Source organism: Sus scrofa, chromosome 17 (genome assembly GCF_000003025.6).
Source record: "Sus scrofa isolate TJ Tabasco breed Duroc chromosome 17, Sscrofa11.1, whole genome shotgun sequence".
In the NCBI taxonomy this organism is placed as follows: Eukaryota; Metazoa; Chordata; class Mammalia; order Artiodactyla; family Suidae; genus Sus; species Sus scrofa.
In genome coordinates this window covers 35,184,972-35,245,140 of record NC_010459.5, presented here as the reverse complement: position 1 = coordinate 35,245,140, position 60,169 = coordinate 35,184,972, and the positions used below count along the sequence as shown (strand labels likewise).

At 47.6% G+C, this 60,169-nt stretch overlaps 3 protein-coding genes and 1 non-coding gene across 6 annotated transcripts; 2 read left to right on the top strand and 2 right to left on the bottom strand.

Moving 5' to 3' along the window:
• REM1 (RRAD and GEM like GTPase 1) lies at positions 26,370-36,797 on the bottom strand. 3 transcript variants are annotated; one of them, XM_013983226.2, is made up of 5 exons: positions 36,669-36,797; positions 35,264-35,804; positions 34,113-34,195; positions 28,757-28,958; positions 26,370-26,982 (listed from the first exon to the last, which is right to left on the bottom strand). In XM_013983226.2, the coding sequence occupies exons 2-5, from the start codon at positions 35,601-35,603 to the stop codon at positions 26,711-26,713; spliced, it is 897 nt and encodes a 298-aa protein (XP_013838680.2). In that variant the 5' UTR covers positions 35,604-35,804; positions 36,669-36,797; the 3' UTR covers positions 26,370-26,710. The 3 variants fall into 3 exon arrangements, with proteins under 3 accessions (XP_013838680.2, XP_013838686.2, XP_005654299.3); XM_013983232.2 differs by having other exon boundaries at positions 35,264-35,630; XM_005654242.3 differs by having other exon boundaries at positions 35,264-35,634; positions 36,669-36,793.
• On the top strand, positions 35,095-35,155 carry MIR7140 (microRNA 7140). Its single transcript, NR_128456.1, has one exon. It is a non-coding gene; the product is annotated as a microRNA 7140 (primary transcript).
• Positions 39,634-44,581, top strand: DEFB124 (defensin beta 124). The gene is made up of 2 exons (XM_013983105.2): positions 39,634-41,106; positions 44,385-44,581. The coding sequence occupies exons 1-2, from the start codon at positions 40,833-40,835 to the stop codon at positions 44,531-44,533; spliced, it is 423 nt and encodes a 140-aa protein (XP_013838559.1). The 5' UTR covers positions 39,634-40,832; the 3' UTR covers positions 44,534-44,581.
• DEFB123 (defensin beta 123) lies at positions 54,455-59,884 on the bottom strand. The gene is made up of 2 exons (XM_003134373.4): positions 59,612-59,884; positions 54,455-54,738 (listed from the first exon to the last, which is right to left on the bottom strand). Exons 1-2 carry the CDS (start codon positions 59,667-59,669, stop codon positions 54,593-54,595), a joined length of 204 nt encoding a protein of 67 aa, XP_003134421.1. The 5' UTR covers positions 59,670-59,884; the 3' UTR covers positions 54,455-54,592.

The following is a 60,169-nucleotide window of genomic DNA, read 5'->3' as shown; positions in this document are numbered from 1 at the left end:
TAGTTTGCATCTATTAATTCCAAACTCCCAGTTCATCTCCCTCCCTTCCCCCTGGTAACCACAAGTCTGTTCTCTGTATCTGTCAGTCTCTTTCTGTTTCATAGGTAGGGTTCCTTGGTGCCATATTTTAGATTCCACATATGTGATATTATATGATATTTTTCTTTCTCTTTCTGACTTGCTGCAAATGACATTATTTCATTGTTTATGGCTGAGTGGTATTCCATCACATATATGTAGCGCATCTTAATCCATTCATCTGTTAATGGACATTTAGGTTGTTTCTGTGTCTTAGCTATTGTGAATAGTGCTGCTAGGAACATATCAGTTTGTATCTCTTTTTGAGTTATAGTTTTATCTGGATATATGCCCAGGAGTGGGATTGCTGGATCATGTAGTAGTTCCACATTTAGTTTTCTGAGGAATCGCCATACTGTTTTCCATAGTGGTTGCACCAATTTACATTCTCACCAATGGTCGGGGGGTGGGGGTTCCCTTTTCTCTACAGCCTCTCCAGCATTTGTTTTTTGTAGACTTAGTAATGGTGGCCATTCTGACCAGCATGATGTGGCACTTCATTTTAGTTTCAATTTGCATATCTCTAATAATTAGTGATGTTGAGCATCTTTTCATGTGCCTACTGGATATCTGTATGTCTTCATTATAGAAACGTCTATTTAGGTCTTCTGCCCTTTTCTTGATTGGTTGCTTGCTTTTTTTTTGCTGTTGAGTTGTATGAGTTGTGTGTATATTTTGGAGATTAAGCCTTTGCTGGTTTCGTTGTTTGCAACTATTTTCTCCCATTCCATAAGTTGTCTTTTTGTGTGTGTGTGTGTGTGTGTGGTTTCCTTTTCTGCTCAAAAGCAAAAAAAAGTTTGATAAGGTCCCATTTGTTTTTTTTTTGTTTGTTTGTTTGTTTGTTTCTATTGCCTTGGGAGACTGACCTAAGGAAGCATTTGTACGGTTTATGTCAGAGAATATTTTGCCTATGCTCTCTTTTAGGAGTTTCATGGTGTCACATCTAATGTTTAAGTCTTTAAGCCATTTTGAGTTTATTTTTGTGCATGGTGTGAGGGTGTGTTCTAGTTTCACTGTTTTACATGCAGATGCCCAGTTTTCCCAGCACCACTTGCTGAAGAGACAGTCTTTCCCCCCATTTTATATCCTTGCCTACTTTGCTGAAGCTTAATTAACTGTAGGTGTCTGGGTTTATTTCTGGTCTCTCTTCTGTTCCATTGGTCCGTAGGTCTGTTTTGCACCAATACCACACTGTCTTGATTGCTATAGCTTTGTCTGAAGTCTGGGAGAGTTATGCTTCCTGCTTTTTTTTCCCCCTCAGGAAATTCTAGGTCTTTTATGGTTCCATATACATTGTTTGGATTGTTTGTTCTGTGAAAAATGTCATGGGTAATTTGATAGGGATCACATTAAATCTTTAGATTGCTTTGGGTAGTACGATCATTTTAACCATATTAATTCTTCCAATCCAGGAGCATGGGATATCTTTCCATTTCTTTGATCCTCTTTACTTTCCTTCACCAATGTTTTATGGTTCTCAGTATATAAGTCTTTCATCTCCTTGGTCAGGTTTATTCCTAGGTATTTTTTTTTTTTTGGTATGATTTTAAAATGTTTTTAAAAATATTCCTTTTTTGCTTTTTTTTTTTTAGGGCTGCACCCGCTGCATATGGATGTTCCCAGGCTAGGGAGCCAATTGGAGCTATAGCTGCCGGCCTACACCACAGCCACAGCAAGGTGGGATATGAGCCATGTCTGCAACCTACACCACAGCTCACAGCAACACCGGATCCCCAACCCATTGAACCCACAACCTCATGGTTCCTAGTTGAATTCATTTCCACTGCGCCATGATGGGAACTCCTAAAGTATGCCTTTTCTACTATTTCATTGTTAGAATACAGAAATGCAACCAATATCTTATATCCTGCTACTTTGCTGAACTTGTTTATCCGATCACATAGTTTTTGTGTGGAGCCCTTAGGGGTTTCTACATATGGTATCATGTCAGCTGCATATAGTGACTATATGGCAATTGAACACATTTCCAAAAATGATGAAACAGGAATGTATGCACTCTATTTGCAGAATGCACACACCTTTGTGTAAAGTGGATGTACACAGCATTCCAGCACTGCCGAAACCCTCAGCCAAGAGAGAATTTTTCCCCTTGTTGATTATGATTCTGGGATCACAACTGTCATTTTGAAACATCCCAAGTCACAATTTTTTTTTTTAAATTTCTGTGAACAAACTTGAAATTGCATTTTCTTTGATCTGACCATCAATAACTGTCGCAAAGATCTGAAGCGTTTCAAGGAAAGTGTTCCTATGTAGATGTTGCCATTTTACCTCATTTGGGGCATCGGATTAACCCTGTTAATTCTATATCGAAGAAAATAAACTTACTTGCACTAAATGAAAAAAAAAATGAAAAAAAATCCTCTTTTCCAATTTGGATAGCTTTTCTTTCCTTTTTTTTTGGCTGATGGCTGTAGCTAGGACTTCCAATGCTTTGTTGAATCAAAGTGGTGAGAGTGGGCAACCTTGTCTTGTTCCAGATTTTAGCCCGAAGGCATTCAGCTTTTCTCTGTTGAGTATTATATTGGCTGTAGGTTTGTCAGAAATGGCTTTTATCATGTTGAGGTATGTTACCTCTATACCTACTTTGGCAGGAGTTTTTAGCCTGAATGGATATTGCATTTTATCGGATGCTTTTTCTCCATCGAATGAGATGATTATGTGGTTTTTGACTTTTCTTTGTTAAAGCATGTAGGATATGGATTGATTTGCATATGTTGAACCGTCCCTGTGGTGACCCCATATTCTTGATCCTTGGGAGAGAATGGGCAGGAAAGCAGTAAAACTCTGCATAAATATTTACTCTTCTCATTATCTGCTGAGGCCACAGGGCCTTTAGATATATGTGCTCAATAAATATTTGTATGTGAATGAATCAATATATTGTTCCCTCCACTTAACCTTCTTTACCTTACCCCACAACCCTGGTTAACTCTTACCCCCCCCCCCAAAGCTGGAGTCAAATATCATTTCCTCAGGGAACCTCAGGGAATTCCTGTGTTTCTAGCAGCGTGGAGCCAGGAGTAAGCACCACAGGGGTTTTACTAAGATAAAAGAAACAAAAAGAAACGCTTTCAGTGCCCCTCTATCTCCTTCCATTAGGGCTGGAGTCCTCACTTGGGATCTTTTTTGAGATGAAAACCACTCATGTGGCTTGTGTTTTCAGCTCTACAATCCTTGGGGAATCTCACATGGGTGTCTTGGGGAGTATGTCTGAGGATTTTCCTGCAGTGCTTTTTTTCTTTCTTTTTCTTTTTCTTTTTTTCTGGTGGTAGCAGGAAATTAGAGCAAACCTAGGTGTGTGCCCCTAGGTAACAAATAGACAAAAATGTGCTGGGTGTATATCATGGGATAATAGGCAGCAATAAGAAGCATCGAGCCAAGCGCCTGCTCGATTGGTTCATATCCTGATTTGGGCAGGACAGTCATGGCTTCCGCCCTTTGCCCTGGCTGGTTATTTTTATTATTATTATTTTGTCTATTTAGGGCCATACCCATGGCATATGGAGGTTCCCAGGCTAGGGGTCGAATCAGAGTTGTAAGCCGCCAGCCTACACCACAGCCATAGCAACACCAGATCTGAGCCTGTCTGTGACCTACACTGCAGCTCAAGGCAATGCCGGATCCTTAACCCACTGAGCAAGGCCAGGGCTTGAACCCGCGTCCTCATGCATACCAGTTGGGTTTGTTATTGATGTGCCACGACGGGAACCCCCCCTGGCTGGTTATTAATAGAACCTTCAAACTTACACCGGTTTGGATGATAACGTGTGGTCGCTGTCATAGGACAGTGAGGTGAGGATTCTTGTTTGCGTCTCTTTGGTGGGGAGCATCCTTGGGGGAAGAGAACCAGGGAAGGTGGGGAGATAAAAGGCCAAGTGAGGAGGGGTTTCAGCCAGAGGCTTGATCCTGCCCAACCCTGAGGGGACCTCTGGGGCACAAACGGCGCCACGGACTTGTTGTCCCCTCGAGGCCTCTTGTACACCTGTATCTGTCAGTCAGCGAGGGAGGGGGAGTCCCCTGGCTGGTTGGCTGCTGGTTGACAATTCTCAGGAGTAGGTGGCAGCTGAGTATTTTTTTAGCCAATGCTCAACGGTTGGGGGTCGGGCTGCTATGGTAAAGGGGACCCGGGCGGGACACCAACTGTATCCCTTCCTACCCCCTTACACTCATCCATGTGTATAGATCTTTAAAAGGTAGAGCAGAACATTAGGAAAAGTGTGCAATATGATTTACGTAAATTAAAAAGTACATACCCCATGGAGTAGACCCAAATAGAAAAGAATATATATAAAGAATGTACTGGGGGTCCCCTTGTGGCTCAGTGGGTTAAGAACCCAACGCTCTCTCTCTGAGGATAGGGGTTCAATCTCTGGCCTTGCTCAGTGGGTTAAATATTCAGTGTTGCCACAAGCTGCAGCATAGGTTGCAGATGTGGCTCAGATCCGGTGTTGCCAGGGTTATGGTGCAGGCCAGGAGCTGCAGCTCCAGTTCGACCCCTAGCCTGGGAACTTCCATGTGCCACAGATGTGGCCATTAAAAAAAAAAAAAAAAAAAAAAAAGAAGAAGAAGAAGAAAAAAGAATGTATACATACTATATATACATACATACATATGTATGTATAACTGGATCATTTTTCTGCACAGCAGAAATGGACACAACATTGTAAATCAATTATATTTTAATTTCAAAAGTTATGTATCCCACAGCAGCATTGCAAAGCTAACAAGGATGTTTACATATTAAAGAATACACATCAAGTACACTAGCATGGTTGCCTAGAGAGGGGTGGGAATGAGGGTGGGAACTGGTAATTAAACAAAAAAATATGTCCCTAAGTAAAGTGAAACAGGGGCTTTGCGGCAAAGGGTGATGACGGTCTACCACGAAGAAACGTGGGTGATGAACTCATCCCTCTGCTCCTGGCTCAAAAAGGAAATAAAAGATCTTCTTTTTTTTTTTTTTTTTTTTTGTCTTTTTGCCTTTTCTAGGGCCGCTCCCGCAGCATATGGAGGTTTCCCGAGCCGGGTCTGCAACCTACACCACAGCTCAAGGCAAACACCGGATCCTTAACCCAATGAGCAAGGGCAGGGACCGAACCCACAACCTCATGGTTCCTAGTTGGATTCGTTAACCACTGCGCCACGATGGGAAGGCCAAGATTTTTGGTTTTTTTTAACCTCTTTCTAACTGAAATTTTCTTTCTTTCTTTTTTTTTAATTACTCAATGAATTTATTACATTTAGAGTTGTACAATGGTCATCACGATCCAATTTTGTAAAAGATCTTTGAAGACAGAAAGGAAAACCCGTCCTGTAGAGTTCCTTTTCTTCCTGGCTGGGGGGTGGGGGTTGGGCATGGAGGTTGGGTTTGTACCGGGAAAGGCAGTGCTGCTCTGGAGGCAAGTCCGGGTGCCGTGGCTGGCGAGGGCTGGAGGGCCAGCTGGATGCACCTGAGGCAAAGGCAGGAACGTTCAGGCTCTGCAACTCCAAGGGAGAGGTGACCAACCAACCCCTGGACAGGAAGGGGGGCACAGAGCCGGGCCTTAGGTTACTCCTCAAATCCGGGGTGTCTACACTGCCAGGATCTTCTCTCTGCTTTTCTCTGCTTAGTGTCTTTATTCTCTTTAACAGCAAACCTGTATTTGAGCTCCAGTGGCAGCTTGCATGAGCTGAGCTCTCATGCCACGATTTGCTTCAGGAACCTGGAGGCTCCTGAGTTCACGTGTCTCTTTGGCTCCACGTGGCCAGGGTGTCCAGCTCCATTGTCACACGTCCTCTTGGGTAGGCAGTGAGGCTTCCATGACATGACCTGAGTCTAGGGGCCCTGAGGATTTCTGTAATCTGGGGCTGTGCCGGAGGATGTTGCAATGATAGATTGCTAGTCATTGCATGTGAGCACTACAGCGTTTACAGGGGAAAATATTATTGTCTTGGTCTTGGTACTTTTCCTGGGGAGAGAACTGTATGTAAGGCTAGTGTGGGGAGATAACCTTGACAATCTGCTCAAGCGGAATGTGAGTTTCCAAGAGCCCTCACTGGCAGGGGCCAAAGACACAGAGATGGCACATCTGCTTTGCATTAGAAGTGATGAGGCATTTGTGGGAGGAAGAGGATGCGGCAGACTGAAATGAAGGGGAGGATGGAGGAAGAAGAGCCAGTGCGATGGTGAGGCCGAGACACTATGGAAAGAGGGAAAAATTCCCAGTGGCGAGTGGGCAAGTGTCTTTGGAAGGTTCTGATGTGAGTGTCTCTGAGCTCCCAAATCTTCATATGATTTTCCACGCCCGCACAGTGCCCTGGGTGGATGGGGCTGCATGTATATCCGGAATTTCTCTACTTGGTTCAACACCGACTGGTATGAGGAGCTATAAACTGAGGAGAAAGGATTTTGGAGTCAGAGTATAACCACAGGCACGCTGCAAAGAAAGAAAAAAAAGAAGTGAGCAAACAGACCAGAGAACAGATGGTGATGTCTTTAGCCAGGGTGTGGCTGGTGGATATGGAAAGAAGTGGATGTGATTAGATATATTTAGGAAATTGCTGCCTTTTTTTTTTTTTTTTTTTAATGGCTGCACCTGTGGCATATGGACGTTCCTGGGCTAGGGTTTGAATTGGAGCTTCGGGTGCCAGCCTACACCAAGCAGGAGCAACACCAGTCTGAGCTGCATCTGCAGCCTATGCCACAGCTGGCAGCAACGCCAGTTCCTTAACCCACTGAGTGAGGCCAGGGATTGAACCATCATCCTCACAGAGATGGTTCCTAACCTGCTGAGCCACAACGGGAACTCCAAGGAAATTTCTGATTTAGGATTTTATGCAGAAAATAGAATCACCAGGACTTCTTGATGGGAATGAGGGAGGAGGAACTGAGTCCTGGGTGTCTGAATTGAGCTACTGGAGAATAGAGATTCTAGCTGTGATGGGGGAAGATTAGTGCCAGCAAGGTATCCTCTCTTTCAATTGAGAATTCTCTGGGAGGCAACTGCTCCCCTTGCTCTAGTGCCCTCTTTGGCCAGCAGAGGGCAGCCTAAGCCAGTTAACACACAGTTCAGGCGCCATGGAAAGTCCAAGATGGGCCTGTGGGACACTGGCTATGGGAAGGCCACTGCCTGGCTGAAGTAGAAGCAGTAGGTCTGCTCTGAGGCTTAAATCCAGTCTTTGATTTTGAGGCTGATTCAGACATGGAAATCTGGGGCTGTCTGGGCTCAAGGCTGCGGCCCAATTCAGGCCACATCACCTCTCCCAGGTTGGTTTGTTTTTTGTTTTGGCCACGCCTGAGACATGAAGAGGTTCCTGGGCCAGAGACTGAACCTGAGCCACAGAAGTGACAATGCCAGCTCCTTAGCCAGCTGAACCACCAGGGAACTCAATCCCAGGCTCATTTAACAGCTTCCTAATGGTCTCCTGCAGTCACCTCTACCTCTCACTTCTTTGGTTGAAACCATTTAGGGCCTGGCCCTTGCCATTGCCCTTAAGGTAATCTCAGGCTCCTCACCGTGGCCTTTGAGGCCCTTTGAGGCCCTTTGAGGCAGCATGAGTTGCCCCTGCCTACGTGTCCTGCTCATCCATTCTGCTCTCCTCTTTTGCATCAGACACTTGTCTGCCTCAGGCCCTTTGCATCTGTTGTCCACTCCTTGTTTGATCTTCTCTCTCTCCAGTTGTTTGCTAAGCTAGTTCCTTCTCATGGATTTCAGCTTATATGTCACCTTCCCTGATCACCTTTCCTATTATTTCTCAGCTACTTAAAAAAAAAAAAGTCCTCAGAGTTTTTGGAGCAGTGGGTTAAGGAGCCTGCGTTGTCCCTGCAGGGGCTTTGGTTGCTACTGTGGTGAGAGTTGGGGCCCTGGCTCAGGAATTTCCACATGCTGAAGGCACAGCAATAAAAAAAAAAAAAAATCCTCAAACACAGAGCCCTTCAATTGCAATGTGCTATATATCAGGAGAGTTGGATATGTTAATTTGTACCCCACCCCCATTTTCTCCTCCCCTTGCTGTATCTCCTGCTAGGGGAGGTTTGGTCATGGGGTTCACAGCAGCAGCTGCCTCCAAGATGCCTATCTTTCTGGTTTTATTTTCTGTGTGTTTAAATATCATAGAGCAGATATCGCAAACTGCCAGTTTCCTAGACCCAGTCCTGCTCACAGATGTGTTTTTATGACGTTCGCTAAGGTTCAACAAAGTTGAAAACTAGAGCAATTGCAAAATAAAACTTTGGATATTTGGCTTCTCTTGAATATTGAAAAGAGCTGGTCGTCTAAGCCCTGAATTGGCACATGATGGACGCTAATATTTATGGACTCCCTGCTAACGCCAGGCACTGTTCCAAGTGCTTTCTCACATGAAGTCGTTGTACAGGACGTATGAGGATTATTCTTTGTTATGTTTAAGGAAACAGTCTCAGGATGGTTAAGTGACTCGCCTAAGAACTCACAAGCGGTAAAGAGCAGCAACAGCATTTGAACTCCGGCATCACAGCGCTCGAAAGTGGGCTCCTAACCCCTGGACCACACAACAGTTGGGTGAGCTGAGCCGTGCTGTCTCCTTTAGGTGGGGCATGGGCTTTCTGGTCACCAAGTCTCCCACTGTTTTTTTTGGTTCCCTCTTTGGGTGCCACTCTGAGTGTGCAAACCTTTGGTGTAAAGAGAGTGCTCATAACTTCTGAGGTCAAGGAGAGGGGCGAGAAAGCGGCTCCTGGAGGCCGTGAGGGGAAGGGAGGTCAGTGGAGTCCGGGGTCAGGGGTCAGGATCCTCCCGCTTCTCGGCAGGGCCCGAGGAGGCGGGCAGGCAGCGGGAGGGAACAGTGTGCAGGGAAGGCTGGACCCAGGCCCGGTGATCCCTGCCTCCCTTGCTTGGCTTGGAGGCAGGGGCTGCTGGACCTCAGGGGACCTCGAGGCCCTGTGGTTAGAGGCCCTCCATGGTCTGGTGCCAGGGAGAGGCCCCCGGCGGGCAGCAGCCTCCAGTCAGGATGAAACCTGCATTTTCCTCCGCGCGGGAGGAGAGTGGGACGGGAGCAGAATTTAATTTGGGTTTTGAAAAAACAAGGACATGAGTATTTCTTCTCCATCTGAGTTTGTGGGTTAAGATTTACATCTGCTGCAACGATAATTTATAATAATAATAATAATTATTATTTGCTATTTTAGGGCCGCACCCATGGCATATGGAGATTCCCAGTCTAGGGGTCGAATCGGAGCAGCAGCTGCTGTCTTACACCACAGTCACAGCAACGCAGGATCTGAGCCTCGTCTGCGACCTACACCACAGCTCACGGCAACGCCGGATCCTTAACCCAATGACCGAGGCCAGGGATGGAACACGCATCCTCGTGCATCCTAGTCGGGTTCATTAACTGCTGAGCCACAAAGGGAGCTCTGATAATTTATAATTATTTTCTGTTTTTATGAAGTTTTCTGTTTTTGGTCCCTCTCCCCTGTTAGACTTTGAGCCCCTGAGGACCGAATGGTGTATTGCTTACCGGCGTTCATCCTGCACTTCTAGAGGGGGGCAGACATTTCATAATCATGGTAATTATAACACACACGCACACACATGTTCCCACGCACTGTGCTTAGCATTTGCATCTTTTAATGCATTTAAATCTTTTTTCTTCTTCCTTTTTCGGCTGCACCTATGACATGTGGAAGTTCCCAGGCCAGGGCTGAAATCCAAGCCGCATCTGTGACCTTTGCGACAGCTGCGGCAATGCCAGATCCTTAACCTGCTGCACCGGGCCAGGGATCAAACCGACAGTGCCACAGAGCAAGCCGTGTCATTGACCCACTGCGGTGCCACAGCGGGAACACCAACAAATATGTACGAATTAACTCATTTGAGCCTCACACCACCCCATCTATGGGCAGGCATCTTCAGTGCCCTCATTTCCCACCAGAGGACGCTGAAGTACAGAGAGACCAAATAATTCGCCCAAGGTCACACAGCTCGGCTTGTGTGGAACAGATGTAGGTTGAATGAACGGGTGAGGGATGCCCTGCATGCACCTTGCTCTCTCTGCCCCTGGGGCTGTCCCTCATCCGACACAGCTGTATCCTACAGATGAACTGCCATGGATCAGACCCAGGCAGAGGATGGTCTCAGAGACCTCAGTGAGTCCCTGAGGGCTGTGTGGCCATGTCCTCACCCCTGGGACTGGTGACTGATCCTTTTCAATCACCTCTGACCTTTCCTTGGAGGCTCCTCTCTTCATTCCCAGCAATATACCCTACACTTCGACATGCGAGCTCCTGTTTTTTTTTTTTGAACTGCTTTTAAGTTCCTAGACTCTTCTCGGCCTCACTACTTTTTCTCAAGCTCTTCCCTCTGTGGGGACCATTTTTCCAATCCCGAGATTCCCTTATGTCAAAAGGAGATAACAGGAAGCGGGGCCAGCTCTTTAAACCACACCACCCCTTGTCTGGCGATACTCAATGCCAGGCTGCATCTGTCTCAGCAGCCTTTGGCTTGTGGGGAAGGAGGCGATGGGAGAACAGTACGCTCATTCCCATCTCCCTCGTGGGGACACTGAGTCCCAGGGAAGCGAAGGGGCTTGATTCAAGCCAAACAGGGCATCGGAATCAGAGTGGGGCTCGGATCCAGGCAGCTGGCCTCCCAGCCCAGAACTCTTGCCACAATGAGGCCACTCTGTCTGGCATCACACAGGGCCTGACCACCCAACGAGAGCATCTCAATTCTGAGCTAACAGTGCCTGAATTTCCACCACTGGAGATCGTTTCCTTTGGGGGGGGGTGTAGGGTGTTGAAGGCTTTTCAGTCTTCAGGGAGCCCCAGCTAATGATGAAAACCCCTGTGATGTGTCCTATGCTAAGCCTGTTCCCAAGAGGACAGGCTGGCTGACAGGCAGCCAAGGGTGAGATGCCGTGGGAAGGAGATCCTGACTGAGGGCGGGAGGAATGTGGGAAGCACCAAGGCCGGCAAAAAAACGGGGGCGGGGGTGGGGGCGTCAGCCACGGCAAGGGGGAGGCAGCTGGGAGCCTTGGGCTGGGGACTCAGGAAGCTTGGCTTCACCACCAACGTGCTGTGTAATGCTGGGCAAGTTTCTTTCCTACTCGGAATGCTGATCTGGGTCAGTGCTGTGGAATAAATTGCTTCTGGGTTATCTTAAAGCTCTTGGTGTCAGGAAGATGGGGTTCTGGGTGGTGGTGGCCATGACAACTATCTCTGTGCCGATAGTGACCAAGGAGACTTGCCAAGACTTTCATTACCAGGTACAAGAGCCAAGTGATTGGTTATCAGTTCTGCCTGGAGACTGATTCCTCCCTGTCACCTCCTTCCATCACCAGCTAACGTTCAGGATTTATGAGACCAGACCAGTTGACACCCAGGGAGGTGTCAGGAGTCAGGGACCTGTGTTCTAGTGCCCTCCCTTGTGATGACAGACTGTGTGACCTTGGGCAAGTCTGCCTCCCTTTGGGCCGGAGCTTCATCATCCGGAAAAGGAAGCGTTTGTACAAGGCCCTTTCACCTCTAAATTTCTAACAATCTGCCTTTAAACAAGAGACAAAGTTGTTGTTTCCGGGGATGATATGAAAAGTGGTAATGACAGTATGACTGTCACTTGCTGACATACCCGCTTGGGCCCTGCTGTGTGGATATGTTATACCCATGGCTCTGCTGTGGCAGATATCACCCCTTCAGTGGCTCTAAGTGGGGAGGTCTTTGTGGTCCTGGAGGAGGGTCTGGAGTGGCCAGTCCTTGGTGGGTTTTGGGGCGCATTCAGAACAGGGGTTCTTTTATTTTATTTTATTTTATTTTTTGTCTTTTTTTGCCATTTCTTGGGCTGCTCTCGTGGCATATGGAGGTTCCCAGGCTAGGGGTCCAATCGGAGCTGTAGCCACCAGCCTACACCAGAGCCATAGCAACACAGGATCCGAGCCGCGTCTGCAACCTGCACCACAGCTCTCGGCAACACCGGATCCTTAACCCACTGAGCAAGGCCAGGGATTGAACCCGCAACCTCATGGTTCCTAGTTGGATTCGTTAACCACGGTGCCACGACGGGAACTCCGGAACAGGGGTTCTTAACAACTAGTAGGAATGTATCTAAATATTTTGACAACTAGGGTGGCCATACTTTGTATCCTGGCTGAACACCAGCCTCGATGGGATCTATAATCATGGAATCAGAGGCACTGTGAGTATCGAAGGGAGATTTTTCCAGGCAGAGGGGCCGCCCTGATGAAGCCAATGGTTTTCAAGCCCAGCCCTGGCCAAGATCTCCGAGAGTAGGACCAATCCCTCTTCCTGGCCACTGCATCTCCCTGAGTCAGCTGTGTACAGTCCCCAGAGAGTTGAATTTGCCAGTGTCTCAGTTCCAGGATGGCTGATGCCCAGAGCAGCGGGTAGGGCACTGCAGGAGCTGGCAGAGCAGGGGGGCCCAAGGAGGAAGCAGGAAGCTCGGGGACGCCTGCTCCTCCTCTCCCGGGAGACCAGGCCTTGGGCCGATGCCAGACCCTTGGCCTCCCGGATCTGCTCCCCACCCCCTGCATTCCCCTCTCCCTGCCTCTCCCAGCAGGACTTTGCAAACAGCCTCTCCGATGGGGATGGACGTGGCGGCCGCCTCCTCCCTGCACACTTTCCATTCCCAGCCCTGAGCCTCAGCCAGGGTTCCTCAGGAAAATTGGCTGAAAGAGACATTTTCCATGCTCTTGACTGCTCTGCTGGGTGGCTGTCCCTGCCTCCACTCTTGTCTCTTCTGCAGCTGGTCACCCAGACGCAGAAGTGGGGGTGGGGGGGGATGATATTTGGTTAACTGGTTGCTTGCCGCTCACTCACCATTTAATTTAATTTATTTTATTTTTTTGTCTTTTTAGGACCGCACGCATGGCACATGGAGGTTCCCAGGCTAGGTGTCGAATCGGAGCTACAGCTGCCGGCCTACCCCATGGGATCCAAGCCGCATCTGTGATCCACAGCCACAGCATCATGGGATCCAAGCCGCATCTGCGACCCACACCACAGCTCAGGGCAACGCCGGATCCTCAACCCACTGAGTGAGGCCAGGGATTGAACCTGTGTCCTAATGGATGGTAGTTGGGTTTGTTTCCGTTAAGCCATGATGGGAACTCTCCATTTAATTCTACATGTCATTTATCTCCCTGGGCCTCGGTTTGCGCATCTGCGAAATGAGCTAGCTATCCTGGGAAGCAGGCTTAGGAGTTAGACATTCCTGATTTAATCCTTAGTTCTGCAGCTTAGTAACTGTGTGACTTTGGACAAGATACTTAACTTCGTGGATCCTCAGCTTCCCTCATCTGTTAGATGGTGTTGTCTCTTACTGTTGTAAAAATTAATGAGATAGCTTTGGCAACTGGAAGAGAGAACACCCTTCTACCCCAGGCCAATAATGAGGAGCGGAGTAGCCTAGGCTAAGAATTTAATCCATGGGGTGTTAGTGGCTGCAAACTATTACATTTAGAATGGATAAACAACACAGTCCTGCTGTATAGCACAGGGAATTATATCGTCTCCTGGGATAGACCATGATGGAAAAGAATATAAAAAAAGAATGTGTGTGTGTGTGTGTGTGTGTGTGTGTGTGTATATATGACTGAGTCATTTTGCTATATAGCAGAAATTGGCACTACATTGTAAATCAACTATACTTTAATTAAAAAACAAACAAAAATTTAATCCAGTCTTTGGAAGCTGTAATTTCAAAGCTGCACTGGGGCAGCAAATAGGTACAGTCACTGAGAGAAATATTGCTCAACTTTGGTACAATCAGAGAAATGTAAGGTAACAAGGAGACACCTTTTAACCCAACCTTCCCTCTTCCTGTCTCAGAGAGACTATCAAATGAGCAAAGACTGGTCTTTTGGGTTCCTAAACCCAGTTCCAACGTGTGTGCATGTGTGTGTTGTGTGTGTGTGTGTAGGTTTCCCTGCACCAATAAGCAATTCTCAGACACCCTGCTGGTGTTCATTCTGACACTGTTCACCCAGAGATAGCATCAGATGCCGCACGTAAAGGGCTCAGTGCCACAAGACGGCCCTCTATTCCAGATGTCAACTGCTAGTCTGGGTTGCTACCTGTATTTTTGGCTTTAGGTGCATTCCAAAAGTCACTTTCGGAGTTCCCCATCGTGGCGCAGTGGTTAATGAATCCGACTAGGAACCAGGAGGTTGCGGGTTCGGTCCCTGCCCTTGCTCAGTGGGTTAATGATCCGGCGTTGCTGTGAGGTGTGGTGTAGGTTGCAGACACGGCTGGGATCCCGCGTTGCTGTGGCTCTGGTGTAGGCGGGGGGCTACAGCTCCGATTCGACCCCTAGCCTGGGAACCTCCATATGCCGTGGGAGCGGCCCAAGAAATAGCTAAAAAAAAAAAAAAAAAAAAAGACAAAAAAAACCCACAAAAACCCAAAAGTCACTTTCGTTAACATCAGCCCAGTTGGGGTGGAAAGAGGCTTGTCGTGAATAACAGGATGCTCGTTTCACCTTTATGGCTCTCAAGCTAGTTTTTAGAAACTGAGGACCGGAGACCAATAGTAAAACAAAAGACACTCCCATTGCTTTTCACACATATACCAAGGGTTTGGGGAGCTGTGAAGCAAGACCTGTGGGTGAAGACCAAATATGTATGAGGAATATATTTTGGTTGTCGGAATAACCACGTATATATATTTCTTATCAATTACAGTATTGCAACTGGCAACATCTCATGTGGGTCATGATGTGGGGAACGGGGCACTGTTGATATGAATATAAACAGAGCCCTTTGGGAGGGCAAGGTGGCCAGTCTGTCAGAATGCGAAATGTCCATGGCCTTTGACCCAGTAAATATGAATATGCTCTTTTCTCCTCTAAGTGCAAGAATATTCACTGCCACACCCAAAGGGCAAAACAGTTACTCTAATCTAAATTCACTCACCTTTGATGTGGGAAATATGTACATGCATGTGCATATGTTGCAGAATATAAATCTGTAGAATATTTTGCAGCAACGAAAAAGAACAAGTGAAAGAAAAACAGGACAGACTGAAAGAAGAATTAGACACATCACAATTATAATTGGAGATTTCAACACTCCTTTCTCACAAATTGATAGAACACGTAGGCATAAAATCACTAAGGATATGGAAGACTTGAATGGCATTTTCAATCCCCTTGACCTAGTTGACATGCTTAGAACACTACACGCAACAATGGCAGAATGCCGATTATTTTGAAGTGCCCATGAAACACGGATCATGATAGACCTTACATATAAAACAAGTCTCAAATGTACAGTTGGATTAAATTAGATTATGTATTGAATTTTTAAATTATAGTTGATTTACAACTTTCTAAATTAGATTAATTTAGATGAACAAAAAGGACATATGAAACCCCTCAAATATTTGGAAATCAAACACTATATTTCTGGGAGTTCCCATTGTGGTTCAGGGGGTTAAGAACCAGACATAGTGTCCGTGAGGACGTGGGTTCAATCCCTGGCCTTGCTCAGTGGGTTAAGAATCTGGTGTTGCTGCAAGCTGCAGCATAGGTCAAAGATGTGGCTAGGATCTGGTATTGCCGTGGCTGTAGCATAGGCCAGCAGCTGCAGCTCCAATTTGACCCCTAGCCTGGGGACGTATGCAGCAGGTGCAGCCCTAAAAAGGAAAAGAAAACATATATGTATTTATAAATAACCTATGGAAAGAAGAACTCACAGGGGAAATTGGAAAATATTTTGAACTGAATGGTAATGAAAATACAATATACCAAAATAAGCGGGCTGCATCTAGAGCAGTTCTTAGCGGAAAATTTCTAGCTTGATATAAATTATATAGCTTTTTTCTAATATAGCTTTCCATGCTTATATTATAAAAGAAGGGTCTCAAACAAATGACCTAAATTTCTTTTATTTTTTCTTTTTCTTTCTTTCTTTCTTTTTTTTTTTTTTTTTGGTCTTTTGTCTTTTTAGGGCTGCTCCCACGGCATACAGAGGTTCCCAGGCTAGGGGTCGACTTGGAGCTGTAGCCACCAGCCTATGCCACAGCCACAGCAACATGGAATCAGAGCCCGCGTCTGCAACCTACACCACAGTTCACGGCAATGTCGGATCCTTAACCCACTGAGCGAAGCAAAGGATAAAACCCGCAACCTCATGGTTCCTATTTGGATTCATTAACCACCGCACGACGACAGGAACTCCCAATGACCTAAATTTCTATCTTAAGAAGCTAGTAAAAGAAGAACAAAATAAATCTCAAAAGAACAAAAGAAATTTATATGTCCTGGCATGGGTAGAAAGCCAGGATAAACTAAGTGAAAAAAAAGCAAATCATACCTAATATATACAGTATCATGGCAGCCACAATCCCTTCTACCTTTCCTTAAAACATAGAATCTCTGATTTTTGAGCTGGCACGTGGCTGTTCAGAATAAAGTATTCTACACTCCTTTGCAATTAAGTGTGGTGATGTGACTAAAGTCTGGCCAATGAGATGCAGGCAGAGGGGCCCCTCACCGCGTCCTGCTGGCTGGAAGGTGGCTGTGACTACCCCAGCTTGAGCAGCAAATGGACTGGCAGCCATGGAGCCACAAGATAGAAGGAGCCAGGGTCTCTGCTCCATGAAATGCCATGCCAGCCTGGGACTTTCTGCTTCTGGATTTCTTTCGCATGATGGAGACAAATACTTCTATCTTGTTTCTTTCACTCCTATTTTGGGTTTCATCCCCTGCAACATTTTAGTCTCTCGTAACTTTCATCTCTAAACAACTGAACACATAACAATGACCCCATTTATGTGGGAGAAAAAAAAGCAAACAAAACTATGCACCAGATGGATGATTTTGACTCTGGCACACAAATCCCCAAGATAATTTACTTCACTGTTAAAGACATATTATCTTCCATGACAAGAAGACCAGACATGGTGCAGCTTCAGGGTTGGCTAACTCAGTGGCTTGGCTTCATCATCAAGGACTCAGGGATTTATCTTTGACGTTCTCTGACTAGGTCCCACCACAACTGCAAGATGGTGGCTATAGTTCCAGGCGACACATTCAGACACTTTAGTGACTGGGAGAAAAGGGACCGTCCCTTTCTGCGACAGCTCTTTTTTTTTTGTTTGCTTGCTTGCTTTTCAGCTTTCTTAAAAGCAAAGAAAATTTTTTCTTTCTTTTTTTTTTTTTTGCCATTTCTTGGGCCACTCTCGCGGCATTTGGAGGTTCCCAGGCTAGGGGTCCAATAGGAGCTGTAGCCCCCCGCCTACGCCAGAGCCACAGCAACGCGGGATCCCAGCCGTGTCTGCAACCTACACCACAGCTCACAGCAACGCCGGATCATTAACCCACTGAGCAAGGGCAGGGATCAAACCCGCAACCTCATGGTTCCTACTCGGATTCGTTAACCACTACACCACGACGGGAACTCCAGAAACTTTTTTCTTAAAAGCAAAGAAATTTTTCTAGACCTCGCCCAGCCAGCCTCACCCCTCATTGGTTATAGCTGGGTTGTAGGTCCATCTTTAAAACAACCTCTAGCTTAGAGCAATCAGGATTTATTCTTGATCCCTTGAAAAAGAGAACCATAGCGTGAAACTGCAGCTCTGACAGTGTGGAAGAAAAGAGAGATAGCCAAATGCCTGCCACAATGTGTATGCAAGTGGGCTGAAAAATCTGGAAGAATATACCCCAAGCTGCTAATGTCGGGTAACTCGGAGGAGAGGTGAAGGATGGGGGGCAGAAATGAAAAGAGTTTTGGGAGCTCCCATCGTGGCTCATTGGGTTAAGAACTGAAGCTGTCTCCATGATGTGGGTTTGACTCCTGGCCTTGCACAGTGGCTTAGGGATCTAGGGTTGCCGCAAGGTGTGGTGTAGGTCACAGACATGTCTTGGATCTGGTTTTGCTGTGGCTGTGGTGTAGGCCAGCAGCTGCAGCTCCTATTTGACCCCTGCCTGGGAACTTCCATATGCTGCAGGTTCGGCCATAAAAAAGAAAAAAAAAAATGGATGAACCATTGTTGATTCAAGCCAGGTGTGACGATCTCATTCCTTTTTGCCAGATAGTGACTTTCTCAGCCTCCCTTGCAGCTAGAGGTGGCCTCGAGATTCAGTCTGGCCAGTGAGATATGAAAGAAAACTGCTGGAAGAATAACTTCCTTGTTTATACCAAGAAAACCTCTTTCTGACCCTTCCCCTTCCATTCTTGCCTGTAAGACTGGGGTAAGGATGTGATGCTTGGAGTTGTTGCAGCCATGTTGCAACCATAAAGGAAATGCCTAGAGAATTATGAGGATGCAGACCCAGTGTCCTGACATTTTAAGGCTGATGAATCAACCGCAGAATTGCCTATTTCTGGACATCTTGTTAGAAAATATCCTTATAAGGATTTCTATCATGTGTAGCCGGGGGCAGCCTGACAGATAAATGCATTTTTTGCTTTTCTCATATATTTTCTGTTGTTCTAGTTTATTGTTATAATTAATGTGTATTATTTCTGTAATTTAAAGTTCAATTTAGAAAATGTACCACTTGGCTTTGGGCATCTTTGGGATCTCAATAGGCCCGAAAAGTCACTCTCAGAAGAGGGATAGGGAGGAGCTGAACAAAAAGAACAAGCTGTTCTTTACAATTACGTTCTAACTGCACGGTCTGAGGGGTGCCCTTGCAGACTACAGGATGGCTGAGAAGACATTTCACCGTCATTATCTGGGTTTAGACCAGAGGTTACAAACCGTCAGCTTCTGGTCAAAATTTAGCGGGTGGACATGTTTTTCTTCTCCTGTCCTGGGCTTAAAAAATTGCAATTCGCTATGATTACTTAAGTATTGGGATATTTCACGTGATTATCTGGCTTGGTGGCTTCCTTAGAAAACCCAAAATATCTGGCCAACACTGAGTTTATATCCTAACAGGAGTTACAGGCAGCTTCGCTCTGTCAGTGCCTTTAGGTAGGGAAGGACTTCCAGTTTGTCACAGACTTTGCTGCTCCCTAACCTCAGTCACCCAGTCTACATTACTGGTTTATATTGCCTGTCTGATTCTGTGAGCATTTGCATGAGGGACCCGTGGTTTCAGTTTTAGAATCGGTGTGCAAGTGTGCATGTATATGTAAGATTTAACGATTGCTTCCTAGACAATTGAATGTGTGAACTTATTCACATGGGTGGGCAGACCTTAAAGAAAACTGAGTGTGGCATGGCCCTCCTTACTCTGGACTCCTCTGTAGGACCAGAAGAGCTAAGAGCACCCTTAACTGTCCTGCTGGGGCACCTGGGGTCTTTTTTTTTTTTTTTTCTTTTTACAGCCAAAGCGGCATCATATGGAAGTTCCCTGGCAAGGCACAGAATTGGAGCTGCAGCTGCAGGCCTACCACAATGCTGGATTCAAGCTGCATCTGCAACCTACACCGCAGCTCGTGGCACTTCTGGATCCTTAACCCCCTGAGCAAGGCCTGGGATTGGAACCCGCAACCTCACAGACACTATGTTGGGTTTTTAACCTAGTGAGCCACAGCAGAACTCTGCACTCTTTTTTTTTTTTTTTTTGGTCTTTTTTGTCTTTTGTCTTTTGTCTTTTGTTGTTGTTGTTGCTATTTCTTGGGCCGCTCCCACGGCATATGGAGGTTCCCAGGCTAGGGGTCGAATTGGAGCTTTAGCCACCGGCCTACGCCAGGGCCACAGCAACGTGGGATCCAAGCCGCGTTTGCAACCTACACCACAGCTCACGGCAACGCCTGATCGTTAACCCACTGAGCAAGGGCAGGGACCGAACCTGCAACCTCCTGGTTCCTAGTCGGATTCGTTAACGAATCCGACTAGGAACCAGGAGGTTGCAGGTTCCTGTGCCACGACGGGAACTCCAGAACTCTGCACTCTTAATCCAGCTCCAATAACTCAGACTTCTGACGATTACTCCTGGGGGTGGGGGATAATGCTGAGGCAAGACCTACATCTCTAGGTGGGGAGTAGGGTTTTTCTAAAAGGTGGATGGAGATTTGCCCAGCATGGGTTTGAAGAGGCTGGTGCTCCTGGAGAGAAGCCTGGGCTTGAGGAAGGGAGCCCCCAACACCCACTAAGAAAGAACCCCTTTAGGGTTGTCTTTCTTTCTTTCTTTCTTTCTTTCTTTCTTTCTTTCTTTCTTTCTTTCTTTCTTTCTTTCTTTCTCTCTCTCTCTCTTTCCTTCCTTCCTTCTTTCTTTTTTTTGCTTTTTAGGGCCACACCCGAGGCATATGAAGGTTTCCAGGCTAGAGGTTGAATCGGAGCTGTGTAGTAGCCTGGTCTACACCACAGCCACAGCAATGGCTGGATGCTTAACCCACTGATGGATGCCAGGGATCAAAACTGCATCCTCCTGGATATTAGTCAGACTCGTTTCCACTGTGCCACAACTGTAACTCCCACTTAGGGCCGTCTCTGTATATTCATTACAACCAGGCTGCATTTGTGTGTTGGGGGAGAGTGAAGACCCAGCCACGGCCTTGCTGCGGGCTCTGCTTTATCCTGCCTGGGCAGGCAGATGGACAGTGCCTCTAAATGGCCACGTCCTCATCTGGGGAAACTGTGAGTTTTTTGCTTTACATGGCAGAGGGGGATTAAGGTCACAGATAAATTTTAAGGTCGCTAGTCTTCTGACTTTATTCATTTATTTTCATTTTTAAGAGTTTTATTGAAGGATAGTTGATTTACAAGGTTGTAATAATGTTCTGCTGTACAACACAGGGACTCAGCTATACGTGTACGCACATCCATTCTCTCCCCGATTGCTTTCCTGCATAGATCATCACAGGATATTGGGTGGAGTTCTCTGTGCTATGAAGTCAACAGATCCGCTGACTTTCAAAGAAGAAGGTAGTTCTGCATTGACTGGGGGGGCTCACCTGGTCACAAAGGTGGAAGAACGAGGCAGAAGGGAGGGCACCAGAGAGATGGCAGCAATGCCATGGACCTGGCCCGATATTGTTGGCTTTGAAGATGGAGCAAAGGGTCATGAGTCAAGGAAAACGGTGGACCTCTAGCAGCTGAGAAAGCCAAGGAACTGGAATCTTCTCTAGAGCCTCCAGAAAGGAAGGCAGTCGTGCTGACACCTTGGTTTTTGCTCGGTGGAATCCAAGTTGGACTTCTAGTCCACGGAACGATCAGGTAATAAATGTGTGCTGTTTCAGGCCATTAAGTTGGTGGTAATTTGTCGCAGCAGCAAGAGGAAACAAAAGCACCAGGCCACCTGGTAAGCCCACTTGTCGGGGGGGCGGGGGACTCCACTTGACCACCAGCATCAACCTCCAGACAGGTGAATAATTCTAGCTCCAGCCCTGTGAGATGATCCGCCAATCTTAGTGAGTTTCCCGGCTGAGGTCCCAGAGGAGAGCTCTACTCACTTTGTCTGCCCCAGTTCCTGACTCACAAAATCTATGACTATAATAAAATGATTGTTTTTATGTCACTAAGCTTTGGGGTGGTTTGTTTTGCAGCAGGGTGACTGGAAGAGCGATCTATCTTAGCCTTGAACTTGAACCAGATGGGACCGGGGGAAACGGCACGCACTGCTGGACCCAGAGCTCCCGTCCCATCATTAGTATTATTTTTAACTGAACCCTGAACCGAACAGAAGGAAACACGGCCGAAATTGAAACTGAACTTGTATATTTTTTCAAGCTGTTGAAGTAGAATATTCAAACAGTCTTTGAGACAGACGCATAAAGAGTTCTACGCTAACCCCTTCACTCTGTATATTTTGATTTGCCTAAGGTCACCCAGTCATGGCAGAGTGGAGAGATTAATCTTTTTTTTTAAATAAGGCAGCCAGCTGTGACCCTCTCGGCTCCCCTTACCTTCCTTCAGAGCACACACTCTTGTCAAAGTTTGCCGAATAAAGGGACGATGGAGCTGTGCCTCTGAGATGTGAATTTCCCACCATCCAAGGACAGAGGCATTTCAGCCAGAACCAGACTCCTCAGGGGTTCCTGAGTGGAAGCTTCGTGCCCTTGGCTGAGAAATGGGAACTTTCCATCAAGGCCAGTGATCCTCAGTGTTGGAGCAGCCAGGCTGGGGTGTGTTGGGGTCCAGGTGGCCTTCATCTCATCTGGATCAGGCCGGCACAGTTTGTGGCCCTCCCCCATGATAGAAGGAGGGGGGACTCTGTGGAGACTTGGGGGCCCTTGGGGAGATAATCATTTTTCCAGAGCTTTATCACTTTTTCCATAACAGTACCCTCCCTTCAAGGTGGAAAGTCCCAGCTGGCGGCTGAGGATCCTCTCAATGCGCTTTTGTTCTCTGCCCTGCCCCCAGCCCAGGCAGCAGGGTGCTGGGCAGACACCAGCCCGCGCTGGACTTGCTGTACCAACAGACAGTGCAATAGAGATGAGCCCTTCACACCAAGGAACTAGACGTCCCTGCTTCGAATCTTGGCTCTGCTATTTGCTAACTGTGCATCCTTGACAGGGTAGTGAATCTCTCTCTGCTATAGTTTCTCCATCTGAAAACTGCCACGGTGAGGCGTTCCCATTGTGGCTCAGTGGAAACGAATCTGACTGTCATCCATGAGGACACAGGTTCGATCCCTGGCCTTGCTCAGTGGGTTAAGGATCCAGTGTTGCCATGAGCTGTGGTGTAGGTCGCAGACTCAGCTTGGATCCCCTGTTGCTGTTGCTGTGGCTGTGGCGTAGGCTGGTGGCTACAGCTCTGATTCGACCCCTAGGCTGGGAATCACCATAGGACGTGGGTGAGGCCCTAAGAAAAGAGAGAGAGAGACAAAAAAACCCCTTGCCATGGTGAAAATAATGACCACTTTTGAGGATTTCATATACGAAAGGCACTTAGCACAGCCCCCAATGCATGGTAAGAGTGACGGCACTCTTTGCTGTTACGCTGATCTTGGGCAATTCACTTACTTTCTCCGGGCCTAAGTTTCCCCAACTGTACAATGAAGATGGCAGTTCCTACCTGCCTCTCGACAGCTGATCTGGGTGTGAATCCTGACCACCCTTTCTGGCTGGGTAGCCTTAGATACATTTCTTGGGTTTTCTTAGCCTCCATGTGTTCATCTATTATTTGCAAAATGGTACCTACTACCTAGATGGTTGATGCTGGTGACGATGAAAGGAGAAAATGTGTATCAAGCATGAAGCATGGGGCTCACCGCATAGAAAGAGCTAAAGCTAAAACAAAGTTAGCTTTTTTTTGGTTTGTTTTTATGTATGAGAAAGAACTTTCTAAACTATAATAGGCCATGTCCCTGGGAGGAGGACTGTGGTTTTCTCACAGGCTTTCCCAGCCATGCCTTATTCACAGACTCCTAGAATCAGAGAGGTCAGGATTGGAAGGGCCGTTTTAGGGATCGGTTAATTAATCCATTTGACAAATATTTACTGATCACCTACTAGGGGCCAGGGATGGATGCAGGGGTTGAGGAGAAAGCAGCATCGAGGTCCTGCCCTGGTTGGCCTCCCGTTCCTGTGGGGGAGGCAGGCAGCAAACGTGTGAGTATGTGAATATACAATACAAGTTCAGATTCAGAGGGTTCCGGTTGTGGCTCAGCCATAACGAATTCAACTAGGATCCATGAGGATGCGGGTTTGATCCCTGGCCTTGCTCAGTGGGTTAAGGATCCAGTGTTGCCGTGAGCTGTGGTATAGGTCGCAGACTCAGATTGGATCCTCTGTTGCTGTGGCTGTGGTTTAGGCCAAGAGTTACAACTCTGATTGGTTCCTAGCCTGGGAACCTCCATATGCCATGGGTGTGGCCCTAAAAAGAAAAAAAAAAATTCAGATTCAATCCCTTTATTTTATAGATGAGGAAACTGAGGCCCAGGAAGGGAGGAGAATTTCCTAAAGTCCTCCAGTGTCATAGCAGGGCAAAGACTCTCAAGCAATTCTTCATAGACTCAAATTATCTTACCCTAAACAAACTCTGGTTTCCCTAAGGTCTTAAGATGTGATAGCAGGAACCAACATTTACTGAATCTTCCTAGACGTGGGAACTATTTTGAGTACTTTACACATTTTTTTTTACAGCCGCACCTGCAGCTTATGAAAATTCCCAGGCTTGGGGTTGAATCGGAGCCGCAGCTTCTAGCCTACGCCACAGCCACAGCAACGCTGGATCCGAGCTGCATCGGTGATCTATGCCGCAGCGCACAGCAACCATGGATCCTTAACCCACTGAATAAGGCCAGAGATCGAACCTGCATCCTCTCGGACACTATGTTGGGTTCTTAACCCACTTAGCCACAACAGGAACTCCTGTGTTACACATCTTAAGTCATTTAATCCTCGCATCAATCCTGAGGGAGGGAACGGTCATTCTGTAGATGGGGAAACTAAGGCACAGAGAGATGGAGGAGGAGCAGCGTTTGAACATCGACCCCTGGTTTAGGGCCAGGCCCTGCACCACTGTGCTGTCTTGTGCTGGCTGCGTGCTAACCCCTGCATCCAGTCTGCACTATTTGTTTCTTTCTTTCTTCCCTCTCCTTCCTCCCTTCATCCTGGTCTCAACGATTTTTTCCACGATCTGAGCAGCTTCCAGTAAACCTTTTCCCTTTCTGGCCCTGAATTTCCCCATCTGTAACTTAAGAGGATTGGATTATTTTGATGACTAACCTGACTTTTAGCCCCTTATCAGTTTGCAATTCTTTTATTCAGATCCTTGTTTTCTAGTCTTTTTTCCCCATCAGACCGAGCTCCAGGTATGGACACTCTCTCTACTCCTGTTTATCAGCGTCTCCCTAGAACCAGGCTCTGGGCCCTGCACTTAGTAGGCCTTCAATCAGTAGTTGTGGATGCGGAAGGAAGGGGATCCTGGTGACTGTCCTCAGGTTTTTCCACACCAGCTCCAGCACCAGCTCTCTCCCTTGCCCCTCTTCCTTTCTCAGCCTGTGGCGCCTCCTCCCCGCCTCCCTCCCTCTCACCTCCCAGGGCCGGCTTGGGCCCTCCATCCGGCCTGCATTTTTCCGGGTTTGATATCATTTTTTCCACTCTCCCGGCTGTTGCCGGCTGCCTCTGCCAACTTTCCACGACTTTGGCCCCTCCCCCCAACCGCAGGCTGGAGACAGCTTGGGGTGGGGGAAGACCCCACCCCCCCACCCTGGCTGCAGCAGGGATAGGAAAATAAGTGCCATCAGTGCCCCGCTGGCAAGATTGGGGGGGGGGGTTCCACAGCTGGAGGATATGGTGGCTCGCCTGCCTGTGCTTTGGTGTTTCTGGCAGCTGGGACGTGGCCCACGTGGGGGTCTGAGGCATCTGGACGGGCAGCTGGTTGGGGCAAGGGGTGTCAGGCGTCAGGGACACCATGGTCCAAACTGTTTGCATCTTGTTCTCCTCTCCAGTGACACTGCTTCCCCTTAGGCTGGAAACTCCTGACCTGACCCCCAGGGCCCATCCCTCGCCAGGCTGGACGCCTCACTACCTCCTCCTTTCCACGCAGACATAGGAGGAGGCTGGGCCCTGAGGTCTAGTCCTTACCCTTATCGGCTGGGTGACTCTGGAGCACTTACTTCCCCTCTCTGGGCTTCAGTTTCCAAAATGAATGACTTGGACTAAATTGGTGGTGGGGGGGACCACCCTGGGGATTAACGGATTGCGTGTCATGGAGTCTACCCCCCCCCCTTTTATTTTTAGCCACACCTGAGGCATGTGGATGTTTCCAGGCCAGGGATGGAATCTGTGCCACAGCAGTGACCCAAGCGGCTATGGTGACAATGCTGGATTCTTAACCTGTTGCACCGCAAGGGAACTTCCTAACTGTCTTTAAATTTTATGCAAAATTGTGTTTGAAAGGCTATCTCCCCAGGAGTCTACAGCTTTTGGTCACATGCTCCAAGAGAACTGTGGATAAGCTGGGAACAGACTTGAATCTCATAAATCTGGGCTGGAATCCCGGCAGCTTCACCTACAGCAGTTGTATGATCTGGAGCATAAGCCTGTTCTGTGCCTCCATTGTTAAACTAGTAAACGTGAAGATTAATAGTTGTGACAGTTTAGAATCCAGTCAGCTCCCCGAAAACACCAGCTATGTTATGGCCAGGATGAGTGCTGAGATTCCTTTCAGAAAATATTTTGTGAATCTATAATCTAAAAAATGGGTTAATGAGAAAGTAGGAGGTCATCGCTCTGAACTGTGGTTGTTTGTGCTCCACTGGGTCTCGCTCAAACGGGTGTTGGGCAGGGGCTGTGTCCAGTGGTTAGCAGATGGGCCTGAATCTACAATTCGTTCAGTGATTTTAATGGATTAACCCTGACACCCAGGTCAGCAGGCTAACTAGGTCTGCAATCTGTGTATGTGAGAGTGGGAGATGGAGACGCCTAGAAGAGCCCCAAAGAAGAGATCTGGGCACTGACACTAGACATCTTTCTGGTTTATTGGTGGGAGGGGGTGGTTTGGGACGGGGTGGTTTCTGAGGGTAGGCCAGAGCCCAAGGACAACGAAGACTGCTTACAAAAAGACACACACCATATAAAAAACCCAATTTGTGCTTTGGCCCCATAGTCTGTCCATCATTTTCCCAGGGCACAGAAGTCTGTGAAATTGCGGCTGGGGGAGATGCTCTGTCCATTGCGGCAGTGGGTGGGCAAGGCCCACGACTCAGAATCCAGGTCACCGGGACTCTGCCCCTAGGCGGCATTGGTGGAGCCTAGAGTACACCCGTGTCCCGCTATCCCTGGCAGATTGGCAGCCTCAGAGCACGGCCAGGTTGTGGCAAGACTTGGAGCGCTCCTTAAGTGCCTGGCGGCGGGCGCTACGGGCCACTAGGCGCGCCAAGAAGCGACGAGCGCGCTGGCCAAGGCTTGCCCGCCGTCGTGGCGTGGGTGGCCCCTGGGCCCTGAGGTCCCGGCGGCGCAAGCGCAGTTGGCGGACCACGCCTTCGAAGAGCTCCGTCACGTTGTGCTGCAGCGTGGCCGATGTCTCGATGAATTTGCAGTCAAACACCACAGCGCAGGCGCGGCCCTCTGAGGGGGCGGGGTCAGGCGCGAGGGGGCGGAGCCAGAACCGGAAATAGGAGACAAAGGTAGCAAGAGGTGTGTTCAGTGTCCACGGGGAAGCATATTTTCTTCCTTCCCCTACCTCGTGCTGCTTGCCAGAGATCAGACCCGGCTTTGAAGAGTTAGTTCACAGGCTAGTGATTGATACTGGCTAGTAGAATGAGGCTGGGAAGACAGGGAGGGAGGCTGGGAACAGGTGGAAGGGTCTTGAATGTCAGGTAAGGGGGTCTTAATCTGTGCATCAGAATTATTTGGGGGAGCATGTTAAAATGCAGGTTGCTGAGCCCACCCACAGAGATTCTGATGCGGTAGGTTTGGGTGAGGCCTGAGAGCCTTGATTTAACAAAATCTCCTGGAGATCGTGTTGTGGAATTTGGGGATGTCTGCTCATAAAGCAAATGGTCTTCCATCTTTAGGGTGCCACTGGGCTGGCCTCAGGGGCCTGGGTTCCAGTCCTCAGTGGCTGGTGACCCTGTAAAACTTGCTTCCCTGCTCTGGGTCTCAGTTTCCATATCTTTTAGATTTTTGTCCTGTGAATAGGGCCATTTTAATATCTTTATGGGTCCCACCTGATACATCCGATGTATTAAGATCTTCCCCATCTGGGAGTTCCCGTCGTGGCGCAGTGGTTAACGAATCCGACTAGGAACCATGAGGTTGCGGGTTCGGTCCCTGCCCTTGCTCAGTGGGTTAAGATCCGGCGTTGCCGTGAGCTGTGGTGTAGGTTGCAGACGCGGCTTGGATCCTGCGTTGCTGTGGCTCTGGCGTAGGCCGGTGGCTACAGCTCCGATTCGACCCCTATCCTGGGAACCTCCATATGCCGAGGGAGCGGCCCAAGAAATAGCAAAAAGACAAAAAAAAAAAAAAAAAAAAAAAAGATCTTCCCCATCTGGAGTTCCCATTGTGGCTCAGCAGGTTAAGGACTCAACATTGTCTCTGTGAGGATACAGGTTTGATCCCTGGCCTTGCTTAGTGGGCTAAGTTGCCGCAAGTTGCAGCCTACTGCAGCTCTGAATCGACCCCTGGCCCAGGAACTTCCATATGCCACAGATGTGGCTGTAAAAAGAAAAAAAAAAGCTATTCCCCATCCCACTTTAAATACAATTTATATATAACTTCAAACATTTTGGTTTGCAGTTGCTGGCTGACACGATATTACATTTTAGAGAGAACTAAAACTCTTTGAAATTTGAATTTATAATTTTCTCACTGTATTTTGGAGCTCATAACTGTCCTCTTTAGATCTCACATGTAAGCCCTTGAAAAGCTTATAGGCACTGGGCCTGTCGTACCTGGTGAATAAAGTCTCTCTGACTAAGGGAGCCATGAGGGAATTTTTAAGCAATGTAACAAGGTCAGATCTGGTTCTGGAAACTCTGGCAGTTGGTGGGGCAAACCCACTGAATGGGGATAAGAAGCATGGCCCAGGCTAAAGTGGAAATGCCAGGACGGGGCAGAGGCTGAGGGCATGGGGGTGAGGGTGGGGAGGGATTGTGGGGTTAAGGGAGGTGGACCTGACAGGATGTGGGGACTAGTTTGGGGGGAGTGAGAGGAGGCAAGAATGGTTTCCGGCTCATAGGCTTGGGCAAGTAGATGCAGGATGGAGGTGAGGGTGGGGTGGGGCGAGTGGTGGTGCGGGAGGGAAGGGGTCCTGACAGTCACTGAGATGAAGAGTGCTGGAGAAGCAGTGACAGTAGGGCTGAGAGAAAGACAGAGGAGGAGGGCGGAGGGGAGGGCTTACCTTCCACAGAGACTTCCCGGCAGCGTGCCAGGTCCGCCTTGTTGCCCACCAGGATGATGGGCACGTGGTCTGCCTGATGCGTGCGCCGCAGCTGAATGCGGAGCTCAGAGGCACTCTCGAAGCTGCCGCGGTCTGCGATGGAGTACACGATGACGTAGGCGCTGCCCACCTGCAGGCATGACTCCTGGCTCCAGCTATCATCCTGTAGGGGAGGGGACCCAGACCCATCTTCAGAGGGTGCCTAGGCCCTGGCTCAGAAAGAAGGGGATGGGGTGCTCTGATGGGTTGGGATAGGGCTGAGGTTTATACTCTGGACAGGTTTGGGGGACAAATTCTGCTACAATCCCCTGTGTCACTGTGGGAAACCACCCATCTTCTCTGAGCCTCAATTCTCTGCTTGGAAAACTAGGCTGGGAGTACCAGTTGTGGTCAAGGGGAAACAAATCTGACTAGTATCCATGAGGATTCAGGTTCGATCCCTGGCCTTGCTCAGTGGGTTAAGGATCTGGCGTTGCCATGAGGTGTGGTGTAGGTCGCAGATGCGGCCCGGATCCCAGGTTGCGGTGGCTGTGGCATATGCCAGCAGCTGTAGCTCCAATTTGACCCCATGCCTGGGAAATTCCATATGCTGTGGGTGTGGCCCTAAAAAGACCAAAAAGAAAAAAAGAAAAACGGGGCTAATGACACTACCTCACCCCATTTCTCATTCATTGGTTCCTTCTGGAGGATGGGCACTGGTGACAAAAGATTTATTTCGCTCCCATTCCTACTAAGGAGGATTCTGGCTTTGCCTGTTCAGCTCTTTTGTCTGGTTTGAGGAGGGTATGGTCTTGCTAGACAGTACTTTTAGCCCTTGGCAGTCCAGAGTTAAGAGAAAAAAAGGGAGGGAAGGGGGTACAGGAGGCTGATTCTAGAGGAGGCATTTTTCTGGACTGTCTTGGAGAGTCAAAGGAGCATCTGTGGGGTGTAAGGGAAGGGGGCAGGAGAGGCAACGGGGCATTTTAAGAAATGGAGTCTTGGAGTTCCTGTCATGACGCAGTGGTTAATGAGTCCGACTAGGAACCATGAGGTTGCATGAGGTTGCAGGTTTGGTCCCTGGCCTCGCTCAGTGGGTTGAGGATCTGGCATTGCCGTGAGCTGTGGTGTAGGTCACAGATGCAGCTCAGATCCCGCATGGCTGTGGTTCTGGCGTAGGCCGGCGGCTACAGCTCCGATTCGACCCCTAGCCTGGGAACCTCCATGTGCCGCGGGAGCGGCCCTAGAAAAGGCAAAAAGAAAAAAAGACAGAAAAAAAAAAAAAAAGAAAAGAAAAAGAAATGGAGTCTTGAAGAGGAAAGAACTGGGGTAATTTTGAAACTCTGTTTTGGATGATGATCTTTTGTTAGAGATCGCACTCTGAGACTGAACCAGTTGGGCAACAATTTTCTTTTTTTCTTTTTAGGGTGGCACCTGCGGCATATGGGAGTTCCTGCGTTAGGAGTCGAATTGGAGCTGCAGCTGCTGGCCTGTGCCACAGCCACAGCAATGTGGGATCGGAGTTCTGTCTGCAGCCACTGCTCTGTTAACCCACTGAGCGAGGCCAGGGATCTAACATCCTCACAGACACTATGAGGCCAGGGATCATACCCACATCCTCGTGGACACTATGTTGGGTTCTTAACCCAATGAGCCACAGTGGGAACTCCTCTTAAGTGATAAATAAGACACAGTTCTTGCCTTCTAAAAGCTCATGGTCCGGAAAGGGGGTGCCATGGAAATGGAGAGTTGGAGTACCCTTAAGAGAGGCATGTGTGAGTGGCTGGAGGAGTCACGGGGTGGGGGTTAGGGCAGGGATAAGCCAAAGGAACTCAACCAGGCAGAGTGTGGGAGGGTTTCACAGAGGACTGGTGAGGGGGGTCAGGATAAGCAGGCTGAGCAGGAGGGAAGAGAGTGGGCCAGGAGTGGGAAATGCCCAGTGTGATGGGAGCACTGTTTGTGAGCCGAAAGAAACCAGACAGATTTTCTGATAATAAGGTAGGTAAGCAGGAAAGCATTGGATCCATGGACACCATCATTGTCAAAGGGGGCGAGTTCTTGACAGACATACTGATCCTTCCCCAGGCCAAGTAATCCTGAACTGAGTCAGAGAGATGTGAGTTCTCATTCTGGATTCTCAGCCTTGATTGTGGACAGGTTCCGTCCTCTCGCTGGGTCTTAATTTTCTAATCTGTAGGATGAGAGGGTGGGTCTTGACCCTTCATTCATTCATTGCACAAATATTTATGGAGTATGTGCTGTGTGTTAGGATCATAGAACCCAATTGGTACATGGATTGGTGGGTAAGAACCCCTTGGGGGTGTGATTAGAAAAAGAGAGTTCAAGAGTTCCTGTGTATACCGTGGGTTAAGGATCTGGCATTGTCACCTCAGTGGCTTGGGTTGCCAATGTGGTGTGGGTTCGATCCCTGACCCAGGAACTTCCGAATGCTATGGGCGAGGCCAAAAAATATAGAGTCCAGAACCCCATTTTTATAGGTTCTAATTCATTAGGTCTGGGTTGAGACTCAAGAATCTGATTTTTATACCCTCCAGGTGACCCTGATGGTCAGCCACACTAGGCTACCACTGGATGAGCCAGTGGCACTCTCAGTTCTGTCCAGTTTTGCCTCTCTGACATAAAAAAAAAATCTAGACCAAGGATGGAAAGAATGGATGCTTATTTCATTAAGGCTGCTACTGCATGGACCCTCTTTGGGAACTGCCTTCACAGACAGCAGACGAGGAAACTGTAGGAAAATCAAGGTCCAGAGGAGAAGAGAAAACTTTATCAAGGCCACACAACCAGCTGGGCACACAATTCCAATTCTTCCAGTCCAGTACTTTTCCTACTCTGTCTCCCAAATGGGAATCCCAGTCTGGTTTTTTTTTTTTTTTTTTTTGCTGTTTAGGGCTGCACCCGCAGCATATGGAAGTTCCCAGGCTAGGGGTCGAATCGGAGCTATAGCTGCTGGCCTACACCATAGCCACAGCAATGCCAGATCCGAGCCATGCCTGCGACCTACACCACAGCTCACAGCAACACTGGGTCCTTAACCCACTGAGCAAGACCAGGGATTGAACCTGCAACCTCATGGTTACTAGTCGGATTTGTTTCCACTGCACCACAACGGGAACTCCCTTTTTTTTTTTTTTTTTTTTTTCTTCTTCTTCTTTCTTTGGTCGTGCCTACAGCATACGGAAGTTCCTGGGCCAGGAATTGAACCAGAGCCACCTCAGTAACCATGCCAAGTCCTTAACCACTAGGCCACCAGGGAGCTCTATGATTACTCTTCTTAATTCACTTGACTCTGCCCCATAGGTTTCTCAGCTGCATCCAAAAAGCATACCTTCCCTCACCAATCTGAGCTCCATGAGGCAAGGGGACATGTCTGCCTTAATAACTGCTGGATGTCTTGGCCCATCCAGCCAGTGTTTCTTAATAAAAAATGAGTGAGGGAACCTCAGCTGGATGTTCAGAAGATGACGCTCTGAATCGGGATAGAGAGGAGGCAGTCCTAGTGCATAAGAGTACAGGCTTTGGGGTCTTAGAGATCTGTGTTTGAATCCCACTTGCTATCAGAACTTTGGACACATTACTTAACCTCTCTGAGCCTTGACTTATCAGTGAGTGGGAATCAGAAGTACATTCACTGTATAGTTTCTGTCTTGCCTGAACGTCATGATAGATGTGCTTAGCCCAGGGGCTGACACTTAGGGGCTGGCACTTAGCACAGGGTGCTCCAGAACTGTCAGCTGCTCTTAGAAGAATCATCATCATTATTATGATGCTCATTTGGGCCTTGGTTTCCTTTTATGCTAAAGAACTGGTCCCCTAGCTCCTTCATCCCTGGCCTTTGGGCCAATCACTAGAGCTGTCAGCCATTCTTGTCAGTCATCCAACACTGACCTCCGAAGCCCCTTCCTGTGGGCAGGGCCTCCCTGAGTGTTAGGGAAGGGGCCTACCCCTGAGAAAGATGGAATCCCAGGTGAATTTAACCCTTATTTTTTTTCCTTTGTAGGGCTGCACCTATGGAATATGGAAGTTCCCAGGCTAGGGGTCTAATCAGAGCCGCCGCTGCCAGCCTGCACCACAGCCACAGCAATGCCGGATCTGAACCACATCTGTGACCTATAACGCAGCTTGTAGCAATGCCAGATCCTTAACCCAATGAGAGAGTCCAGGGATCCAACCTGCATCCTCCTGGATACTAGTTGAGTTCTTAACCCATTGAGCCACAATGGGAACTCCCAAGGCGAATTTTAGATGCTTTTTTTTTGCTTAGTTTTATTTCTTCATAGTTCTACAATGAACATGTATTACCTGTATTGTAAGAAAAAAAAAAGACAACTCAAACCAGATAAGAAAAGCATAATGGGAACATGTCCCTGACAGAAGCTGTCTTCTCGCTTTGGAATGTGCTAGCGGAGGACATCCTTTGATATCCTCTTTATTGACTCATTTTTTTTTATTAGCTACCACGTTATGATTAATAGGAATTATTGTTATTTACAATTCTTCACTCGTTCAGCATTTTTTCATGCTCCAAACTGTATTTACCTCTGTGAAACTGTGTACGAACTTAAAACAAAAACAAAAACAAAAACAAAAACAGCTGGGGAGTTCCCATTGTGATGCAGAGGAAACAAATCCAACTACTATCCACGAGGATGAGGGTTCAATCCCTGGCCTCGCTCAGTGGGTCGGCGGTGGGGGGGGGTGGGATCTGGTGTTGCCATGAGCTGTGGTGTAGGTCACAGACACAGCTCAGATCTGGTGTGGCTGTGGCCGGCAGCTGTAGGTCTTATTCGACCCCTAGCCTGGGACTCTCCACATGCCATGAGTGCCGCCCTAAAAAGCAAAACAAAACCAAAACAACCCCCCCCAAAACCAGCTGGTAAGGAAGGAAGGAATGATCCACGCATTTATCAAGTGAGAAAACTGAAGCTCAGCATGGGTAAGTCAGTTGCACAAAGCCAATAGGTAAGACAAAGGAAGAGGGGGTTGGACCTCAGGCTAAAGCTGGTGTTCTTTCCCTCGCACAGTGTGGGTGGGTGGAGTGGGATGGGGGTGGAGATTTGCAGGGGGAGAAGCACCTCCCGGGAGGGCTGTAAGGAGGGGGGTCAATGGAGTGAGAAAAGGGGGTCAGGGTCGTGAGGACTTTCTATCTTTGGCTGGAAAGGCTGCTTAGAAGCTGTGGGTTTGGGGCGGGGGGCGGGGGGGGAGGCGGTGCTGAAGATGGGCCCTGCACTGTCCCTGCTTTGCAGCATCCTAGGAAGGGACAGGGATCTGGTGTTAGCCTCAGCGCCCCTCCCTCCAAATCCTGCTTGCTGTGCCATACCGGTTTCTCAGCCTCCCAGGTGTCCATGACCAGCAGCGTGGTGTCCTCTCCATCCACCGTGAGGGTCCTCTCATACACATCTTCTGCAACCCAGAAAAGAGCCGGATTTCAGGGAGGAGATACAGGCCTGGGGAGAGGGTAGGCCTCCCTAGCCCCTTTTTCCAGTCACACCTCCTGCAAGTGCTCACCATGCTTGTTTGATGTCTGTCTCTCCCAATAGGTTAAGAAGCACCATGAGGAGCCTGTGTTTCCCTAGCTGCTGGCAGAGTACCTGGCACACAGTAGGTACTGAGAAAGGCTTTGTTGGTTTGGTTGATTGAATGAGTGTGAGTGATGGGCTTAAAGTTGGGCTGGGAATTCTCCCAGTCCCGCTCTGTCCTTGGCTTCCCATGTGCTTCGGGCAGGTCATGTTACCCTCTTTGGGTCTGTCTCCCCACCTCTCACACATACAGGTGTACAGGTCCATCTCTCATATGGGTTCTCACTCCTAGGGGGTCAAGGCTGGAGAAAGGGCCTGGTCAGGGTGTCCCCACTTCCTCTCTGCCTTTGACCCCTCTCCCTACTCCCCCTGGGTCCTCTTAGCTGATCCGGGACTCATCTTCATGTCCTCTGTCTTTGTCCTGTTTCCCACCATCCTGGGACCCCCCCCCCCCATCCCTCTCAGCTCACTGCATCTCTTGGGAATAGAGGAACCCAGGGCCCAGAACTTAGTGTCCGGGAGTCTGCATTTGGGGCAGCATCTTAGTTTGGCTGCAGATCATGGGGAGCATGGATGGCTGGTTGTCTGTGGGGCGGGGAGGATCTGAGAATTGGGAGGGGGCCCACCATTTCTTTACCCTTCAGACTCATGGAACTCAGAGTTGCTTCCGTTATGCCATGGAAAGGAATCATATACCTCTCATCTGTGAGAAACTGGCAAAATTCTCACTCACTATTTAAGGAATTTCCCTCCTGTAGATCCTTGTGCAGGCTGTGCCCTACACAACTCAAGGGGGCATCATTCACTTCATAGTCTCTGTGAATGATGCCCCTTAGAGTTGAGCAGTGCATGAGCTGTACAACTGTTCTTGACTGTTGTCAACTCTTGGTGCCCAGATGACAGTGACTTCACTCCTTTGACCACATCCCAGCCCAGCCCACAGGCTCCCTACCTCCCAGCGGTTCATGGAGGTCCCGCTCTTGCTTTCCCGCAAAGAGGTTGGCCAGGCTGGTCTTCCCTACGCCAGGATCTCCGAGCAGTACCACACGGTAGAGGGCTTCCCAGGAGCCTTCAGAGTCGCTGGATTCAGAGGACCAGCCGCTGGGAGCAGGTGAACGTTGCCGGTTGGGGGGATTGAGGGAGGCTGATTGGCCCAGTCGGGGATGCTGGGATCGTGTGGAAGATGCTGTGCCCAAGAGGCCAGGCTGGTGGCCCCGGGCCGACAGGGGCAGTGGAGTGCTGGCTCGCCGACGAAGGGGGGTCTTTCCTTCTTGCTGAGTGTTTAGTGTCATCCTTGGGAAGCAGGGCTTCCTTCCTTCCTTTCTTGGGCAAGAAGGAGGAGTGGGTGGTTAGCCAGGTGCTTTGAGCCCCTTCTTCTGCAGGGTCCGGATGAGCTGCTGAACCCCTTCTTGTTTACATGGGAGGAGGAGGCGCCTCAGATCCTCCTGGGTGGGGGCTTTCTGGCTTCTGGTCTAGAGCGAACCTGGGTCAGGCTGGGAGGGGTGAGTGAGTGTGAAACACACACATGCATGCACACCAGAGACCATTTCTTATGCCTTGAAGATGACCCACTCCCCATGACACACAGAGAGGCAGCGGGCAGCCGCGCGTGGGATGTCCACACCCGCATGAACACTGAGCTGCCCCTGCGATTCAGGACATGAGGCCCACGATCGTGAAGAACACTTGGATTCCCTGTCCTCCTCTTTCCCACTGGTCTCTTCCCCACGGTTCGGTTTGGGTAGGGAGGTGCAGAGGAGGGCTGAGAGCCCCTGGGGGGATTCACTTCCGCAGCCCGATCCCTCAAGAGCTGAGGAAGTGGCCGGAGGGGCGGCTTAGTACTCCAAAGGCAAAGGGGTCTGGGGGTTCCCACCGGGTTGAAACCCGAGCGCCCCGGTGCCATGGGAACGGCGTGTCCGGCCCGCCCCCTCCGTGAAAAATTCAGGAGCGGCTGGCGCGACGGCCTCCAGCTGCTGTTGCGGGGCGGGGGCTTCGAGGCGGCCAGGCCCCAGGTTTGGTGATAGGAAGGGGTCCTGGCGGGGGTGGGGAGGTGGAGAGGGGACCTACCCGGCCCAGGAGGGCATGTCATTCCCGGAGTGTGAGTACGAGCTTCCCCAGCCTGCGGTCCTGGGTGTGAGTCCCCCGATCCTTGGAGGGTTACTTGTCCCAGACTGCCTCACTCTCCGGGGTCCAGATCCAGGGATCCTCATTTAAGGGTGTGGGTTTGAGCCCCCCTCAACCCCTGACTGCGCCACAGAACCTCCCGGCCCCCACCCCCACCCCCACCCCCCATACAGGCGCCTGGCGAACTCCGCTCCAACTTAACTAAGTTGGTGGCAGGATTCACGGGCCTTTACCTCAGTGTGAGGAGGGGTCCAGGGTCCCCGGCCGCCCGCAGCAGCTGGGTGCTCCAGGCTGTACCACCGCCTCGGCGCGCAGCCCCTCGGGCCGGTCCAGCCCCGCCGCCTGGTTGGGGGAGGAGCCGCGACCCCGCCCCGTCGAGCCCCGCCCCGTGAGGGCAGCCCCGGGGTCTCCGCCCCAAGGCCTTGGCCGCTGAATGATTTTTCGCAGAGGTCTACTGACCAGTTGCTTCAAGTCCTTTACCAGGGGCGGGGGTTGGGGGGGCGAAAGGGGGGAAGGATGGGGGTTCAGAATTCCTGAGTCCGGATCCCTCTGCATTCTCATCTATCCTTTCCAGCAATGGGGCATACCAGCTTTTAGCTTTCACAAAAAACGCTTGGGCAACTTGTTAAATATTCAGATTCCAGGTCCCAGCCTGCAAGAGAGGCAGATTCAGCAGCCCTGGCCGAGAGTTTTGGGAATCTGCATTTTAAACAAGTATGCAAGTTGAGTCTGGTGCAGAGTTCATAGACCCCGCTTTGAGAAACTCTGCTTTGGATGGGGAATTAATTTTGAGAGGTGGCAGAGGGGTCCCAGGAAGTCTGCACCGAAGAGTTCTGAATGTCTTGCGAGTTCCCTCTGTGGCGCAGCGGAAAGTATCCCATTAGTGTCCATGAGGATTCGAGTTCGATCCCTGGCCTCGTTCAGTGGGTCCGGGATCTGGTATTGTCCTGAAGTGTGGTGTAGGTCGCAGACATGGCTCAGATTCTGTGTTGCTGTGGCTATGGCTGGCAGCTGTAGCTCTGATTTGACCCCTAGCCTGGGAACTTCTATATGCTGAAGGTGCGGCCCCAAAATAGGAAAAAAAAAAAAAAAGTTCAGAATGTTTTGGCGGCAACATTCATTCATTCATTCATTTGTAATTCAATCATTCACCAAATGCTAGCGTTTATGCAGCTAGGGGTGCCCTGTGCCTGAAAGAACGCCTCCTTGATGATTATTTACTCAACTCTTCCTGTGCCTGGTATGGTTTGAACACTTTGCCTGGATTATTAGCTCATTTAATCCTGATGCCACAGTAAGAGGATGTACAAACTGCTGTTTGACTTGGCTTGGGACTCAGATCTCTGCCCTGCTGGCTTTTTTTTTTTTTTTTTGCAGAATGAATTTCCAAGGCTAGGATTTAAACTAGGAGCTGCAGCTGCTGGCCTAAGCCACAGCCATGCCAGATCCCAGCCACATCTGTGACATACCTCAGATGGCAGCAATAACCCACTGATCGAGGACCGGGATGGAATCTGCATCCTCACCGACGCTATGTCAGGTTCTTAATCCACTGAGCCACAACCAGAACTCCCTGCCAGCCCCCTTCCCCTTCTTTTTTGGCTGCCCCCAAGGGCACATGGAAGCTCCTGGGCCAGAGACTGAACCACACCACAGCATACCACAGTGCATCACAGCAGTGACCCCAGCCACAGCAATGACTGTGCTGGATTCTTAATTTGCTTCGTCACCAGGGAAATCCTACTGTTGCTTTCTATCGAAGTCTGTGCTCCCGCCCAGCATCCCCACTCCCCTCCCACCTCAGCAAGTCTTACCAGGCCTATAAGAAGAGAAAATAGATACTGTGACCTTGGTACAGAGGAGGAGTTGGCTGTAGAGAAGTGGTGATTTGGGCCATCCATGGGTCTTTGAGCAGGATGCTTCCATTTATTTATTTATTTATTTATTTATTTGTATTTTTTGTCTTTTTGCCATTTCTAGGGCTGCTCCTATGGCATATGGAGGTTCCCAGGCTAGGGGTCCAATCGGAGCCGTAGCCACCAGCCTATGCCACAGTCACAGCAACATGGGATCTGAGCCATGTCTGCGACGTACACCACAGCTCACGGCAACGCTGGATCCTCAACCCACGGAGCAAGGCCAGGGATCGAACCTGAAACCTCCTGGTTCCTAGTCAGATTGGTTAACCACTAAGCCACGACGGGAACTCCAGGATGCTTCCTTTTAGGTTATGAAGGACAAGGGCAGGTGTGTGCGTGGGCCTCATGGAGACCGTGCTGTACCTGTGGGAGGGGCTCATTGTCATGGCTGAGGGGGCCCAGGTGTCTAGCTCAGAGCAGCTCCCGCAGCAGCCTGGTGGACTAACTCAGCCCCTACAGGATTTTGGGCAGAGGCTGAACCCCCTCAGCACCTGGTTTCCTGCTGTGGCTTGGCCCTCTAAGCTTCCCTTTGCCACCTACAAGATGGGTTATGAGTGGTGCAGCGTTGTCTGGGAGTGAGACAGCTCTGAGTCCCAGCTTTGCAGCTTAATTTCTATATGGCCTTAGGCAAGTCACCTCTATACTTTGGGTTTCAGTCTTTTGATTCAGTCTTTTGAAATCTGGGGTGTTCCACTGCGGCTCAGTGGTGACAAACCTAACTAGGATCCATGAGGATACGGGTTAGATCCCTGGCCTCGCTTAGATGGTTAAGGATCTGGTGGTGTGAGCTGTGGTGTAGGCCTGCAACTATGGCTCCAGTTTGACCCCTAGCCTGGGAACCTCTGTATGCCGTGGGTGCGGCCCTTAAAAAAAAAAAAAAAAAAAAAAAAAAAAAAGGAAAAGAAAAAAAGACCCTGAAATCTGAACAGGTTACACCATGTTCAGTTTTCTGTAATACAAAAGCCTGAACTTGGCATTCAAGACCTATGGTATTCTGGCTTCTCTCGTCTGCAAGTTCATTTCCAATCTCTCCCAACAAACTCCTTGCTCTGGTCAATACCCTACTCTTTCAGGCACATTCTGCCTGGAATACTCTCTTCCCCCTACTCATTTTTCAAGATGCAACTCAGATGCATGTGTACCAGACACTGTGTTCTTATTTTATTTTATTTTTGCTTTTTAGGGTCGACCTGCGTCATATGGAGGTTCCCAGGCTAGAGGTCAAATCAGATGTGTAGCTGCCGGCCTACGCCACAGCCACAGCAACCCTGGATCCTCAACCCACTGAACAAGGCCAGGGATAGAACCTTTGTCCTCTTGGATGCTAGTCAGATTCGTTAACCACTGAGCCACGATGGGAACTCCTACCAGACATTGTTCTAAGCTTTGTACCCATGTTATCTCAGTGGTCCTCGAACTTTAATGGAGCCTTAGAATCACTTGCAGGGCTTGTTAAACCACAGCTTGCCAGAACCCACCCCCAGATCTTTTTATTCAGTGGGTTTGGACTGAGCTTGAGAATGTGTGTTTCTTTATTCTCTTTTTTAGAGCCACACCAGTGGCATATGGAAGTTCCCAGGCTAGGGGTCAAATCAGAGCTTCAACTGCCTGCCTGCACCCTAGCCACGCAACACAGGATGTAAGCCTCATCTGTGACCTACGCCAGAGCTCACAGCAATGCCGGATCCTTAACCCACTGAGCAGGGCCAGGGATCGAACCTGTGTCCTCATGGATACTAGTCAGGTTACCACTGAGCCACAATGGGAACTCCAAGAATATGTGCTTCTCACAAGCCCCTGGTATTGCTGCTGCTTGCTAGTCTGGGTACCACACTTTGAGAACCATTCTGTTATTTCCTTTGATCCCCTAACTGAGCTAGGTACCCATTACTTTCTGTGAGGCAGGTATTATCACTCTTCTCATTTTCTGAAGATGGCTAAATACAGTTGACCCTTGATCAACACAGGTTTGAACTGTGCAGGGCCACTTACACAAGGATTTTTCAATAGTAAACACAGCAGTAGCCCATGATTTATGGTGGGATGAGTCTGCAGATGTGAAACTGCAGATACAGAAGAACTGTGCATACAGAGGGCCAACTACAAGTTATAGGTGGGTTTTCGATTGCTCTTGAGGGTGCATTCCTAACCCCTATGTTGTTCAAAGGTCAACCGTACAGACTTGTTTGAGTGCATAAGAGAGTTCTGGTCCCACGTCTTTAGCATAAGAAGGAAACCTCCGTGGATATTTGCAAGGAGGGCTTGTCATTATTTCCTAGATGACAGCCTGGGACTCAGAGAGGCTACGTGACTTGTCCAAGGTATCACAGTGATGAGAGGGAGATGCTGGCATTGAACTGGGTCTCTCCAAATTTAAGGCTTTCCCCACCCCCTCAGGTGGAGAAGAGGTCCAGTTTCTGACCCTAGGCACTGCTTCAGGAAATTCTGTCCCCAGCTTCAGAGCTCAGCAACCTCCGGATGGTATGGCTGATCAGTTCCCCACAGAGCTGGCTGAGGTCCAGCTGTATCCTTGGGACCACAGGGCCTCTGACCCCGCCTTGGGCCTCCTGCTGCCCACGTTCCTGCCTTGATCTGCAGCCCAATAAAGGCTGGGCCCCGAGCAGCAGGGCTCAGCTTGCTTGGTTCCTCTTCTCTTGTGTTCTCCCCAGCAGCCCCTCTCCAGATCTTGTGGCCATGACACAGCTGCTTCTGCTTATTGTGGCTCTCCTGGTCCTGGGTCATGTGCCACCAGGTAACATCATGCGTGCGCGTGTGCGTGTGTGTATGTGTGTGTGTGTTGTGTGTTGTGTGTGTGTGTAAATATGAGGAATATGTTCTCAGCTTCTGGGGGACAGATGAGGCCTAGACCAACATTTAAATTCTGGCCTCACCACTGACTTGCTGGGCAGCTTAGAGCGAGTTGCTAAATCAGCCCGCACCTCAGTTTCCTCATCTTTAAGATGCGATTCACTCCACAAGGATTCATCAGAAAAATATTTGCTGTGTGCCAGGCACTATTATAATTTCTGGGAATCAAGCCATGAAAGCAAATGAAAGCAAACAGGATTCTTGCTTTCATGGAGCTGATATTTCAGTCAGCAGAGGCAGAAAATAACCAAATAAAGGTATAATGTGTTAGGCAGAGGTAGGTGCTAAGAACAATAAAAGCAAGGGGTTAGTGTGTCAGGTACGTGGAGGGGGGCGATGGAAGAGCTGGTGGGCATGGGCAAGAAAGGCCTCTGCTGCTTAAAAAAAGATTTTGGAGCATTTCAAGTATACATGAAAGTAGAGAGAATAATATGAGGAACGAGGCAAGTTAAAAAGTGTTTATTATGGAGAAATGTAAACTTATGCAAAAATAGAGAATAGGGTGAGTTTTAAATGAACCCTTTTTATTTTAGAAAATTTCAAACATAAATCAAAAAAATAATACAACCCCCCCATGTATCCCTCACCCAACTTCTGCAGTTATCAACTTGAACCTGTTTTGTTATTCACCTGCCCCCTCCTCCTCCCCAGTGGACTGTTTTGAAGGAAATGTCAGATATTTATGTGAGGTGAGTTTGAGCAGGGATCTGGGGACGGTGAGAATACAGAGGAGATCATGCAGGCAGAAGGGAGGCAGGAGGTGACAGATGTGTTCGAGGAGCAGTGAGGAGGCCAGCCAGGCCGGAGTGGGGAGCCCAAGAAAAAAAGTGGAGGGGGAGTTCCTGTTGTGGTGCGGCAGAAACAAATCTGACTAGTATCCATGAGGGTGTGGGTTCAATCCCTGGCCTCACGCGGTGGGTCGGAGATCCAGCGTTGCTGTGAGCTGTGGTGTGGGCAGCAGATGCAGCTCAGATCCTGCATTGCTGAGGCTGTGGTGAAGGCTGGTGGCTGTAGCTCAGATTTGACCCCTAGCCTGGGAACGTCTGTATACCATGGGTGCAGCCCTGAAAAGTAAAAAAAAAAAAAAAAAAAAAAAAAAAAAAAGTGGGGCAGAGGGAGAGCAAAGTTCAATATCTGAGGAGGGGATAGCAGATCATAAAGGAGCAAAAATAACTTCCGTATCTCAGGGTTGTTGGATGGTTACCATGTGATGGTGTGTTAAGAGCAGTTGTTACAGGAACTGCCCTCACCTGGGCATCAAGATCTCGGGTTCTGGTTCCAGACCCACCACTTACTGGGTAGGAGACGTTGGGTGAGTCCCTTCCCTTCTTTATCTGAAAAAAGAGAGGGGTGGACCTAGAATGAGCCCTGGCTGCTCCAACTCTCTAAGCTCCCATTCCCATAACCTCATTTTCCATTTGTTGAGTATTGGCACTGTGCTAAAGTGATTCAGTCTCCTGTAACTGCCCTCTGAAAGAGAGTTGTGCAGACAAAGAATCGGAGGCCAAGGTTACTCAGCTGCGAGATGGCAGAGCGGGGATTTGGACTCAGGGGAATCTGAGCTGAGTTCTCACCACACCCTTAAGTATTGCTCTACACGCCTTTTTCAGTGGATTCTTTGCCTCATAGAGATTTAGATGCCAGTTCTGTACTATTCTAAGATTCTTGACCTTGACACGGTCGAATAACATGTATGGGTAGCCCAAAGCAGCGGGTGAGGATTCCTTGGGATCCCTGTTAATGCAGGAAGAGGTAGGGAAGTTTCCCTCCACCTCCCACTTAGCCCCAGTTCCTCTGAGTTGCTTGGTCACGTTATATACCTGGAAATATTGCTGTTAACAGGCCTAAGTGGTCCTGCTCATTCCTTACTTCACACACCTGCCCTCATTACATCATAGCACCCTGATCACTTACTTTAGGGTGCTTAACCTCAAGTCTGCTTATGGTATTTATTTGCCTGGGTTTTTAAGCTACTTCCCTGTCAGCTGGAAGCTCCTTAAGGGCATGAACCATGGCCATCTTGTCCCTTGTGGTCCTCCCAGTGACCCATGTTTGTTGAATGAATAAATGACACAGCTGCCCTACTGCATGCTGTGATCAAAGACCCTCGGAGGGAGTACAGGACCTACTTACCCAAAGCTTTACCTTTTCTGTGGCCCATAGTTAGAAATTCCTTTACTAAATCCTAACATTAAGCAGCTCCCTGTGTGCACAATGCAGTTTGTATAATGGTTTACAAGTGTTGACTCTGGAGCCAGATGGTGTGGGTTTGAATGCTGGCTCTGCTCCTTAATGGTTGTGTGACCTTTCTTTGTCTCAGTTTCCCTACTCATATACTGGGATTATAATAAGACCAACTATAATTATATACTCTTGTTATGAAAAGTACTTAGATGGAGTTCCTGTCGTGGCTCAGTGGTTAACGAATCTGACTAGGAACCATGAGGTTGCGGGTTCGATCCCTGGCCTCACTCAGTGGGTTAAGGATCTGGCGTTGCCGTGAGCTGTGGTGTAGGTTGCAGAAGTGGCTTGGATCCCGTGTTGCTGTGGCTCTGGGGTAGGCTGGTGGCTATGGCTCCAATTAGACCCCTAGCCTGGGAATCTCCATATGCCGCAGGAGCGGCCCTAGAAAAGGCAAAAAGACAAAAAAAAAAAAAAAAAGAACAGTGCTTAGAGTGGCCTTGGGTTATCCTGAGCTAGAAATCCATCTCTGTTGAATGAATAAATGACCCATGTTTGTTGAATGAATAAATGACACAGCTGTCCTACCTCATGCTGTGATCAAAGACCCTCGGAGGGACTATAGGACCTACTTACCCAAAGCTTTACCTTTTTCGTGGCCCATAGTTAGAAATTGTAACCAGTGGTCTAACCTGTGACATGTGGGCTAACCTGGACTGATCTGTGGTCTTAACTGTAACTGGCTGTCTTCTCTATGACTAGTGGTCTAGCCTGTTACCTCTAGTCTAAACCTTGACCTGTGGCCAGAGTTCTTGTTCTGGGGCCTGACTTATGACCTGAGGGCTGTTCTATGACCAGAGTCTAACAAATGGTTTAACATGTGGTTAGTGATCTAACTTGTGACCTTGATCTGTGGTTAAATCTGTGATCTAACCTGCAACCCTTGGGTGGTTCTGTGACCCGGGGTCTTCCCCTGCACAGGGAGGAGTGAATTCAAACGGTGTTGGAAGGGCCAAGGGGCCTGCCGGCCTTACTGCACGAGGCATGAAGCCTACATGCAACTGTGCCCGGATGCCTCCCTGTGCTGTCTCGCCTATGGACTCAAGATGGCCAAGATTGAAAATGTTTAGCTGGTTCTGGGGCCGGCGCCCTTGCTCTCCAATAAAACACGAGCTGTCAGCTGTCTCCTCTTGTCACTGCCTTGCCACCCCTGGGGGCTGGGCTGGGGGGTGAGGGAAGTTCAGAGTGGGAGGGCTGGAGGGATGGTGAATGGAGAGAAGTGAGGGGCTCGAGGAGAGTGGGCATGAATGACCGTTGTAACTGGTTCCAGTTCAGCCTGAATCGCTTTCACTCTATCCAACTCTGGAAAAATCACTCAACTTCCCTAAGCCATTTCTCATCCATAAAAATGGGGATAATTATAATAATATCAGGAGATTAGGGGTTTATAGGAGGCATGCAAAAAGAGAGGTAGCGTTAATAATGAATGAATAGTAATGATAGCAACAGTTAATAATAATAATAATTAGTAATAATAGAGTTCATAATAAACTTCTGGCATTCAGAATGAAATAGTGCATTTGGGCCAAAAGGCAGGGCCTGTTGAGAGTGAAAGGATTTTTCTGTGTTCCTTTATCTCCTATTTTAGTATTTCAAAAGACTGCCCAGGTGGATAGGACCATGAGGATTTTATGAAAGCCAAGTTTTCACATAAGCAGGGAGGGGTGATAGAAGAAAAATCTGCATCTCCCTGGGGGGCAAGGACCTGTAGAGACAGCAAGGGAGACCTGAGCATGGTCCAGGAGGTAGGTAGACAGACATATATTCTGATCGCCCTGTACCAAGTCTTTTTTCTTGGCTGAAAAAATAGGAAACAACGTGTAGGGTTGTATTTCTCACATCAAAAGAAATCTGGGAGTTCCCATTGTGTCTCAGCGGGTTAAGAACCCAACGAGTATCCATAAGGATGTGGGTTCCATCCCTGGCCTTGCTCAGGGGGTTAAGAAGTTGGTGTTGCCATGAGCTGTGCTGTAGGTTGCAGACTCGGCTTGGATCCCATATTGCTGGGGTGTAGGCTGACAGCTGTGGCTCCGATTTGACCCCTAGCCTGGGAACTTCCATACGCTGCACGTGCAGCCCTAAAAAGCAAAAACACAAAACCCAAAAACAAACAAAACCCCCTCAAAAAACCTACCCCCCCCCAAAAAAAAACCCCAAACAAAAAACCCCAAAGCCTCCTTCCCCTGACCCCAGCCGCCGTATCTGGGAGGAGCAGTGAGAGGAGAGCGGTTGGACCAAAGAGACCAAGTCCCTCAGAACTTGAGAAACCTCGAGAGACTGCTTAAATTGTTGAATTAAACGGGTTGAGCTAAATTTAGTTCTGCGCTTAGACCCCTCCCCGCTCAGTTGTTTTACAAAGAATAAAGAAGCTGTGTTTTCTCTCCTGCTCCTGGACAGAAAGCAAGGGAGTTTGTGACCTTCTTGCAGAGACGCTGGTGATGATTTCTAGAAGTGAGGCGTGAGACAGACTCAAGTGCATACTCTGCCACGTGCAGGCCACAGGCTGTGTGACTGGGGCGAGTCCCTTCCCCCCGTCTGATGCCAGGATCCTTCTCCGCAAGATGGGCGAAATGACAGCTCTTTGTGGGGTAGCTGTGGGGTCAGATGGGATCACCTGGCCCTTTATAAGTACTCAGCCAACGAAAGCTGTTGCAGTCACTATTACCACTACTGAGCAAGAAAACACCCCATTGGCCTTCTCCATGGATTTTCAGATTTTTCAAAATTATGAAAAAATAGTGCCAAAATTTTCCCCCCAATTTTTTGGTTTTTTGGAAGTATCATTAATTTACAAGCAGCTTCCCCAAATATTAATATTTTACCACTTTAACCTTTTCATTTCCTCCTCCATAACACACACACACATAATTATATATGAATATACTAATATATGTAGCAGACATAATACTCTTACACTTAAATGCTTCAGTGGATTTTTCCTAAAGGCATTTTCTTTCCTTCTTTCTTTTCTTTTCTTTTTTTCTTTTCTTTTCTCTCTCTCTCTCCTTTCTTTCTTCCTGGCCTGAAGTTTTCTGTGAAACTTCCTGGGCCAGGGATCAAACCCAGCAGCAGCCTGGGCCATAGCAGTGACAACACTGGATCCTTAACCCACTGTACCACCAGGGAACTCCCAAAGGCATTTTCTCATATAACCATAGTACAATGATAAAAATAAGGATGTTAACATTAACAAAATTCTACTGTCTCTTCTTTAAAGAAAATCCTTGGGTCACACATTCCATTCAGTTGTCATGCTTCTCTGATCTCTTTGAATCTTGAGCATTTCTTCGGTCTTTCATTACACTGATGTTTTTGAAGCATCCAGGCTGTTTTTTTTTTTTTTTTTTTTGCTTTTTAGGGCTGCACCCGTGGCATGTGGAAGTTCCCAGGCTAGGGTTTGAATCTGAACTACACTGCCAGCCTACGCCACAGCCACCGAAAAGCCAGATCCGAGCTGCTTCTGCTCCCTACACCACAGCTCATGGCAACGCTGGATCCCCGACCCACTGAGCGAGGAGGGGAGTCGAACCCTCATCCTCATGGATACTAGTCAGATTTGTTTCCGTTGTGCCACAACGGGAACTCCTAGGCTGGTGGTTTTGATGAGTGTCCCTCAGTTTGGGTTTGTCTGATGTTTCCTTATGATTGATTCCAGCTTTAGCTCTTTAAAAAAAATTTTTTTTTTACATTTTTATTTATTTATTTATTTATTTATTTATTTAAATAGCTTCATCCATGGCATAGGGAAGTTCCTGGGCCAGGGACTAAATCTGAGCCACAGCTGCTGCAACACTGGATCCTTTAACCCACCACGCCAGGCTGGGGCTCAAACCCTCACCTCTGCAGTGACCCAAGCCACTGCAGTCAGGTTCTTAGCCCACTGCACCACAGAGGGAACTCCCCAGCTTTAGAATTTTTGGTGGGAATTCTACAGAAGTGATTTTCTCAGTCATGTCAGAGGCAGCATTTCCTTGTCCCGAGGGCTGAAACAAGACAAAACAGATGAGATGGTTTTCGGAGGCTTAATCCTCACCTATGTAGGACTATTTCCCATCTAGCTTCCTAACAGATCTTCGTATAAGCCTACATCCAACCTCCTACATTCTAACAAGCCAAGGAGACAAGGCAATTCTAGAGTGGAAGATTCCTCAAGATACTTCGCAGATGAGGCTCCCAAGCCCAGAGACAGAAAGTGACTTGTCTAATGCCACACAGCTCCTGAGGCACAGAACTAGGACTTGGACTTGAATCTTGGGATCTCAAATCAAGGCTATTTCTGAGGTAGAATCAGAACCACTTATTGGTAGGAGAGGCAATGTGTGAAGGGGAAGCTTTGGGAAGAAGGGAGATCCATGGCACTGGAGGTGCACATGGAGAGCCAAGCAGGGGAGGGGGGATGCAAGGGAAGGAATTTTTGCTCTGCATAGGTGCTCCGAAGTACTATTCAGAGCACAAACATTCCCCAGGCTCACTGAATGGCTGAGCGAATGATAATAATAGTATCGGCTAGACTTTAGTTATGGCCAACTGCTTTACATGCATTGTCTCACTTAATTCTCACAGTCGTATTATTATTCCACCTTTTTCTATAAGGCAAGTGGAGTTCTTAGCTGAGCAAATTCATATATCTAGTAAATGGGAAGTTGGGATTCCACTGTGATCCTCTGGACTTGATTTTGTCTTCCATGCTCATCTTTTTCGTACTTTTTTTTTTTTTTTTTTCTTTTGTCCTTTTTAGGGCCACACCCATGGCATATGGAGGTTCCCACGCTAGGGGTCCAATTGGAGCTGTAGCTGCCAGCCTACACTACAGCCACAGCTACACCAGATCCCAGCTGCATCTGTGACCTACACCACAGCTCACAGCAACACTGGATCCTTAACCCAATGAGCAAAGCCAGGGATCGAACCCAAAACCTCACGGTTCCTAGTTGGATTCGTTTCCGCTGCACCACGACAGAAGCTCCCCTTTTTGTACTTTTAAAATAACGTTTTTTTCCCCTCCTAACTGTGAAAGTAATACATGTTCATTGGAGAAAACTTAAAACAGAAAAGCACAAATAAGAGGGCAAAAGTCATCAGTATTTTCACTATACATAAATACCCACAATTAAAAAAATACCTAAAACGTGACTTACAAATAAAATGGAATCAAACTCTACATTTTTCGTGTCTTTTTTCTTAACTTATCAATGTATCATGAATATTTCCATATGTGCTTAGTTTTCCAAAACAAGATTTTTAGCACTAAGATGCCTCCTGACATTCCTTTAAAAACTTCCAATTTTTATAACTTGTGTAATATGCTTAGAACACATTGTGGGGAAATCAAACATAGATGAGCTTCAAAATATTCACCACTTTTTCATAATCCCTGTTACCTTCTGTTATGTATTTTGTCAGAATGGATATATATGTTTTATATGATTTTTAAAAAAGTTATATATATTAAAAAGGTGTGTGCATACACAGTACTCAGATAAAAAATATATATGTATTTTCACATGCCTCAGAGTTTCTCTGATTAGAGTAGAGGTTAGAGGAGTTTCTCATACTGCTGATCAGGTGGGCCCCTTTGAGCTTTCAAGAAAGGACCAGAGTAAAGTTACAGTGAGGGTTATTGTCGGAGGTCAGAGTGGGATTTGGTCTCGCCCCACCCCCTTCCCAACCTGGGTTTTCCATAGCACAGTGTTGAGTGGAACTGTTTATTGTGAGAGCCACTCTGAGGTCTACATTTAAGTCTGAGAGCCAGATGACAAATTATGGCCCAAATTACTCTTGAAAATGGCTCAGGAAATTGCCTTTCTGGGGACTGGCATAGAGAGCAAGCTCTCCTCCATCAATGGGGCACACCATCTTCCTCCGGTGATAACCAAAAGAGATGACTCGTTATGTCGAGGGGGCATTTTTATGAAAGATAAAGATCTCTGTGCAGCAGAATCATGCAGTGCAGTGTGACGTCTTCCCTGCCAGGTACTTTTGGTGCATGGGGATTGAGACAATTCCCCTCTCCTGCTCATGCAGCCTCTGGCTCAAGGAGGAATTCTCTTGGTTAATTTGGACAGCTATTGTTCATATTTGCAAAGAATATATCTGACCAAGGACTCATTTCCAGAGAATATGAAGAATGCCTACAAGTCAGTAAGAAAAAGACAATCTAACATTAGAGTGGGCGAATATTTAAACAGACATTTTACAAAAGAAGGTACACAAATGGCCAATAAGCCCATGAAAAGATGCTCGAAATCATTAGGTATCAGGGAAATGCAAATTAGATTCACAATGGGATGCCATACACAGCACCAGAATGATTCATATAAAAAAGCTGATCAGGAGTTTCCGTCGTGGCGCAGTGGTTAATGAATCCGACTAGGAACCATGAGGTTGCGGGTTCGGTCCCTGCCCTTGCTCAGTGGGTTAAGGATCCGGCGTTGCCGTGAGCTGTGGTGCAGGTCGCAGACTCGGCTCAGATCCCGAGTTGCTGTGGCTCTGGCGTAGGCCGGCGGCAACAGCTCTGATTCAACCCCTAGCCTGGGAACCTCCATGTGCCATGGGTGCAGCCCTAAAAAGACAAAAAGACCAAAAAAATTAAAAATAAAAAAATAAAATAAAATAAAGCCCTTGGGGTTATATGTAAAAAAAAAAAAAAAGCTGATCATAGTGTCGGTGAGGATACGGAGCAACTGGTGGGAATACATCATAGCTGGGCATGTAACATGGACAACCAGTTTGGAAAAAACAGTTGCAGAGTTACTTATAAAAATAGAAATATATATACAGAAACACTTTCTTAATGTTTGTATCAGTTGTATTTATAATATATCCCATAGCTGGAAACAACCTAAATGTCTAACAAGGAAATTGTAAGTCGAGTTACAGCCATATGGTACAATAACACTTAGTAAACAAATAACAATATACTGATACATACAATAGTGAATTAATCTCAGAAACATTATGTTAAACCAAAGAAGCAGATACAAAGGGGTATATACTGGTGATACCATTTTTGTGACTTAAAAAGGCAAAAATCCTGAGGTGCCCACCCACAAACGATTGGATTAGGAAGAGAGGGTATATATCAATGGATTATTATCAGCCACAAAAAGAATGAAATACTACCATTTGCAGCAAGGTGGATGAACCTAGAGAATATTATGATTAATGAAATGAGCCAGAGAAAAATAAATATATGACACAACTTATACGTGGAATTAAAAAAAATACAAATAAATGTACATACAAAAGAGAAACAGACTCAGAAACATAGAAAATAAATTTGTGGTTACCAAAGGGGGGAGAGAAGGAGAGGGACAAATTAAGGGTATGGGATTGACAGATACAAATATCTGTGTATTTAAAAGATAAGCAACAAGGATTTACTGTATAACACAGGGAATTATACTCACTATATTATAATAACCCATAATGGAATTTAATCTGCAAAAATACCAAATCCTTACTCTGTACACTTGAAACTAACACAATACTGTAATCAGTTATACTTCAAAAAAAAAAAAAAAAAATCCAGCTTGAAGTTCCCATTGTGGAGCAGCGGAAACAAATCTGGCTGGGAGCCATGACGTTGCGGGTACGATCCCTGGCCTCCATCAGTGGGTTGGGGATCTGGTGTTGCCGTGAGCTGTGGAGTAGGTAGCATACACAGCTCAGATCCTGCGTTGCTGTGGCTGTGGTGTAGGCCGGCGGCTGTAGCTCTGATTCGACCCCTAGCCCGGGAATCTCCATAACCCGCGGCCCTAAAAAGCAAAACAAAAACAAAAACAAAAACAAAACAACAACAACAAAAAATCCAGCTTGAAGAGTCAAAAAGACAGAAAAAAAAAAAAGTGGAATAACGTCCCCCAGCCCCCCTTATTTCTCCCTTTCTTTCTCTCTCTCCCTCCTTCCCTCTCTCTATCTCTGTCTCTCTCCTCCGATCCCCTCTCTGCCTGAGCTTGGTAAATGATCGTGCTTAGGATGCAGCCCCATTTGTCTGATCAAGAATAGAATCAGGGAGAGAGGACTCTGCTAATGGCGAGAACAGACTCTCGAAGGGGAGATACTGCCCTCTAGGGGTTCTTTTGGGAGTCCTCTGGGGCCTTTTTTTGATCAAAATTAATGGGGACTCCATTGGAATTTGTAAACTGGGTACACGGAAGCCTAAGGGCAGGCAAAAAAATGACTTTCTTGCAACACAGCCCAGTCTCCATCATTTGAATATAGCATAGGAGTAGAAAAGAGTATAATCCTTCATACTGCAAGGATTATAGTTAACTAATTCAGATGGCGACTCTGCAGAGAGACAGGTGGTAGAGTAAATATCCTGACCTTACTCCCTCCCTGCTCCAAAAATCCACTTTGTGTGTGTGTGTGTCTTTTTGCCATTTCTTGGGCCGCTCCCGCGGCATATGGAGGTTCCCAGGCAAGGGGTCGAATCGGAGCTGTAGCCGCCGGCTTAGGACGCCAGAGCCACAGCAACGCGGGATCCGAGCCGCGTCTGCGACCTACACCACAGCTCACGGCAACACCACAGCAACTCCCAAAAATCCACTTAAACTCGGCTGAATGCCAGAGGCAAGAGATCCTATTGATACTGTCCTTCCAGGGTCAGACAGGGGTGGAGAAGGGAACGGGAGGCACTGGAGGGCAGATGGAGGTTTCTCCCAGCATTAGGAGGTGTAGCTCCTTCCTGTAGTTACACATATCTGGATACCTTCAGTTTCACTTTTGACTTCAAGTCTTCCAACAAGTGTGTGGCCGATTTTCTGCATTAAATCCCTTTTGTGTGATGCCTACTCTGTTTTTTGTTTTCCCGACTGTTCATTTTTAGGTAAAATAAAATATTTGTTTTAATGCTTAGCTCTTTGACAAATAACCCCGGTGGGTATTCAGTGTCCCTTTATCACATTCTCGTGGTGAGGGCAATAAACACAACAAAGGAACAAATGTGGTACATGCTGAAGATATGCAAGCCAAAAAGAAGCAAGGGAGAGCAGTTTCTGAAGAAAAATTTAAAATAAGGTCTCTAGAAAAGGCTTCAGTGAGAAGGTGATATTTGTGGGGTTTTGGGGTTTTTTTTTTGGTCTTTTTAGGGCTACACCCAAAGCATATGGAGGTTCCCAGGCTAGGGGTCGAATTGGAGCTGTAGTCCCCTGCCTACACCACAGCCACAGCAACACCAAATCCAAGCCGCGTCTGTGACCTACACCACAGCTCACGGCAAAGCCGGATCCTTAACCCACGGACAGGTGAGGGATGGAACCTGTGTCCTCATGGATACTAGTCAGATTCGTTTCCGCTGAGCCATGATGGAAACTCCGAGAAGGTGATATTTGAACAGGGACCCAAAGGATGTTAGAGAGTGAGTCACCCAGAGGACTGGGGTTGAGACTTCCAGTCAGGTGATGAGTTGGGATGATGCCTGGTGTGTCTGAGGAAGAGCAAGGAGGCCAGTGTGGCTTGAGTGGAATGAACCCGTGGAAGAATAATTGAAGATGAGGTCAGAGAAATAATGGAATCCAGATTCCAGAGTGCGTGTTATGTGTGCGTGGGGGCGGGGGGCGCTTGTGGGCTAATGTTAGGGCTCCGGCTATATCTGGGTGAGATGAGAAATCCCAGGACGGTTTTGAGGAGAGGAGAGCTGAAATCACTCTGATTGCACCCTTGAGAACGGACCGGAGCGGATAAAGGCAGAGGAGGGAAATCGGTTGGAGACCAATGTCTCCAATGGCACAGGTCCGAGGTGATGGTGCTCTGTACCAGGGTAGTAACAGTGGAAGTGGTGAGAGATGGCTGAAGACCGGATGTGCAGTAAACTGCTGTAATATGACAAGTGGGATCCCACAGAAGCCAGCAGGTAAAAGCTGGGTCTCATCATTGCAGAGTTAATGGCATGACTGAGGAGCGTCTATGCAGCTAGCAGGCTGCAGTTCTGGTCCTGTGTGTGAGATCTGAATTCGTCTTTGTGGTAGCTGTGTATCAAGCCACCATGAGATGGTGTGGCTTCAGTTTAAATATTGATGGCGAGGATCCTGAGGGGGTCAGGGTCGGGGGTCAGGGGCAGCGGGAGGGAAGGACCGGATGAACTTTCCAGGATGTCAGCAGTGATTCCAGGAGTCTTCCAGTTAAATGGTGCCCAGTAACCAAGTAGGCGAAGGATGTCAGAGGAGATTGGGCTGGAAGAACGCTGAAAATGTGGGGATCAGTCTGCTGCCTGAAATGGGTGGTCTGCCATTTGCATCCATGTTTGCAAAGCAATTTTTTAACTTGGCAAGTCCTCCAGGATGTAGCACCTGTCCAGCTCTCTGGTTTCATCATATTATTCAGTTACTCTATCTCTTTTTAAAAATTTCTATCTTCCTTTAGCCTTTTTTTTTCTCCTAAAAAACCATGTTTGTTTATTTATTGACTTTATGGAGAGATAAGTGACATACAAGAAACTGTACTGGCTCTGTCTGCCAGAGGGCCCAGGACTCAGCCCTGCACACGAGTGCCCTAGCCCTAGCCCAGGGACCCCAAGGCCCCACAACCAGAGGATCTGGGGCCCTGATCCACCCACCAGTGGGCGAGCACCAGCCCCACCACCCCAGCCCTGGGATTCGTGGGCCCCGGCAGACAACAAAATGTTTTTTGTTCTTGTTGTGTTTCCACATAGGTAAAAGGAAAAATTTGGAATTTCAAAGTAATGACTTATTAGATGATGATGAGGTTGCAGAGATGAATAATATTGCTGAAGAGAGCTACTAAGAGCACCACAGCATTACTGAGAACAATGGGAGTTAATCACTGAAAATGAACACCTTAAAGCATTCTAGAAACACCTGGACACAGAAGCACACCTTTCATGAGCTGCCAGAACGGTGGTATTATCTTATGTCACGTAGAGTCCAGAAAATTCCCCTGCCCACTTTTGAGAGAGGAGATTGAAGAAGGCAGATCATGTCTTATTATTATAATGAAAAGAGTTCCGAATTAACGGACCACCTGCAGAAAGAGAACTGTAGGGTAGACGACAGGCCAACACAGGGATCAGCCAGAGGGGTTTATTGACAGAGCTTGAGAGCCCGCCCCCGGGGAGTCCACTCAGGGTGGCTTCATCTGCATTTGGATGGCTCTGGGCTTCAGAGAACTTAAAATTTCCAAGGATTTTCTCTTGGCTGATACTTGGGCTTCACACAGCACATTTTATTATTTGTGCAGTAAACATAGACCCGTTCCTTCCCGAAGCATTTCTGGCGGCATTTGCCGTGAAGATTCCAGCATTTTTTGGTGCCACCTGACACAAAAAAGAAAGAAGAATGGAGAGCGTGTCAATCCTAAGAAGAGGGAGACTCTGGGTTTGAAAAGTCTGTGAAAGGTTGAAAACAGCTGTGTCAGAGGGAACTCGGTCTCCTTTGACTTTGCCCCTGGTCCTCCTTTCTCTTTTTTCCTTCTTCTCTCTTTCAATACAAATAACATAAAGTTTATCGGCTTAAGTATTTTATTTTATTTGGTTTTTCTTTGTTAAGGTTGTACCTGTGGCCTAGGGAAGTTCCCAGGCTAGGGATCGAATCAGCGCTGCAGCTGCAGCCCTACGTCACGGCTGTGGCAACGTGGGATCCTGGCCCCATCTGTGACCTGCAGCTTGCAGCAGGTCAGGTCAGGCTGAGCCAGGCCACGGATCAAACCTGCATACTTATGAATACTGTGTCAGGTTCTTAGCCCACTGAGCCACAAGGGAACTCCTCGGTTTAAGTAGTTTAAAGAGTAAAGTCCCAGAGCATTAAGTACATTCACAATGTTGTGCAATTATCATCACCATTTAGTTCTAGAACTTTTCAATCACCCCAAACAGAAATCTTGCACCCATTAAGCTTTCTCATTTCCCCTCTCCTCATCCCTGGGCAACCACCAATTTTGCCCTCCTCTCTAAAGACTTGCCTACTCTGGGTATTTTATGCCAATGGAAACATATAATGTGTAGCATTTTGTGTCTGGCTTCTTTCATGTAGCATAATACTTTCAAGGTTCATCTATCTATCTATATTTTTTTTTTGGCTAAAATTTCATCACTCTTTTCATAACCTTATTTTTGTTTTGCCTTGTCTTTGCCAAGGCCTGTCATCAAGAAGATGGCTGTACTTAGGTTTTTATTTTTATTTCTTTTTTGGCAAAATACACATAACATAAAATTTATCATCTTAATCATTTTACAGTGTACTCTTTTTTTTTTTTTTTTTTGTATTTTCTAGGGCCACACCTGCGGCATATGGAGGTTCCCAGGCTAGGGGTCGAATTGGAGCTGTAGCCACTGGCCTACACCAGAGCCACAGCGACGCGGGATCCGAGCCTCGTCTGCGACCTACACCACAGCTCACAGCAACGCCGGATCCTTAACCCACTGATCGAGGCCAGGGATCGAACCCGCAACCTTATGGTTCCTAGTCGGATTCGTTAACCACTGAGCCACAACGGGAACTCCTAAAGTGTACATTTCGTTGGTATTGAATGCATTCATATTGTTTTGCAACCACCAGCACCATCTACTCCCATAACTCATTTCATCTTGTAAAACTGAACTCTATTCCCATTAAGCAATAACTCCCATCCTTCCCTCTCCCTAGCCCCTGGAATGGGGAGTTATTGCTTAATCTCTGAAAATGAACACCTTAAGCCATTCTAGAGACACCAGGATACAGAAGCACACCTTTCAAAAATTACCTTAAAATGAATCTTTAACCTAAATGTAAGAGCTAAACTGAGAGAACATCTGGAAGAAAACATAGGAGAAAATGTTTCTGACCTTGTATCAAGCAAAGGTTTTTGTTTGATAGGATACAGAAACATGAGCCAGAGAAGAAAAAAGTGAACACACTAGGCTTCACAACTAAAAGTTCTTGCCTTTAAAAAGGCCCTATTAAGTAAGTCAAAAGGCAATTTGCAGACTGGAAGAAAATATTTAAAGTGTAGATTTTAGGAGTTCCCATTGTGGCTCAGTAGTTAATGAATCCTACTAGGAACCCTGAGGTTGTGGGTTCAATCCCTGGCCTCGCTCAGTGGGTTAAGGATCCGGTGTTGCCATGAGCTGTGGTGTAGGTCACAGACGTGGCTCAGATCTGGCATTGCTGTGGCTGTGGTGTAGGCTGGCAGCTGCAGCTCTGATTCGACCCCTGGCTTGGGAACCTCCATATGCCACAGGTGCGGCCCTGGAGAAGACAAAAAGACAAAAAAATAAAATAAAATAAAAATAAATAAAAGTGTATATTTTATAAAGAATGTTTACCTAGAATATGTAGAACACATAACTCAACAACAAACCTGATTAAAAGTGGGTACTAGACCAAAGATGCCTTATATATGGCAAACAACTACATGAGAATGTGGTTGTTGTTGTTGTTGTTGTTTCGTATTTTTAGGGCTGCACCTTGTGGCCTAGGTTCCCAGACGAGGGGTCAGACGGGAGCTGTATCCACTGGCCTACGCCACAGCCACAGCAACGCCAGATCTGAGCCATGTCTGTGACCTACACCACAGCTCATGGCAATGCCAGATCCTTTATCTCAGTGAGAGAGGCCAGGGATCGAACCTGTGTCCTCGTGGATACTAGTCAGATTCGTTTCTGCTGAGCCACGAAGGGAACTCTGAAAATGGGTTTAATGTGATTAATCAATCATGAAGTATTTTAGTCATCAGTAAAATAATTAAAACTACATATTCACTGGAACAGCTAAACTTAAAAGACAGTACCATGTGTTGACAAAGATGAGAACAACTCTAAATCTTATTGCTAGTGGGAATGCAAAATGGTACAGCCACTGTGGAAAACAGTCTGCAGTTTTCCGTAGTTTATCACAGCCTTATCACATAACCCAGCAGCTCCGCCCTTAAGTATTTACTCCAGAGAAAGGAAGACCTGCATTGGACCAGTCATCGCAGCTCTATTTATAATAGGTAAAAACTGGAAACTGATCAAATATCTAACAACTAGTTAATTGATAAACAAATTGCGGTATGTATTAATACAGTGAGATATTACTTAGCAACACAAAGGAACTAGATATTAATATATGAACAATATGGATGAATTGCAAAAATATGATGCTAAGGTAAGAAGCCAGGCACAAAAGACTTATTGTTGTTTAATTCCAAAAGACCAAAAAAGTGACAGAATGTAGATTCGGCACAGTTGGTGGCTGGGACCAGGGAGGTGACTGCAAAGGGGCGTGAGAGATCTTTTTGGGGTAACAGAAATGTATTATACTACAGGTGTGATAGTGGTTATATGACTGTATATATATATTTGTTGAAACGTGTGTTGTATACTTGAAATGTGGACGTTTAATCTTATGTAAATAATATCAATAAAACTGATTAAAAGAATTTCAATAGAAAATGGCAAATAGTGAGAAGAGGTAAAGGAGATTTAACACAGAAATGGGATGAAGCCTTGAGAAGGAAAATCAGAGCAAGATGTCAGAAAAATACTACAAATTGTAACTATAATTCTTAGGCGTTCTCTTGCAGATCAGCTGGTTAAGGATCTGGGGTTGTCACTGCAGATGACAGCGGCAGCTGTCGCTGCTGTGGCATAGTTTTGATCTCTGGCCAGGGAACTTCTGCATGCCATGGTTGTGACCAAAAAAGAAAAAAACCGTTCTTAAAGTAACAGATGACTTGATACTATACATAATAATATATCAATACAGCTGGAAGGTATTTAAAACGATAATAAAAGATGTCCTGGAGGAGTTCCCATGTGGCTCAGTGGAAACGAATCCGACTAGAAACCATGAGGTCGAGGGTTCGATCCCTGGTCTTGCTCAGTGGGTTAAGACGCGGCTCGGATCCTTTCTGTGGCTGTGGCGTAGGCCGGCGGCTGTAGCTCCAATTCAACCCCTAACCTGGGAACTTCCATGTACGGTGCGGCCTCAAAAGAAAAAACAAAGAAGTCTTGAAAATGCCAACGGAGTAAACAGTATGTTTGAGAATATTGGTGTGGAAGAAAGAACATACAGAGGTAATATGGAATATTTTAAGTACAAATTCTGTAATGCTCCCTTTGAATAGGATTATTAATATGAATTCATGAGGTATTTAATGTCTATTCAATGTGTTGATTTTCTCACCTGCTCTGTCTCCTGAGAAGATGTGGAAAGAAGGATCAACTTAGTAGCACTGAATATTTCTAGCATCTAGATCACAGTTCTGAAATACCATTTTCCTACTAAAAAAAACCCAGGGCTTCTTGAAGAAATGCTTAATTCAAGACTTGATGTAGGAATTGGACAAGATGAGCCCAGAATATCTTGTCACACCACATAACCAGTCGCCTACTGGTGAAACTGCTTTTGTTAGCTAACAAAAGGCCAAAGTACTGAGAAACTGTTTTCTCAAATCACACCAATCAGAAACTCCGTATTTACAATCATATCGGCAAGACATTCTTCTCTGAGGAATGGAGTCTTTCCATTTTGTAATTTTTTTTTCTGTTTGTTTGTACAACCATACCTGCGGCATATGGAAATTCCTAGGCCAGCGGTCGAATTGGAGCTGCAGCTGCTGGCCTACACCATAGCCACAGCAATACCAGATCTGAGCTGCATCTGCAACCTACGCTAAAGCTTGCAGCAACACCAGATGCTTAACCCACTAAGCAAGGCCAGAGATTGAATCTGCGTCTTCACGGACACTATGTTGGGGTTTTGACTCCCTAAGCCACAACGGGAATTCCAAATCAAATCTTTTTATACTGAAAGGCACTCTTTTTTTTTTTTTTTTTTTTGGTCTTTTGTCCTTTTAGGGCCGCACCCGTGGCATATGGAGGTTCCCAGCCCAGGGGTCCAGTTGGGGCTGTAGCTGCTGGCCTATACCACAGCAACCAGATCCTTAACTGACTGAGTCAGGCCAGGGATCGAACCCGAAACCTCATGGTTCCTAGTTGGATTTGTTTCCACTGCGCCACGATGGGAACTCCGCACTCTTTTTTTTTTTTAAATTACAGTATAGTTGATTTACAATTGTTGTACCAATGACAGCAAAGTGACCCAGTCATATATATACTATAGATACACATATACACACACATTCCCTTTCTTATATTATCTTCCATCACGTCTATTCCAGGTCTCATTCTCCACACCCTGCCCCTCCCCTGAAGAGGTCCAGGTTACCTGGAGAGAGTTGGGACAGGAGCAGCAGTGTGGCCAGAGTCAGCAAAAGGAGCTTCATGGCTGGAAGCGGCCAAGTGAGGCTGCAAGTCCGATGAGATGGCAAAGCTAATGGAGGAGAGCTCTGGCCACTCTGGATCCCGCTCTCTTGGTCCAGCCGGAACAGATGTCACCCGCACATGCCTTCAGCTGCCCGCGGGCACAGCCCCCGCGTGCCCTGAGCCCACAGGGTGCGGCCACACGCCCTGAGCTGGCACGCTGCCTTCCGTCTTTTAGGTCAAGCCACAAGGTCAGACGTCGAGCCAAGGGACCACAAGGGGGCGCCACGCACATGGAGTCCGGTAGGTCGAGGAAGACTTCACAGCGAAGATGGCCCTGAACCTGTTTTGAGGATTAAGTACCAAGGCACCAGGCAGATGAGCTCAAATGCTGTTCCAGACAAAGGAATGTCCGTTCAAAGGCTTATGCTGCTGTTGAGCATGAGAAATACATGTGACCGGGGCTAAACCTGGCAGGAGAAGGATGCTCCCAGCAGTAGCCTGGCTGCGCCTTCTCAGAAGT

What these genes read in the sequence shown, in the direction of transcription:
- REM1 (XM_013983226.2), bottom strand. Translation starts at nt 35,603, where the DNA reads ATGACACTAAACACTCAGCAAGAAGGAAAGACCCCCCTTCGTCGGCGA. An exon ending in CCTCCATGAACCGCTGGGAG is followed by an intron (nt 34,196 to 35,263) that starts GTAGGGAGCCTG and finishes TCTGGGTTGCAG; the next exon opens with AAGATGTGTATGAGAGGACC. An exon ending in CCTGGGAGGCTGAGAAACCG is followed by an intron (nt 28,959 to 34,112) that starts GTATGGCACAGC and finishes CCTCCCCTACAG; the next exon opens with GATGATAGCTGGAGCCAGGA.
- DEFB124 (XM_013983105.2), top strand. Translation starts at nt 40,833, where the DNA reads ATGGTATGGCTGATCAGTTCCCCACAGAGCTGGCTGAGGTCCAGCTGT. An exon ending in CCTGGGTCATGTGCCACCAG is followed by an intron (nt 41,107 to 44,384) that starts GTAACATCATGC and finishes TCCCCTGCACAG; the next exon opens with GGAGGAGTGAATTCAAACGG.
- DEFB123 (XM_003134373.4), bottom strand. Translation starts at nt 59,669, where the DNA reads ATGAAGCTCCTTTTGCTGACTCTGGCCACACTGCTGCTCCTGTCCCAA. An exon ending in CCTGTCCCAACTCTCTCCAG is followed by an intron (nt 54,739 to 59,611) that starts GTAACCTGGACC and finishes TTTTTGTGTCAG; the next exon opens with GTGGCACCAAAAAATGCTGG.